At 34.6% G+C, this 72,089-nt stretch overlaps 1 protein-coding gene across 1 annotated transcript; it reads right to left on the minus strand.

The window, feature by feature from the left end:
- Window positions 1–18,387: 18,387 nt before the first annotated feature.
- On the minus strand, window positions 18,388–58,863 carry LOC112048924 (probable G-protein coupled receptor No18). Its single transcript, XM_024086631.2, has 2 exons — window positions 58,528–58,863; window positions 18,388–19,878 (listed from the first exon to the last, which is right to left on the minus strand). Exons 1-2 carry the CDS (start codon window positions 58,704–58,706, stop codon window positions 18,624–18,626), a joined length of 1,434 nt encoding a protein of 477 aa, XP_023942399.1. The 5' UTR covers window positions 58,707–58,863; the 3' UTR covers window positions 18,388–18,623.
- Between the last annotated feature and the right edge of the window lie 13,226 nt (window positions 58,864–72,089).

Below are 72,089 nucleotides of genomic sequence, written 5' to 3' on the forward strand. Positions count from 1 at the left end.
TTACTGCATTGAAAACGTCATCAATCCGCCATTATTACCCCATTATTAGTGTTGCATTTCTTGGGAGATAATGAATATTATTTCGAAAGAATTAAAGTAAATTCGTAGGTTTGTATAATCAAAAACTGTTAAAATAAATATTTTCTTTTATTTCCGCTAGGGTACAATGACTGGACCTGGGCTCCATACAATTTTGGACCATCTCCTTTACCACGCTGCTCAAATGCAAAAAAGAATGCGGCTTGGCGAATGGTAATAAGTGTAAAATAAATAAATAGTGGGAGTTCTCAATGTTTTCATACTGTTACTATCTCGTTAACGTAAACGCAAATTTATATGGAATTGAAACAGTTGTGCAGTAGTGCTACTAGATGGCGCTGTTTCAATTCCTTAGAAATTCGCGTTTACGTTAACGCGATCGACACAGTATCAAACTGCCACTAGGCCCTCTGATGTTAATGATAATGCCCAGGACCAACGGCTCAAGTGCATTCCGAAGCACCATAGGCATATAACCGAAGCATATCGGGCACACCAAAAACTTTACTTTAAAACTCAGAAATTTAACTGATAATTTCATTATCAGATATTATAGCCCGGATACGAACCCAGGAATCTGCTGATCTGAATACTGGACCATCGTGGTTACCCTACGTACTGTATACACAAAAACTGGAAAATAAAACACCCATCTTCTTTGTACGAAATAAAAAGTTCTTTTATTACTTACTCCTACACATTTTTGTCTCAACACAGATATGGAAAGGAGTCTTTAATCTGATTTCACTTAATTTCTATTTAATAAGCGTCCATTTATCAACTCCTAACCTCGTTTCACCAGTAAGGGGGCCGATGAGTTATTATTTTGGAGTTAGTGACGCATTTCAAAGATTTAAGACATTTGACCCCCGCAGTCGCATTTAAATCGAAATTAGGGTTGCCCTAATAACTTTAATATACTAACTACCTAAGAACTAACTAAGCTCATTGATTCTACGAGTGTAATTCTAAAATTGATCATTCAACCCCCTTTAGTGCAAAACTACTGAACCTAAATTAAAAAAAAAATACTGATAATAGCTTTCTGTGTGCCTAGTGGGACTTTTCATACTGTTACTATCGCGTTGACGTAAACTCGAATTCATATGGAATTGAAACAGTTGTGCAGTAGTGCCACTAGATGGCGCTGTTTTAGTTCCTTAGAAATTCGCGTTTACGTCAACGCTATAGTAACAGTATCAAACTGCCACTAGGCCTTCTGGTTATAGATTACAGGAACACCTACAAATAGTCCATGTTCTCGAAATTACGTGCTAAATCACTCAATATGCATACCAACTTACATTTTCAGTTGAAATGTACCTTATGTATCCGACCATTGATCCAGCAATCAAGTGAAAGTTTCTTAATGTGTATTACCTACACTTACACAGCATTTTTGCCGGCGAAGACCAGCAGACTAACTCACTATCTTTGACGTATGCTAATTGACCTAAACAAAATTGAGATTCTATTTAACAAATGCCATCCGGTGCTTACTAGTGGTTATCATACAGTATGTATGTCATGATGACATTTTGTCGATTAATTTGACTTATTCACTATTTTGGTCTTTAGACATTTTGCAGGTATCCGATATCTGACGTCATCCAGACGTAGGTTTTTTAACTCACGATCTTGGGGGCGGAGTCTTGAAGCACACGCCCTTCTGTATTTTACACTTAATTAATATATTTTTTAATTCATAATTGGAGTCATAAGATATGAGAGTAAATAAATAAGCTGTTACTGCATAAAGGTGGCAACCTTACTCAAGATTTATCTTGTAAACTTGTTTTGATAACGTCATCACTGCGTCACTTCTAATGATTTATTCGTTGTTTTCATCAAGGACGTGTTACATGTGGTGAACAAAGTAGTGTAGCGAAGAAACTGCACTTTTGGAAAGCTCAATATTAGCTCCTGCTAATTCTAACAGCCTAGTACTTATTGCTTTGTTGATCAAGTGGTTAAATGTGTCGTCGTATCGCGAGGTTCCGGGTTCGAGTTCTGTTGGGCTATAACCGAGATTTAAACTGAGATATATATACTGAGATTTTTTTTAATTTTTTAGTAAATATTTTTAGCCTGGATTCAGTAAGTTGGTGGTGTTACATCCTGGTGCTTTAGAGAGCAGCGCTTCCCGTCATTTTAATTATTAACATCTGCCAGTGATCGTTACAGAGTCAAATGTTGTCACCCTACCCGCCTCTAGTATATTTCATTATTATTGAGAAGCCCCAAAGATTTTATACTATTAGACACGTCACGCGCGTCGAAATTGAAGCGAACAAAGGCTGTCTTATTTTCATTTAGTTGTATAGTAAACAACGAAAGTTATTTAAACAAATAATAACTATATTGTGTACAGTGTCGAGTTGTCTTCAGTCCCTGCATTCTGTAAAGTTACAGCACTGTGACATCGTTGGTTTCCATGGAAGCTTCGTTGTTATGGTCGTTTTATTTTTGGCACCCCATAGAAATAAAGTTCAAATTCTAATAAACCTTATTATAGGCAAATCGACGAGTATAAAATAGCGGAAGTGTAAAAACTATGTATAAAGAGCCGTGATAGCCCAGTGGATATGACCTCTGCCTCCGATTCCGGAGGGCGTGGGTTCGAATCCGGTCCGGGGCATGCACGTCAAACTTTTCAGTTGTGTGCATTTAAAGAAATTAAATATCACGGAGATTTTTCTTAATTATCTGCGTGTGTGAAGTCTGCCAATCCGCATTGGGCCAGCATGGTGGCCTAATGGCCCTCTCATTCTGAGAGGAGACTTGAGCTCAGCAATGAGCCGAATATGGGTTGAAAATGATGATGATGATTAAAAACTATTTATACATAAACATAATATAATGTAAGTAAACTCAAAATTATGCGCTGTGTGGAGTAACTAAATTCGGATCACTTTTTGCGTTTATTGTTTTACGTAACATATCTAAAAGTATAAAATCTCGTTGAGAAGCCCCAATCACCAATCCACTCTTTGTACCAAAATTAATCAATTTAGTAAGTATAATAAAAATATAGCAAGTACAGAGAAACAGTAAAAGTGTGATTGACCAAGCCGGGTCAGGCGGTCATTGTCTCTCACATCTAGAACCGGCAAACACTCGTCTACCTCCTCAAATTACTTGCAACGAATCTGACACCTGCTATAAACACAACTGTGATTTCGATGGCAAAGAGCCTTTGCACGCTACGACAAACATACTGCGTTTTGTCGTTCGTTTTCAGTAATTTAACCGACTTCCAAAAAGGAGGAGGTTCTACGTTCGGCTGTATGTATGTTTTTTTTTATGTATGTCCAGCGATAATTACGTCATTTATAAACCGATCTTGAAAATTCTTTTTATTGTTTCCAATCATTTTTATACTAATTTATTATTAGTTCACGGAACAATCAATATAAAATAACTTTTGGAAAATTATCGCACCAGAGATTAGTTCTTATGTTATTCATGGTTTTAGTTGACAGTTATGTTATGTGAAGATAATCCTACCTAATGGTTCCAAGAAATTTTCAACATTTCGTTTGACATTCAAGTTATCAAGATTTTATTGTTCATCCACGTGGAATTCAGTTTTTAAAAAATCATGCAGGAACCATGAATTTTTCCGGGATGAAAGGCCATTCCTAATTTAAAAAGTAACAAACATCCATACAAACTTTCGCATTTATAATACGAGTATTAGTAGTTTAGTACCTATTTACCTAGCAATTTAAGGCATAAGTCTTAACCTCATGTGCCTGAATTTCTCTTTTATTAGACAAAAGATCGAAAAAGATTTTCTTGTCAAAGTATAGATTAATAAAACAAAGACTTTTTAAACTGCAACTGCCCGTTCTATTTTATATTAGTCGTGAGTTACACTTATAGCCTCAATTGCTCAACGTTAAAGGGTCCGGACTATACCCGATACCTGCTGGCTGGACTATTGTCGTAGTTACTATTTTTAACATACTATTTCCCAATTAATTAGAGAGAAATGGAAATATTGATCATAATAAAAAAAAAGCAAATATTGTTTAAAAAAAAATTATCTACGCGATAAAACGTCGTCGCATGCAAAGACTGTTAATCCGATATCACTTCATATAAAAAAATATAACACCCACTATTTGTGACAAATCCGGATTAGCTTTACGCTAAAACGATCTCTATTACCAAAGTGATTAGGGTAAAAATGAAAAGTAAGCTAGATGCACGAATGTCTTACTTGAATATGGAAGGATATTGCATGCACTTGGCGCCAAGGTAACGTGCAGGTAGGCCTGCCGCGCTCTGCTAAATCATAATAATGATCAAAGAATAACATTCTTATTAATTAAATAAAATAGATACGACATTTATGAGATGTACATTTACCACTACTTGTCATTTTTACAGTTAATAGGTGACTTTATACTTTAAACTTTGCGAATTGTGCAATAAGCGATTAAAACTTAAATAAAACATGTGCAATATCGCTATGAAATATTTGCTGCGTATAACTAATATATTTATAATATGTGATTTGGAAATTTTCTGCTTTTTCTATTAAATCTATTTCCGCAGTTCTATTCGTATAACCTCCTCGTCTTCCCGAGATTCCATAAACGAAAAGCTATTTGCTGCTAGGGTCATAACCAGACACCGCTTAGCCAAGCAGCAAATGAATACTGGCAAGCTATTTAGCGTCCCAATAAGATGTCACTTAAAACCAGTCAGGAGCATGGTTTTATTTAACTCTTTGTCTTCCAAGATACCTACTATGCACCTAAAATCTAATTAAATCGTAAACAAGCATCAAATTTGTTAAATAAAAAAGTAACACAACAGTAAAAGTCTCATTCCAGACCCGCCAATACCAATTGCACGTTTATGTACCACCAAATTGGTAGCGATGCCCGTTCTGCAACTTAAATTAATCTCTGACCAACGCCACGCCCACTTGTGACTCACGGAGTCACTGACCCCGTCTGTATTTACGAATTTTCCAAATGACCCACTCGGAAAGATTTCGCGTCCACTAATTGAATAGGTATCCCATCTATTGTGTAGAAGCAAACGTCAGTTGACTGGACAATGTGCAATGAGAATTAAAAATGATCGTATTCTTCATAATATTCTTACTGAATAAACTGGCTTTAACTTTGCAATTGAACATTGTCAAATCATCATCTTCGAAGGTTGATGTCAGATTAAATATACGTGTACCTTGTTGAGATATATTTGCAATAGGTATATCTGTTTCATAACCGCAAACCGCACGGCAAAAAGAAATATATTTTCTTATTTATTTTATGTTTCACCCGCGTGGTTCCTGTTCTCGTAGGAATACGGGGATAAAATATAGCCTGATTGCCTGATTCATTAAAATCGGTTCATTAGGCGTTCGGTGGAAAATATACGCATACGTACCTACAATTCATACATACAAATTTACATAGACTGCCAAAATCATTACCCTTCATTTGGCTTCGCCGTAGTCGGGTAAAAAAGTAGTTAGGAAAATGATGGTGTGTGGCAAGTGTTAGTGTTAGTGTTAGTCAACTGTGGCAAGTGTTAGTGTTAGTCAACTATGGCAAGTGTTAGTGTTAGTGTTAGTCAACTGCGGCAAGTGTTAGTGTTAGTGTTAGTCAACTGTGGCAAGTGTTAGTGTTAGTGTTAGTCATTGTGGCAAGTGTTAGTGTTAGTCAACTATGGCAAGTGTTAGTGTTAGTCAACTATGGCAAGTGTTAGTGTTAGTGTTAGTCAACTGCGGCAAGTGTTAGTGTTAGTGTTAGTCAACTGTGGCAAGTGTTAGTGTTAGTGTTAGTCAACTGTGGCAAGTGTTAGTGGTAGTGTTAGTCAACTGTGGCAAGTGTTAGTGTTAGTCAACTATGGCAAGTGTTAGTGTTAGTGTTAGTCAACTGCGGCAAGTGTTAGTGTTAGTGTTAGTCAACTGTGGCAAGTGTTAGTGTTAGTGTTAGTCATTGTGGCAAGTGTTAGTGTTAGTCAACTATGGCAAGTGTTAGTGTTAGTCAACTATGGCAAGTGTTAGTGTTAGTCAACTGTAGCAAGTGTTTGTGTTAGTCAACTGTGGAAACGGATCTTGGACCTCACTCAGTTTTTCAACTGAGTGAGGTCCAAGATCCGAGTCCTAACTCCTAAGTCAGTCGAAGTTACATGTTTATCGTAAACTGGGTACATTTCCGATTTCTCACATTAACTTAGTAGTTATAAACACAGATAACCTTGTTATTAATTAACTGTACAATTTACTGAGTCGTCGGCGATATTTAGTTCACGCTAATTAATAGCTAGACTTGTCTTTAAGATTATAGTTAACACTTTAAACTTTAACATCACGTGTCTGAAATTCTATATACACAACGTAATCGTAAATTAAAATCCCCACAGCGCTAAGTTTGTGTCTGTTTGGTGTACGGGCTAATCTCAGAAACTTCTGTACTCGTCTTAATACAATTTTCACATAGAGATTAATTGATTGATCGACCTAGGAAACCGGAATTTCATAAAAAAACAAACAAGAATTGGGATAGTTCGAGTTCGAATATATATAAAAATCCCATCAGTAGTTGGATGTCTAGATCAGGGGTCAGCAACCACTTGAGTTTGAAAACTTTATAAGAAAATTACAGTAGGTATACAAAATTTTACACTTGTAAAAAAAGTGTTTAAATTTTATTTCTTGCGAGTTGTATGGAAATCATATATACTTAACATGCTTAACATTTTCTTTTATAACAAATCAAACAAATAAATTCAAACAATTGAATTTAACTAAAGATTTCATAAAAAATAATAAAATTTAACTAAAGATCTGATATCTAATAAATTTATGGGGAGCATTGGTTGTGTATGCCTTCTCAAAGTTTAGATTTTGGCCCACAATTGGTTGTCGGTGGGTAGCCTACTCATGCACCATTGTATGATTTTAAAAGATCATCTTAATTTAATTTTTACGTAAACCGACGCAACTTGACAACGAAAGGGCCGCAGGTTGCCGACCCCTGGTCTAGACCCATGTAAATAAAAAAAATGTATATTTTGGTCTCCCAATTTTTGGTTTTAATTGCCAAGACAGGGTTTATAAAGATTTAGTCAGCAATATTTTTTAATACAGACATGTTACGTGCCTACAAAATTGCCACAAACAGTGATCAAAATTTAGCTACTTCACTGAGCGCACACATGCACAATTTTGTGTTTCGTATTCGTCATCAACCCATATTCGGCTGCTGAGCTGAGTTGAGCTCGAGTCTCCTCTCAGAATGAGAGGGGTTAGGCCAATAGTCCACCACGCTGGCCCAATGCGGATTGGCAGATTTTACAAACGCAGGTTTCCTCACGATGTTCCTTCACTGATTGAGACATGTGATATTTAATTTCTTAAAATGCACACAACTGAAAAGTTGGAGGTGCATGCCCTGGACCGAATTCGAACCCATACCCTCCGGAATCGGAGGCAGAGATTAAATCCACTGGGCTATCACAGCTATCGTGTTTACGATAGCTGTGATAGCCCAGTTCGTGTTTTTGTGTTTTTATCGTATCAATTTTGTGTTTATATATTTATGTATTATTATTTAGCTTGTTCCTGAACATTAAAACATTACAGAAAAAAATGGGAATAATTTGTTTAAATAACTTTCGCTGTTTATTATGCAACTAAATGAAATGAAGACAGTTAGCCACTTTTGTTCGCCTCAGTTTCGACGTGTGACATATCTAAAAGTATAAAGTCTTTGGATATATATTTATATTAATACGCTATGTACTGAACGCACCGCGCTATCAGTGTTTACGAGTGCAGGCATCAATGAGTGACGCGCCGGCACGCCTCCCTGTTATCACTCACTATCATCCACATGCTAGTATTGTGAGTACGACTTCAGATAAAAATATGCACGCTATTAATACATCATAATAGTTAATTTTTTGGCATATTATCACCATTCTTCACATCATAGGAAATAGGGCAATTATAAATAATTCAATTATGATTACGAGTACTTTTGAAACGTCATTATGTTATGGTGATAAGAAAAGTTGAAAATGGCGTTCATAAGTAACTAACTAGATATCATCCTTTCATCAAGACATGGACCAATTAAGATAACCTCAATCGGCCCAGTCAGGGATCGAACCCAGGACCATTTTCGGCTCACTATGGAGCACGAGTCTGCTATCAATGAGAGGGGTTAGTTCAATAGATACTGTAAATATGGCATACAACAAAAAAATGGTTTTTAGGGCTGTGGATGTCTGCTAACTAGAGCTATGGTTTATTTTTAACTAAGGTAAGCACTAGGTATCCGTACAAATTGTACTAAATGGAAAACTTTGTAGTCTTCTTGTAAAGAATATAAAAAAAAAATCTTATATAATGATTTATTTATTTTGCTATCATCCGCGAAAAGTCGACGAACCCATGCGACAACGTCACCCAGGTCCGACAAAATACTCTCTACACACGTTTCACCCCGAAACCGAAACGTTGTCGCATGGGTTCGTCGACTTTTCGCGGATGATAGCAAAATAAATAAATCATTATATAATCATGATGAACTTCCTCAAAGTAACGCCTGCTTCTATCCAATATATAAAAAAAATCAATATAGGCTCTGAAAATTTGTGGTAATAAACTTTAGCTCTTTATAACATTTGTTAGTATAGATTGATGAAATATAAGTTGCAAATTAACTATCTACTAATGTAATTAACAGGAAAATTTATAATTCTTACTTGTGCACGTACTGAAACATTTTCTACGTAGTTAGGTAGTCCGAAAATTGAGGAAAACATTTATTATATATTAAATGTAAATAATAAAATGAAAAAATATACGCCTCAAGATTTTCTTTAAGTAATTTCTATACTTAGATATCTGACAGAGATGCCATATTTACCGAATTAAGATACATGATCAACATAATATCATTGTTTATCTAAAGGCTGTAAGTAATCAACTATTAATTTACATATTGGTTCGAAATGTATAAGTAAACAGCAATGTATCGACAGCATAATATTTATGAATATTTGTGTGACATACATTGAGAGCTGGTGCCACAACTTCGCGATTTTTAACAACTGAAAGTTTATTAGTACATTCTCCTATCACACGTATATACTCTGTAGAGTTTATTTCACAATGTCACACAAACACAGTTATTTATTTATTGTTATTATTATTATTTTTTTTTTCATTGATGTTTTATTTTTCTGTATTTTTGTACAATCAATGTACCTACCTATTTAGTTTTAATTTTGTTCTTAATTAATAATAGTTTACATTATTAAAAGGTCGTTGGTTTACATAGGATGTTGAACTGTGAACGTGGCGGCACCTGAACTGGGTCCTAACTGAAAATCAGTGCTGCATACTTTTTTTTGGATAGGAAGTATGTAGCAAAATGCTGAGTTAGGGCCTTTTTCTAGGTTATGCCACATATTGCAGGGCGTTCTTCTTTTTTTGCTCTAGCTATAAGCTATATATTTAAAATTTATTATTGTAATGTGTGGCACTGCCTAAAAATAAAGATATTTCTTTCTTTCTTTTCTTTTCTTAGTTATTTTGATTATTCGTGTATGCTGGGTATGCATATGCGATAAAACAAAATAACTGTGTTTTATCAAGTGTTTATGCCTTGCAGGCAGCAGGCTTATTCGCTATCGTTGACGTACGCTAGTTGACATTTATACTATACTAGCTGACGCCGCGCGGTTTTACCCGCGTGGTTCTCGTTCCCATAGGAATACGGGAATATAGCCTTCCTCGATAAATGGGCTATGTAACACTGAAATAATTTTTTAAATCGGTCCAGTAGTTCCTGAGATTAGCGCGTTCAATCAAACAAACAAACAAACTCTTGAGCTTTATATTATTAGTATTAGATTGAGATTCTATGTAACGAATGTCATCCTTGTGGTTATTTTATAGTAATTAGATGATATTTTGTTGTTAATTTTAATAGGTTAATAATAAAAATCAAAATAGTAAATAGACTAGCAGGTCATCTTCTCCTAGATGATAAATCCGGGTGAGAGTTCGGGCCTCGAGGCTTGGCCTTCTTGTGTGTATGTATTTAACTATGCATTTTTTTTTATTCTTTACAAGTTAGCCCTTGACTACAATCTCACCTAATGGTAAGTGATGATGCAGTCTAAGATGGAAGCGGGCTAACTTGTCAGGAGGAGGATGAAAATCCACACCCCTTTTCAGTTTCTACACGACATCGTACCGGAACGCTAAATTGCTTGGCGGTAAGTCTTTGCCGGTAGGGTGGTAACTAGCCACGGCCGAAGCCTCCCACCAGCCAGACCTGGACCAATTAAGAAAATCTCAATCAGCCCAGCCGGGGATCGAACCCAGGACCTCCGTCTTGTAAATCCACCGCGCATACCACTGCGCCACGGAGGCCCTTAAAAATGCATATGCATACTAAAATATTAATGGAATTAATATTGTTATTCCTGTTTTCTGTTTACAAGATGGCGCTATTTTACGCAGTTGGTATAGCCACTCGTTCGTGTTTACTGCGAGAAATGTATGGAAATATTGACTTCACATTATTTACTGTTATTGCCCTAAAGCACGCGGTGTCGTGCAATCCAGGAACAATAAAACGATATATTAGGTTTAGGTACCATATAACGAAATCTGGATGTTTCGGTAATGTTCGTGAGTGTCCGTATTTAAGTTTTATATTTACAAGCAGAAGCCTGCGAAAAACGGTGTAAATTTTCACTGTAGGTAGGTACCTACTTACATAACCATTTTTTTTTTAGAAAATAAGCCATACCTAATTAATAACCATAAGAAAGATTTTACGTATCATCAATCTCATTTGATTGACTTATCCTCAGCTAAACTATTATTGTTCCGATAGTTGTTTCAGTCAATGGTCTTATAGCGAAAGGTTCGACCAACACCATATGAAGCTTTCGCTTAACTGTTGGATCAAAAGACGGATACAGAAGGCAGTGATTATTGAGACGGCGCGTATTGTGAGGAGGTTCCTCACTCTGGAGCCCTGACCAGGGGGGGGTTAATTTTTTCGCATCAAACAGAGTTTTTATTTTTCGTACGATGCGGATCACTGGACGCACTTGTATGACTTTCTATACAAAGAATACTAAAATCCTTTTGATGCGATGCGTCCGATACTTACGGATCTTTGAAAGCCTGCCATAAGATGATAGCTTTTACATTATAAGTTGAATGTTTATTCCAAATGGATATATCCTGGACTGGATTTGACGCGGCATCGTTCTGGAACACAAAATCACTTGGCGGTACAACTTTACCTACATAGCCAAAGCCGAAGCCTACCAACAAAGCCAAGCATCAAATGACTAAGACTTCTCTGTTAAGTCTAATCTCTCATTCTTAACTACACTGCCCCCTCTCTCATTCTCTTTCTACGATCACTAACGCTTCGAAAACTAGAAAGATGTATGGGAATGACATTTACTATCGACAGGTCACGTGATCAAGATCTGTCATTCCCATACATTTTTCTGATTTTCGAAGCGTTAGCGATCGTAGAAGGAGAATCGAAGAGCCACTTGGCTGGCTGGGGAGCTAGGTACTCTGACACGTTTCCACGATCGGAGAGATGAAGAAATATCGGAAACTAAATAGACGGATACCGAATTATATTAACTAACTGCTTATAATGTAAACGGTAATGAACATAATCCGAGTACAATATCCGTTAAGGTCCGTTCACACTCGCGTTTCGTCACGACTACGCAACGATGAAGAACTCTATGCCGCTTATGTGCCCTTGGTACACAACAGTGATATTCGGGGTGCATCCTCTATTTGGAGTCATTGACATCTAACCCTATTTATTTCAAATTTCAAAATGTCTTTATTTCAAGGTAAGCTTATTACAAACCTTTTTTTAAATTTCAAGTTTAACTAATTGTAGATATACTTACACCGGCTCGAAAGACAGCCGGCAATAAACTCGAAATTTGATCTTATAAAAAATGATTATTCTTGGAAGTTAGTAAAGAGGAGAAGAAAGCTTATGAAAAACTGAATTCCACGCAGACGAAGTAGCGGTCGTCCGCTAGTTTTGCATAAATCGTAATTATAAGTACCTCGCCACATCCATTTCAAGCTAGTCTTTTTGTAATTCTCTAATGTAATTCGCTAAGCGATGTATCGTTCCGATACATCAATAAAGCGCAAATAGACACGACACACTGCAATATCGTGGTATAGTTACGCCAGTGTGAAGGGGCCATTAATGTGTTAGCCAACTACTCGATATCCCGCTAAAAGCTTAAAACGTTCTCATTGCCAATTGCCAAATCCTTGCGGCTTATGCGTTTGCCGTAATCGTGCGTGAAAATTGATTAACAAGGTTAACGAAGCTTAAAACTAATGTAATAAAACAAATAATAATCTTATTGTAATAAAACAAATATAAATATTCAAAACTAGATACTATAGTCCACAACTTTAGGTTTTTTACACAACAATAATACTACTCAAAAAGGTTCTTTTAAGCGACACTTTTCGTTTCGATTCACGTACATTTTATTTTTAATAATAAGCTTTACGGCTCTGGGTTCTAGCCCTTTTGAGTCCGGATTTACTTATAATAAATTAATTATCACGGACCAATTATAGAAAGACCTGCCCCGCAAGACGTTACCTCTCTGTTAAACAACCAACGATCTAACGCGTTATCGATTGTATCGATGTTTCATTGTTGTAATCGTTTTCGTCGTCTAAAAAGCTCCCTAATAATTCCGGTTTGTGTAGTAAGTAGTCAGTCAGTCAATGGCATGAAAAACGGTCAACAACTTCTAATTCACTAAAAGATGACGTGACATTTAATTTGAAAATATTTCTATTTTATGTTTATTATTCTTTACATGGTAGCCCTTGATTTCAGTCTCACTCAGTAACTGATGTTCAGTCAGTAACTGATGATGCAATGTAAGATCGAAGCGGGCTAACTTGTTAGGAGGAGGATGAAAATCCACACCCCTTTCAGTTTCTACACGACATCGTACCGGAACGCTAAATCGCTTGTCGGTACGCCTTAGCGGTCGAAGCCTTCTACAAGCCAGACCTGAACCAATTAAGAAAACCTCAATCGGCCCAGCCGGGAATCCAACCCAGGACCTCCGTCTTGTAAATCCACCGCGCATACCACTGCGCCACGGAGGTCGTCAAAAACATAATTATAATTAATAATAAATTAAAACAATATATAAAAGAAAAATCGATTCTATTCTTCTAACGAACGAACGAACAGCAAAACATTGATCCATTAATTGAATATTCTGTGTACAGATTATAATTATTATTTATTCTTGTTAAATTTTTTCGATGTGTGAGTTTACCTCGTCCCCCTCTAAAAACGACAGACAATTTTGTTGCTGCATTTGGGTGCGATGCATTTCCATGTCTAATTCCTCTATGTTAATTAAATAGAGTTTGCAGAAATACAACACAAACGACATAAAAAGAACCTTAAATACCCCAAGCAGACATGAGTCACAAACCATTTTGAAAAACAAAGATTGAGTTTTATGGGTATTAATATGCATTTATAAAATTAAATAAGAGCTTTAATTAATTTTATAAATCGTATTATCGTATTATCATATCAAAAGAAGAAAGAAGTTGTAATTCAAATGATGTTTTCTTTTATTATAATGTGAATAAAATATTTTCATTTATTGCAGAATTACCTTAAACTATGATTAATTTTTTGATTTTGTATTAAGTGAAAGAAGATTTGAGATTTGACAGTTCACACTTCACAGCACAGAACACTACTTTATTTTTTGTCTGTGACTAATACTCCTACTTCACAGTATTCGTTAACTAAATCCAGTTTGTTGTGCGTATTTTCTTCCCTTATAATTTTTGTTATTTCGTTTTGTTCTCGTTTCGTTGTTATTGTTTATTATTGATATTTGTTGTTCGTTTACTGTTTTTAATTTTATTTAGTTTAGTACGAAATTAAATTAGCACTTTAAATCTTAATATTTTACAAATAGAGACCTAAATTGAAAAGTAGTGTCTTAACAAACTCATCAAATTCTACATAAAAACGTATATCTAACAATAACCCACACTACGAGAAAACGAGTAAAAACTACTTGTCAAGTTTTTAATTTACGCCTATAATCGCGTACATAATTTTCATAGTCAAGCTACAGTTTTCTATTAGTAATTGAGTTACAGATAGAAGGACAGACGGACATGGGTATGGGTATCTTCAAGTCAAGAGTGAATAGGCATCTTCTAGGCAAGCGCGTTCTACCAAAGACTGCCTCATAGCTTACAATCTAGCGTACAGCTAAGCGGTGCTTGCTTATACATAATAAAAAAACAAAACTATAAGGGTTCTTTATTGACCACGGAACCCTAAATATAAGTGAAACATTATCTGTTCGATAAATAACAGTTTATAGGAACATAAAATGTAAAAAAAATTGTCTATCAAAGGAAGTTTTTTTTCATGACAATATTCGTGAATAATGCTTTAGTAAAATGTTGAGCACCCCTGAATCATATGTTTTTGTTTATTTACATTGTTTAAAATACCTACCCGATCTGACTATAGGAACCTATAATTATTAACCTATTTTAACGATCCACTTAAGGGCCAGGCATATCATCTTAGAGGAGATGGTATATGGAGCATAAAACCACCACGCTGCTACAATGCGAGTTGGCGGGTTTAGGGTGATAATTTACAATTAAACAACGACCGTTATAAGATGTTATGGAGCGAATCGCGAAGCTGAAGTGGCAGGGCACATAGTTTGAAGATCCGATGGACGTTGGAGTCTTAAGGTGCTGGTGGAAATTACCACCCTACCGACAAAGACATATGCCAAGCGATTTAACGTTCCGGTACGATGTCAAGTAGAAACCGAAAGGGGGGTGGATTTTCATCCTCCTCCTAACAAGTTAGCCCGCTTCCATCTTAGATTGCATCATCATTTACCATCAGGTGAGAGTGTAGTCAAGGGCTAACTTAAATAAAAAAACAAAAAAAATGCGGGAATGGACCCCGCACCTGAAAGCGCAGTGTTAGTGTGTTAATCGGTCCAACTAGTGGGGGGTCGACCCCCCTAGAGGATATGAAACGGGTTGCAGGGAGCCGCTGCGGCTGGATGCTGGCGGTTCGAAACCATTTTGTTTACCGTAAAGTCCATGCAAGAGGCCTATGTCCAGCAGTGGACGTCTGTCAGCTGTTAATGATGATATTATAATGGTGTCATCCCAACCCAGACTAGAACCCAGGACACACCACTGAACCAACGAGGCAGTCGCTAACAGTAGCGCGATAATGAACATTGTATAAGTTGTACTAATTGTTTACATAACACGAGAACAACGAAAGTGAAATACCTGTTGCCGTTCTAGATAAACTTGCTTATGAGTTGTACTCGCAACATAATGCTATGATTATTACATTCTTACTTGCATTATGTCTTACTGTTCCGTTGGTCTAGTCTAGTGGATAGAAACTTTAAACCATTACAAAAAGTTTTTAGCATCATCATTATTAACAACCCATATTCGTCTAGTACAGTGAGCCGAACAGTGGTTGAGCACGAATCTCCTCTGAGAATGAGAGGGGTTAGGCGCACCTCCAAAGTTTCACTTGTGTGCATTTTAAGAAATTAAATATCACGTGTCTCAAACGGTGAAGGAAAACATCGAGAGGAAACCTGCATACCAGAGAGTTTTCTTAATTCTCTGCGTGTGTGGAGTCTGCCAATCCGCATTGGGCCAGCGTGGTGGCCTAACCCTGAAATTCTGAGAGGAGACTCGAGCTCAGCAGTGAGCCGAATATCGGTTGATTGCCTTTATATACGCAGAACTAAGTCACGGACGTCCACTAGTCATCTATAAAGTATCAATTATTGTATCGGACAGGTTTTGAGTTAATAACACTTTGTAACAGGTCAGACATGCTTGCTCGTAATGTGGCTTATATTTCATCGATAACAAAAGAGTTCGATATCCACTAGTTCCAGAAAGTCGATGGTTTTGTCGATAAATTATCGTATATCGACTCGACAGTAGAACTGATTTCCTTCTTACATATTTTCAAAGATGATGGTAAAAATGATAGACGAAACACTCATGTGCTTAGTGGTTAGCTGAGTCGGCATAAAATACTAGTATAATCAATTTAAATGGCCTACTACAAAACCAGGCCCCCTCATGAAAAGAGCGGGGGTTTGGAACTTCCACCTACCACACTGCCCAGTTACTCAGTACTTACTCAGTTAATAACGCGCTATCTATATTACCTAAGCGTTGTCATCATTGTCATTAGCCGATGGACGTCTACTGGACATTGGGTCTTCTAAATACCACAGTCTTGAACCATTCAGCGGTTAAAGCCTACTTAAGTTAAGTCTATGGATTTTATTTTTACCTAGCATCTCAACACATGCTCGGGAATTTATAAATGTGACAGTTCGCCATTTCGCAAAAATCTGCTTTTTCAAAATTATTCTATAGGAAATACCGAAATTAATTTACCTGACAGACTTGGCCATTGGGGTCCATCGTTATAAATTTACTTCCGATTTTAATATTGTCTTCTCGACAGCGACTTTCCAAGAAGGTAGGCTATCTGCTTGTAAATTAATGTCTCTACTTGGGGATAAGAGTTCAAAATCTACCTACTGAGAAGCAGAAACTTAGTAGTTGCCCTTTGGGAAAAAATAATCATCATTTATAATTGCACCGTCTATATTTTTATCTTATTCTCAGTAATATTCAAAAGATAATCAATGAATTACAAGACATTTATGATGGATTGATTTGATAAGGCATGACTGTTCTATTTGTTTTTATCTGCCATTCTACTGTTACCATAACAGCTTCAGCATGACTACTGACTATAGAAGCAATGTGATTCACCTTTATCAGCCTATTGCTGACGCCGCACGGTTTCAGCCGCGTGGTTCCCGTTTGCGTAGGAATACGGGGATAATATATAGCTTATAGCCTTCCTCGATAAATGGGCTATCTAACACTGAAAGAATTTTTCAAATCGGAGTAGTAGTCCCTGAGATTAGCGCGTTCAAACAAATAAACATACTCTTCAGTTTTAGTATAGACTAGCTGACGCCGCGCGGTTTCACCCGCGTGGTTCCTGTTCCCGTAGGAATACGGGGATAATATATAGTCTATAGCCTTCCTCGATAAATGGGCTATCTAACACTGAAAGAGTTTTTCAAATCTGACCAGTAGTTCCCGAGATTAGCGCGTTCAATCAAACAAACAAACAAACAAACTCTTCAGTTTTATAATATTAGTATAGATTAGCCGATGCCCCGTGCCCGTGAGAAAACTGGGATAAAATATAGCCATTGACACTCCCAAATAAAGTATCTTTCACCTGGTAAGAGAAAATTTTCAAAATCGGTTCAAAGAAACGCTTCGAAATTTCAAAAATGTATAGGAATGACATTTGCTATCGACAGGTCACGTGATCAAGTTGTCGATTGAATCTGTCATTTCCATACATTTTTCTAGTTTTCGAAGCGTTAGCGTTTGTAGAACAGAATCGACGTGGCCCTGGTCTGTTTGAACTGAATTCTTTGTTCCATCAAGTAATACCTACTATTATAATAAGTATTACTCGCAGTCAGCGATCACCAGCCCCGAAGATCTGGCTCCTCCCGGCTCCATCGAAGTTCTTTCCGTTATCGGAAACATTTTGCTGTAGTACTAGTAAATTTCGATAGTATCCAGAATTCTCCTATTTCCAATAGGTTTCGTTTATATCTTTTAGATAGTAGGCAAATACGTATAGTAGCATTTGAAACTTGTATTTGTAACTTGTCGTGACTACGTATTATATAATTTTTACTTTTGAAAGAAGTGGTTGTAGTATATCATAAAAGACGTGTGCACAATAAACTATTAGTTTTGACTATACTCAGTTGAGACTTATGCACATACATTAGGACATACCTAATTGCTAGATAAATGTAAGTGAAAACTCAATTACAAGCTTCTGAAAGTAATTTAGGTATCTACCGTACCTAAATAACTTTCAGAAACTTGTTAATTAAACTTATGGTTAAGAAAAATCCCATTATCATTAGTAATTTACGAAAGTAACTTTTGATTTATTTTCTTTATATTAGCCACTGCTTAATAAGAGACACTTAAATATAAATTATCTACGGTTATGAAAATGTATGTGCAAGCAGTCATGAAATAGTTATTTTCGTAACAAAGTGTTTAATGGCGAGCAATTTCCGCTTGTGTTGTGTAACTGCGGCTTGCTCTATCTTCTTCGTAATTGCAGAAGGGGTGACGGTGAAATTAAACCACAATTCATGATTTGAATACAAATATTTTAATACATTCACGTATTTCACATCAGGTAATAAAAGTTGTCCGCTCAGCGGAAAGGTACATCGACACAATAATAAATTATCTTACGCTAAATCAGTCTAACGTTCGCGCCGAGCGCGGGTCGTCTTATCCTAGTATCACAGATGAGTAGAGCGGTGGGTCGCGCGGTGGGTCGCACGGGGGGTCGCGCGGCGAAGCGCACCCGCGCGGGGGGTCACTCCTCCGACGCGGTGGACATCTGCGTGCTGCCCCCGGAGCTGAAGGAGCTGCGGCACTCCGCGCCCCCCGCGTCCGCCGCGCAGCCCGCGCCCTCCGGCGGCGACAGCGTGCGCAGCAGGTCGAGCGCCGCGCGCGCGCGCTGCCCGTCCGCCGCCGCCGCGCTCGCCGCGCGCGACGGCCGGTCCCACGCACTCTTTTCTGGCAGCAGCAGCCGCCTCGCCTCCCGCTGCACCCGCCGCGAGCGCAGCGCGAACAGGAACGGCGACGCCGCCGAAGCGAGCAACAACAACGCCAGCGCCGGCGTCCTCGCGCCGTCCGCCAGCCCCGGCAGCGCGGCCGACACCAGCGCCGTCACCGCGTGCGGCACGTGCAGCGACACTAGCGCACCGGTAATCAATCCGACTCTGGCCGCACGAGATTCTTCTCTGTACCGAAACAGCGAGGCGTTCGAAATGCGGCAGCGGATCGACGTTATCCTAGATCCGCCGTTGGAAGGCAGAGTCGTCTGAGGTACTAGAAGGGGCGCCGCCAACGTCGGCGCAGAGCTGACCGCCGGCAGACCTCGCCGGACGTCCTCGGTAGACTTGCCCTCTCTTCGCGCGTTTCTCAAGCTCGCGACAGACGGGCAACGCACCGGCCGCTCCGGAGGCAACAGGAACGGGCCGAACTTGGGTTCGCTCTCTGCGGCGTTGTCGGGTATGTCGATTTTCAAAGTGAGCCCCTCCTCCTCTATCAGGTCGGGCAGAATTATCTGAGGCTCGTGGAGCTGCATGGCGCTGGCGCCGTGCGCGCGCGCCCGCAGGCCGGACGAGCGCGCCGCGCGGTAAATCCTCGCGTACATGACGCAGACGATGCTCACGGGCGCGAGCACGCCGGCGACGAGGTACACGGCGTAGTACGCTATTTCAGCTGCGCGCACGGCGGGCTCCTGCGGGTAGTGATGGCGGCAGACGGCGACGGCGGCGCGGCCGGCGGCGGCGACGAGCGCGGCAAGCCACGTGAGCGCGCACAACGAGGCGGGCCGGCGCTGCAGCAGGCGCGCGTGGCAGCGCAGGGGGTCGGTCACCGCGTGGTGCTGGTCCAGCGCGATGAGCGTGACGGCCAGCAGCGCCGCCAGGCTGCAGGCCGCCGCCGCCGCGTCCCCCGCCTCCACCCAGCCGCGCACCTCCCTCGCCGAGTGCTCGCCGAACAGCGCGGGCGCGAGCAGGGAGGTCGTCACCAAATTCGTCGCCAGTAGGTTAATGACGAACCTAGAACAAAGGAAAACTTTGGTTAGAACCGGCGAATAACAACGCAACGAGGTCGTGAACGTTTAGTTCTAAAACCGTTTCGAGTTTATGGTGGAGTTATTGTGAAATATTATGCGTATGTCTGACATACTCGGGTAGTTAATTGCTAATGACGATGTGTGTTGGGAACCAAACTGTGAAATCGGTAGTAATTCTTATTTTGAAACATATGTTAACTGGCATGTTTACAAACTTTTCTCGCCTGAACCTGTAACACACCGAAAATAGAGGCCGTAATTTCATGGAGCTAACGAGAGTGTACGGCGATTAGCCGCCACGACCTTTGTCGGACGGTGAGGGCATTTGTCGCCACACCTTTATTACTTTCTCGCAGCGGGAAATAAGGTCTATTTTCTTGCGTAAGACGTTTCATTGTCCTGTAGTCGGGTGTCGCAAGTCCGATGTGCCGGTAGATTATGAACATTTGACCGTGCGAAGGACTTTCTTAAAGTCTTGCAGCGTGACCGAGTTCTAACTGTTCACGTACTATTTACTATTCCGGTCTCAATTACGAATGTTGTCCTCGGAAGGCGTGCATGTCACGAAAGCCAGAAATATAGAAATAATCATATAAAACAAATAAAATAACCGTACTGTGTCATAATTCGATGTTGACCGTGAAGTTTCGTAAATCTGCCACAAGATGAAGTAATTTTTGCCAAGCCGCAATATAAACTACTCAGGACAGATGATGTGTGTAACTAAATAACAGTAAATTGTCGGCAATGTAGGTCCGCTAGGCATAAACCAATATATACAACAATTTGTCTTCTCTCAATTATTCCTTAGCAGAAAACCGTTTAATTTTAAACCGTGCCAGTAGAGTAAATGAATCTAAACAATGACTTGTATAATGCTAGTGCCGTAATTAGGTAATTGGTGTCAGTGATAAGAATATAGGGCACAGTAGCTGTAATAACCTTTAAATTTTCCTTCAATTTTCTAATTATATTTAATTTTAATTTTAATTAATAAAAAATAATAACTAATTTAGAAAAAGAAAATATAATGTTTTTAGTAATTTTGCTTAAATTTTTTGTAATTGTTGTAGATTTAGTTTGATGATATCTGCTTGACAGACAAAACCTTTCTCTTTTTATTAATTAATCATAAAAATTAGGTTAAAAAATATTTTTTGGGATTAGCTAATCATACGGAAAAATGCGACCGGATGTAATTTACACTATCAATGTTTACGCATCTATGACCAAAATTCCAATTTTTATCGTATTTCCTGAGGTTAATTAACGAATATAAGGAAATTTAATTGAATTACAAAACCATGTCGGAAGTTTAGTGTAAATTTTTGAATGTTTAAAAATATCATACGAATTTATTATAAATCCCAATGTGTTTTTATATCACAGCTCCAAGGTAAGGTTGTTCTGAAAACTGAAACAAATAAACTTAACCTTTGGAGTGTAGAGCTACAAACACCAGCGGCGTAGAGTGTGATTTATACATAGAAAACTTTCAAATTAACAAGCTGTCACTTCTATCAATCTCTTAAGAGTTTTACCACTCTTATTTTTTTAACTCAAACATAGTCAAATTTCACATTAAATTAATGCCTTAAAATAGAAATACAAAAGTTCGCCTGTCCGTCTCACTGTTAAAATCTGACGCCTAAAACGCTAAACTAAATTTGAATATTTTTGATACAATTTTAAATAGCGTGGACCTTGGAGAAGAACAAAGACTACTTTTTCTCCTAAAAATCGATGGCATCTGCGAGATTTGTGAAAAACTGAATTTAACGCAAAACCGCATCTGCTAGTTAAAATATATGATAATTTTTTTACTCAAAATACTTGTGCAAGTTAGATCATAGCTGGTTATAATAACTCCATAGTAACTCCGATAATGTAATCGACCAGAATGTTCCACATTAGCACATTCAGGAATAAATTGCCCTTGTGATTGATATGATGACATTGCCAATCCCAAGACCTTCGAGCACAGGAGATATATTTGAAAAACAAATCAATACATTTAAAATCGCATATATGCAACGTGCATATATCACCTTTATATAGGCGGAATCATAGGCTGAATAGATGAATAAATCTGTTGCCTAGCATGTAATGTTTTATCTAATCAAATGACACCTTGAAACATGAAATTGTGTAACTTGTGGATCTAAATACATATATCAATAACAATAAACGACAATAAAAAATAAACTAAAACATTAAAAGTCATTGTAACCTATGTCTTAAAAGTATAGAAAATAATTGATCTTTAGGTTAACCTTTACAACAATATAAAATTAGAAACACAAACTATTTTATTAATTAATCATAATTTATCTGTATGATAAAACAACAAATTAACATTAAAAATATGTATTTTTTTAGTAATGACAACATTGACAAATAATAACCCGCCATACAAAATGCAAGGCGGTTTTTTGCAAAACTATGTCGAGGACAATTACAATTAATCTCCCACGGAGTTGCAAGTAAGCGTGGTTATTTCGTTTCAACTTTTAAAGATCATTGCTTATTCATAAATTTCCAATGTTTGTCTACATTCTGGCAACTCATTAAGGAAGTTGACGATGAATTCACACCACGAAATTATACGAAACTATAAAAAAATTGAAGAATCACACAACGTTATAACTCTGGCAAAGTATGTCAAATAGGTGCGTTGTAAATTGAAAATAAAACTCAGTAACTTCCTCTCGTAAATTATATTGACGGTGATTCAGAACGTCCAATTTTCAATGCCGTGTCTTGGTTCCTTTCTATAACATTTTCGTAAACTCAAGTTTCTTAGTTAATTAGGAATATTAATGAGACGTAAAAACAGAAGGTTGTACTGTTTACAACAATAAATTTAATCATGTCAGCGTTAATATTACGAAGATATACGAGTAACATGTCAATATTTAAGATTATTATACACAAAGCCGGGTTTATGAGTTTCGCACTACTCGTAGTTGGTGTAAAAATAAACCGACAAGGTTGGGAAAGCCCCGTTTAAGTAGAACAACAATATTAATTGATGTTTTTTTACGAAACCTTGACTTTCTCCTAATAACATGGACTAGATGTAAATTCTGTTAACCTTTTTAAAAGACCTCAGCCAATTTTGCAACACTATAAATATTACGTATAATTTTATAATTGACATTGAAAACTATATTCTTTAACAAAATATTGGAATTTCGAAAGACCAATTCAATACAAATCTAAAATTATAGTAGTATACCTATACGATTACTTCCGGTCGGCAGTGCAAACAAGTGACACTTTGCTATTTTTTCTCTCAGTTTTTAATTTAACATCAGTGTAAATACTTACGAAATTTCCACAATAACACTCGCAACTTGAGAATAAAGTAACGAAGTACTCATACGAAGTGAAATCTGAGTGAAATTAGTGCTAAAAGTACAGAAACGAAGTTTGAATTACAACAAATTATACAATTGGAGGTTATCGGCCATTATTAAACTGTCATAATAAACCATAAACAATTGAAGTTGTCTGACAGAAACGTATGACCAACATAACCATTTACCAAGTTTCCGGCTCTGAGTTCTAGCCCTTTTGTGGCCAACATTACCACATTCAACATATTGGACAGATAATAATAGTAAGTGCTCCACGGTGATTCGTAGACAAAGAAAATAATAGACGTACAGTTAACATTCGTCATTTCGTCAAATACGAAAACAACAAAAGAGAAAGTGGAATTATTTATTTATTTATTTATCTACTATAAAAGATATTTAAAGCTATCGGCGAGAGATTCTTACGTTCCGTTCCACGTAGTAATTTCATCATGGAAAATGCAAATCTAATTCAAGATCTTTTTGAAAAAATGAAAATAGAAATGGCCAACCAAACAAAAGAAATTATATCAAAGATGGATGAGAAGATATTTCCGTTGTTAACTGACATAAAAGAACTCAAAGCAGAAAACAGTAATTTGAAGGAAAAAATCGCAAACTTTGAAAAATTTAAGAGGAAAAATAATATCATCATTCACGGTCTTCAGGAAAATGAGAAAACGTCTAGAGAACTCATGACTGTAACAGTAGAAAAAATAAAAAATGATCTCAACATTTCACTGGAAAATAGAGATATCGACAACATACACCGAATAGGGAAAAAAGACATCAAAGATACAAGAGTAAGACCAATTATCATATCATTTGTAAATGGTTGGAAGAAAAATGAAATAATATTAAACAGAAAGAAACTTAAAGATGGATATATTTCAGAGGACTTCCCCAAGGAAGTTCTGTTAAAAAGAAGAGAACTGCAAACAGAATTAATAGAAGAAAGAAATAAAGGCAATTGGGCGATCATAAAGTATGATAAGCTTATTATCAAGGAAGGTGAAGGAACATCAAATGTAGAAAAACGTAAAAGACAGGAATCTAACTCACCAAACAACAACTTACAACTGCCAAGAAAACAACATATAACCTCAAAAACAAAAACAAACAGAGTGAATGCGTTCGACATAATGAGAGGTAGAAGTAACTCCCTGACATCATCTACACTAACATCCGAACGCAGCTCATAGGATAATGTCATCAGCCACCGGAACAAAACAAATAATATAAATAAACAGCAATCCACTAACAAAATTAAACCATTTCCCAAGCCGACTGGTCCTCGTGGGAAAGTAGACCATTACCCTCTTTCCAAAAATAAAACTAAGAAGCTAAAAGAGAATAGTTTAAAAATTTGTACATACAATATAAGATCTCTGTCATCAACCGAAAAATACCTGGAATTAACATATGCATTGGAAAAAGTAAATTACGATATAATAGGACTCTCGGAAGTAAGAAGAATGGGTTGTAATATCGAAGAGTACGATGATTGTATTTTATGCTATATTGGACAAACTAAAGGATTATATGGGGTGGGGTTCATGATAAAAAAATCTCTGAAAGACCACATAACCAACTTCATTGGCATCTCAGAAAGAGTAGCATTATTGCAACTGAAGTTTGAAGACCTTAACTTATCGGTTATCCAAGTTTATGCACCTACAGAAAACTCAAATGAAGAAGAAATTCAAAAACTGTACAATGATCTTAGAAAAGCACACGAACTAGCTGATGAAAAAGTTCTAGTAATTGGCGACTTTAATGCCAAAATAGGGCAGCCTAAAACTGAGGAGTACCCTATTATGGGGAAATACGGTTACGGAGAAAGAAACGAAAGAGGCACGAGATTACTAGAATATGCCTTTGAATACAGATTGGCGATAATGAACACATATTTTAAAAAGAAAACAAGCAAAAAATGGACTTGGGAATCCCCAGATCACAAATACAGGAACGAAATTGACTTCATTATGACTAACAATTCAAAATTAATAACGAACTTCGAGATACTGAATAAAATGAACTATTCTTCTGATCATAGACTCTTAAGAGCTACAGTAAGCCTACGTTTTCCGAAAATAAGCAGAAGGGATTTCAAATCAACTCCAAATGCCTTACTTACACAATTTGATATTAATGCATACATAAATAAACTTGAAACTTACAAATTTGAAGAAAAACTAGAAAAAACTCTGAATGTACAAGACTACTATGACTCTCTAGAAAAAGCACTAACATCATGTGCAACTTTAAAAATGACCGAAAAGAGAAAGAAGAAATATAAAATATTTAGTGACAGCACTGTATCATTAATAAAAAGACGCACTGAACTTATATGGACAAAAAATAAAACTAAAGAGACAAAAATGGAACTTGCACGACTATTTAAGCAAACAAACAAAGAAATAAAAAAAGACTACAAAATTCATAGACAGAACATCATTACACAAAACATAACTAAGTTCAGGAGCACAAAGAGAGCATTCAAGGAGCTGAGCTTACATAAACAATGGATTCAAAAATTAGAAACAAATTCGGAAGAAACAAAATGTAGAAAAGACATAATAGATCAGGCAACTAATTTCTTTAGAGAACTGTATGAGAAAAGGGACCTAGAGGACAACGTTCAAGAGTTGTCAAATTGTATTCCTAACACAGATAGTATTTCCACAATAGAGGCAAACGAAGTATATGAACACATTAAACTACTAAAAAGTGCAAAAAGCTCAGGTCCTGATAGAATCAATAATGAAATGCTGAAACATGCTGCACCTATTCTGATAAATCACTTCACACGACTATTTAACCTTATATTAGAAACGGAATCTGTTCCAAAACAGTGGTGCACATCTGATATAATTCTGTTATATAAAAAAGGCAATCCGCATGATGTCGGCAACTACAGACCCATAAGTCTATTGGCATGTTTATATAAGCTTTTTGCATCGATAATCCTAAAAAGAATATCAGTACAGATTGACGAAACACAACCAATAGAACAGGCAGGATTTCGATCAGGTTATAGTACGACTGACCATCTACATTCCCTAGGACAAGTGATAGAGAAGTACAAAGAGTTTAGGTGGCCACTTTACATAGCCTTTATAGACTATAGTAAGGCATTCGATAGTATAAGCCATAATTCTATTTGGGACACATTATCATCACTGGACATTAACAGAAAGTATATAAATATCCTGAAGTATATATATAACAACGCCACAAGCAGAGTTAAACTCGAAACCAGAGGAGAAGAAATAAGAATAGAAAGGGGAGTAAGGCAAGGTGATCCTCTGTCACCAAAACTCTTTATCGCTGTCCTGGAGAATATCTTCAAACATCTAGACTGGAAAATGAAGGGATTATATGTGGGCGGTGCCTATCTGAGCCACTTGAGATTCGCGGACGACATTGTTATACTCTCCGAAACATCGAGAGAATTAGGAACTATGATACAGTCACTGGTTAAAGAAAGTGCTAGAGTTGGACTTGAGATGAATGCTTCCAAAACAAAAATAATGACAAATAGCCAAAAAATTCCTATAAACATATATGGCAACTACATAGAATATGTGGATAAATATATATACCTGGGTAAACAAGTATCTTTCAGCACAACAAATAACGAAGAAGAAGTGGAAAGAAGGTGTAAAATAACCTGGAACAAATTCTGGTCCTTGAAGGAAATTTTAAAAGGTAATTATACTACAGATATGAAAAAAATTGTAATTGACACTTGTCTTTTGCCCAGCTTATTGTATGGATGTCAGACATGGGCTTTCACGCATACAGTGAAAACTAAGCTAAGAACAACACAAAGGTCGATTGAAAGAAGTATACTAAAACTAAGGAAAATTCAAAAAATAAGGGCAGAAATTATCCGACAAAAAACAAAAATCACTGACGCTGTGACACAGGCTCTAAAATTGAAATGGCAATGGGCTGGGCATATATCAAGAATTAAAGACAGTAGATGGACCATAAAAGTCACAAACTGGAAAGGTCCACCTGGAAAGAGAAGCGTCGGCAGACCAACTAAAAGGTGGGCTGATGACATCATTATCAAAACAGGGCGAGAATGGATGTCTCTCGCAAAAGATAGAGATTACTGGAAGAAGAAAGAGGAGGCCTTCACCCAAACGGGATCCACATCACAAGAAGATAACTAACCATACTAACATTAGAATTAATATATAGATATAATTATAATTTAAACTAACACACCTAACAAACGTTTGAAATGTAAATTTATGTGGAAATAAAAGGCTTTATTATTATTATTATTATTATTATACCTATACGAAAACATTATTTATACAAATATGATATTTAATATATAAAGTAACTTAGAGAAACACTGACAAAGTTACAAGCATTTTTATTATTAGAAAATGACAACTAATAACAACAACAAAAAACCTGTTAACCTAATTTGCGGGGAAGAACATAAAAAATTGATTACTAAAAATTTTAATTAAATATTAACTTGAATTGCCTATTTATCATATCATCTGTAATTTTCCTCATTAATTACCATGTTGTACATAAATAATTAACCGCAAATTGTACAACAGTAGAACTTAAGACTTCTGCTTATGACTCAACGGTGGAAATGACCATGTAAACAAGTACTTCGTAAGAATTCTAGTTCCAGTAACTAATTTTATCTATGGTATTGACGCGTGCGATCACTACGTAGATATCCTTTAAAATAATGTAAAGGAATGTTTTTGTGAGGAAAATCCTTATCGTTAGATTAATCATTTATTAGCTACTATAAAACTAGCGACTTCTAGCTCAATTGTATATGCATTGCGACACAAATGAGAGTATCTAGGCTTGATTCGTAATTTATTATTATTATTTCTTACGCAGATCGATCTTCTTTATATACCTATCTATTACGTACCTCCTTATATTATCTAAGCTACTCTCACCGTAAAAACATAAAATTCCGATTTGATAAGAACCAGTTAGAGGTATAAGTTGAATAAACACTTTTAAATCTTAGACTGCTTCGTCACTCATAATTAGATATCAGCTATCTCGTTGAATAAAAAAAGCAATTACTTTTTTAATATATTTTGATCCTCCTAAGACTGAGTATCTTTATTTGTTTAATTATATCTGCAAGTATTTTTTGTAGGTATAATATTAAAGAAGTTTTAAATCATTAGACATATTTATATTATCCTTACTGCAAAAGTATATAATCACGATTAAAGCGTTTGTTTAGGTTTGTATGCTTAAAGCGGTAATCATCAATTACAATGCAATAAAAATACAACTTTAAATGCCAATTTAAAAAAGATACCTGGAAAATTATAAGCTTTTTTATAAATTTCGTTCAACGCTTGAAATGGTTAAATTTTTCACTTTTGAATTTAGAAATGCTTTCGACACTGTGTTAAAATTTATAATTATAATAAATTCTAATATTGGCTCATCTGTTTTACACTAACAAATTGAAAATATTTAAAAAGAGTAAAGAAGTTATTTAATAATAGAAAACAGTAATATTATTGATGAAACTCATATAAACGATAAACCAGATAATTAAATTACAAATGTAGTCATTTTCCATTTATTTGTTTACGATTACAAGTTCATTTACTTGAAACCTTACTTGGAAACGTTCCATAAAATGTAAATGGCATTAATTAGGCTACCACCGAATGGCAGTAAAAGTAATGCGGTTAAAAATATATCTATAATTAAAACTACTAAAAGGTTGACTGTTCTTATTATCTTGCCGTAGTCTTGTTATTTTGAAAATTTATTAAAAATAATTCTCAATGCTATAACTAAATTCAAAATTGAATAGTTAAACGGATGTATGTTAAAGTCTACTACACTTACGATAGACGACTAATCTTCATTATTATTAATCAGGCAAAGAATAATGGAGGCTATTGTATTGATAATTGGCACATTATACGGTACGGGTTTGGTTTAATGTTTTTGCTGCTATTATAATAAATTCGTGTAAGGGTTATTGACTGAATAAATATATAGTATTTAACCAAAATTGGATTCTTTGTAAAGTTACATAATTGTGTATTACGAAAATGATTACAGACTACTTCAACAACTTGTAATAAATTTAAACTATATTTTTATAAAATAATATACAGTTTTTAAAAATAACTACTTTTGTCAAAATCGTAATTTTATACTAAAATTACATCACAATTTTAATTGCACGCTTAGTTGCGACAATGTCATATAGAATCAGGGCCAAGGGCTGATTACGAACGACTTTTGACTTCGTAACATATTTATCTTTAAAAGTTACTCATGATTTATCTATGGTTGCCAAAAAATATTCTGCAAGGTCCATAAAAAGAGTACATACATGGCACAATGACAAAAATTAAAGGAAAGTTAATTCAACTTTTTTGAGCAAAAATCATACTTGTTCAACATGTTTCAACCGTTACACGAGACGTGATTACAAAAATGGTATTGTGAATTCTTATTTAGTTTATAGTACCTACTTCCTGTACTTTAAATCCTCCTAAATCATACAGATGGTATAACGATTTAGATTTGACAGTTGAATCTCCTATTTGATTGATCACTTTTAACACGTGTATTTAATGTTACATTGTAGTTAAATAACACACACTAAAATAATTTAAATCCTGTCTATTCCTGTGCCACGAATATACATAGCTAATAGTTTACTTTACTTTGAAAATGTTGGCACTGTTTTTGCACAGAAATATGAGACGTATTATGCTACTTAAGATTGCGGAAAAATTTCGAAATTATTTTTCTGTTCTTACTTATTACAATCTGGCTAGGACCCAAAACAAAATCTGATCTCCACGATACCGTTCCAACTTTTAAATTAATCTAACTGTTTATATCCGCTTACAAGATTTCTTCATCTGTCTCTTAAATCTTTATTTTTATTTTATTTTTGAATTCGGCTCATGCAAGTATTTCTCTGATCTTCATTAGGTACAAAAAGTTTTCTTCTAATAAAAGTAGCTTTAGACTATATTTCATTGTAAATATTTATTTAACTGGCAGTTTTATATCAAAATTTGGAACATTGTCATTAGTATATTTTTTTACATTCGCTCTTCACATGGGCTGTCGTTATGCGATGACTGTGCGAGCAAAGCCGTGGGCCGGAGCTGGTTTTTTGTAATGGGTCATTACATTAGTGCGAAATTGGTCTCGACGGTGTCTCTGACCGTCCTTTTGTATTTAACGATGTCTAAACATTTGGAGGTCTCTTTAAATGGTGCTTCAAAGGCTACATTGCTAACGTTTGTGGTGTCCGAGGCCGTATTATGTGGTACTTCTGGTGGCTTTGAATTTGTTTTTAGCGTTTCCGTTATCTATTTAATTACTGTGATTTCTCACTCGTGATGTATTTAAACAGTTGCGTTAATGGGCTGTTACAATCTCTCTGATGGAACGTAAGTATGAAAAATTTAGAAATTGTTTATAATACAAGAACATTTGGCAGCATTAGTTAGTTATACAATTACAAAATGATTTACAAAATTGGCTGGGCTCTTCTGTATTATTTTCTTTTAATATAAACAAGGTCATTCAGTCTTACCTACCATATACCTTAATCAATATGATGCTAAGGATTTCTTGGAATGATGATTAGAGTATTTTTCTATTTATTATATGCATATATTTTTATATTCAATAAATAAATAATATCCTTACGTCAGTTAAATGACGCATGAGCATAGCAATAACGGAAGATCTCATTAAAAAAGTTGTGAGTTACCCCTTAATTAAAAATAACAATGCAAAGATCAAGGCCCACGATAAAAGTTTCAATTCATCGTTGAAGCACAGAAATGGTGACTCTACCTTGTTCCTGGCCGCAAGCCCATCCGTTGCTATCACATTGATCAGCAGAACAATGCTGTTGCTGCGTTGACGCATGCATTATTGATTGATGCGGTTATTGTGACGCATGCGTTAATTACTTTTACCTGATTACACTTTAAAGATATTTTTTGGCTTCATGATTATCATGACTGTTTTTGACGACAGTTAAATTTAAAAATCCGTTTGATGCTAGCATACGATATTTATGATGCGGATCAGTAAACGCCTTAAGGGCCAGGCCTATACCTTTTTATAGGAGAGGGGATATGGAGCTTAGACCACACCACGCTGCTGCAATGCGGGTTAAGGATATAGAAGGTGACGGTAATGAGATTTTTACTAAAAATTAAATTTTTAACTGAAATTCATAATGTTTAAATTTTAATAAGGTTGAAAATTAAACCAAGTTCAGTAATGTAATAGCAATCTAAGCATAACCATACCGCAATATTGCACCATTCCATACTGTAGTAGAACAATTTTGGAATAAACCAAAAATAAATTATTGTAAAGGTGAAGGCCATAGAAAGGAAGGAAAGGGTTAAATGCTATCAAGGAAGCAATATCCTCTCAACGCAGTCGTTAATTATTCACAATTAATTTGACGAGTTCCGGCAAAATACTACGTATTTCCTTAAACCTAATTAGGGATTGCATCAAGTTGTCAACATTACAAGCAGAATTGGTTGACGTAAATAATTAATTTACATCAATCACATCAATTTGTAGGTTGGGATTAAATGTCGCTTGCATTCATGTAGTTATTCATGTCATGATTTTTATAAAAAAGTAGTCTTTGTTCTCTATATTTTTATTCTGTGGATAAAATCTGTAGTCTGTGAAACGAAAATGACAGGTCCGATGTGATTGGCTGTTACAAAAGGCGCCATTTATTGTAAGACCAATAGGAACGTTTGGCGGCAAAACGAGGAACTGGAGGGGTTGGTGGCGTGAGCAGTGTAGGAAGGGAGAAAAAAGATGATTATTCGGGGAAGTGTGATGAAGAGAGGTGGTTTTGGCGAAATAGTGTAATAGTAGAGATATTATTATTTAATTTGTAAATTTGTAATGTAATTGAAAAAGGTGGAATAAAGTGTTGTAAGAACTAGCGAAGTATAATTTTCATCACAATTCAGTACTTAACTTACTTAAACAGATATGATACCTGTAGTATCTGAATCCACAAGACGACACAGAAACGAAATCAATTTTATCAATAATGCAATTGTTTTTGTTATTATTTTAAAAGTGAATCTGTTACTCCTTTATCTCGCAACTACTGAACCGATATATCTGACATTTGGAATGCAACAGATATAGATTATAATGGAAAAACACATAGGCTATATTACTTACATGTCGCTAAATAATTCATCTTTCCGCAGTGTTAGTGAAAGAAAACTTCATGCGAACGAAGTCCCGGGTCTATTTAATGGTATTTAGTATGGTTAATATTAATAAATCTTGTGTTAACAAGATATTACATTATCTTATTTGATACTGAAAATATCGTCAGTTTTAAATAAACACAGTTTGACTGAACTTGATGTACCTACTGATGTTTTGTCATCGTTTTTTACAAGCAAACTATTTCGAATACAAATCATCTTTGTCCTAACCAGCGACCTTCCACGGTGACCGATGATGAATAATGTAACTCTATAACAATGATTGGATCTGTTTAAAAATACACTTCCCACAGACCACTTATTTTGTGCTATTCATAGAAAAATACCTATAGACTATTGTAGTTAAATCACCACAAGATCACTTTATAGGATTAGACATAAGATATTTGTATATATATAATTAAAATACTTGGTATAACCAATCGACTTATAAGAATAGTTATCTAAATCTATTGTCCAAATATAAAGTTATCTACACAAATACCAATGTGAGTATAAAAAAACAATATACTTAATAGTTTGTTCCATATATTCCATACTTAATAGTTTGTTCCATATATTCCATTTATTCATACAAACTCTTCAATGTAAAATCTATGCCGAATCAAGCTATATTACACGCAATATTACAAAAAAAAAGAGGCACAAAGTTACCTATTTGTATTTATGTAGAACAAACCATGGCATATGATAAATGATGATGTAATCCACTATAATATTGATAACAATACATAAGTAATTGCCTTCCGTCATTCAAAGAATCAACTTAATTTGTAAGATGAGGAAAAATAATAATTAAGCATGTTCTATTACGATTAAATTGATGTGGATGACGCTTAAATCGTCATATATCTACGTCGGAATTTAATTTGCTTACAAATATACTCGGATAAATAACAATATGCATATACCGTAATCAAATAAATTGAGGCAAGGTTTTTTAAGTTTTAGATATTTCTCTTCTCAGACATTACCAATTTTCAAATGCCTTTTCTCATCGCTATTCAGTGAACCTAAACAATTATGTTAAACGAAAGGAAAATTCCGCAATAAATTTTGTTTTCGAAGTAATTTTATAAAAAAGCCCATCTGTTATTTATCTTTAAAGACAATAAACTCGTAATAATTTTGTTTTCTAATTTCTGTCACAATATTTGATAAAAAAAGCCAATGTCTTTTATGTATATCTATAAATATATATAGATAATAATTGAAGTCTTCATGCCTACATCGTCTTCGCGCCTAAATGTATAAATTATTTTGTTTCCACTAACCACGAAATCCTACATGACTTTTGTGAATGGATTCTCCTCAATGCGACTATAAAGTAAACAAGGCAGTGTGACGTCATACGTACAATACGTCAGTTGTACGCTCTTCTTGTTAAAAAACAACAGGACGTTTTGTCCCCATTCATAATAATTAGTAATATTAATTGTTACGAGTCCATTCATAAGTCGATAGTACGAGGGAAATACCTAGGTAATTGTTTTTAATGTTTGCAATAACCACGTAGGCACTCGGGTATTGGAGGTGTCACGTAAAAAGGAGGCTGAGGAATGACGATCCGCCTAAACTTACATGTAACGTATGGCTACGTTAAGAGTGGTTTTACCATCTGTTGGACTATTAACTCAACCGCTATGAGTAAATGAAAGTCACCGAATTAGTTTGATGGTTACGCTGTGGAATTTTGTAATTGCCTCGATTGACTTTATCCTTTGACAGATACTAAGCTAGATACCCAATAACGCCAACAAAATCGTGTTGTTAGGATTCGTTCGTTATTCGTAGAAGATTATAAATAAATATATTTTTCATTGTATAGACGACATTTTCGGAAAAATATTTCTATACTAATATTATAAAGCTGATGAGTTTGTTTGATTGAACGCGCTAATTTTAGGAACTACTGGTCCGATTTTAAAAATTCTTTCAGTGTTAGATAGTCCATTTATCAAAGAAAGCTATAGGCTATATATTATCCCCATATTCTTACGGGAACGGGAACCACGAGGGTGAAACCGCGCGGCGTCAGCTAGTATTCAATAAACTGAAAGTGGACTGATCCTTGTGCAAAAAGCGATTTTATCAGTTAGTCTCTTGTCAGTTAAGGATAAGTATCATGACTCAGTATGACGACAAACATACCGGCATACCGATCCACTGTGTTTTATTTGCTTGATTAAGATCGCCTCGCTACACCATAGAATTTTATTCATCTTCCTTATAGTTATACAATTAAATTATGAGAACGTAAAAATTCTTTCAACTTTAAACTTGTCGGATTAATTATTTTAAATGTTTTATATTGCCAATTATTTTGTTTTTAGTGCTATCTTGTTGTACATTTTTATTCATGATTCTTTACAAATTATTAAAAAGATGGCTTTTTTACCCATAAACTAATCAAGAAAAATGTTCAATATTTTTGATAGCGGGTATTTTTTTCTTCAGTTTCAAATGCTTTTAAAAAGGGCTATAAAATTCTTTAGTAACTTATTTTATTTATGCTTTGTTTATTTAATTGTGTAATGTTTTGGTTTGAGTAGTTCAAATTACTGTTAGAACTGTACTACAAGTATATCAAAAGATTTTTTGCTGTAATACGTACTGTCTGTCTTCCGCAAGTTATCTAATTCTTAGCATCATTGACGTGTATATTTTTTTACTGTTATAATTTGTCGATTTCATTGATACTTCTTATACTAAAAATAGAATATTTTTGTTATAGACACGCTACAAAAAGCTGTTATTGGCTTACGATTGTAATTTCGAGACTTCAGACTTTAGGTTTCATTCCATTGGATATACTTTGTGTGAGGGTGTTCTTTTTAGAAGGGTAAGGTTTTTCCATGCGGAAGAAGTCGCGGGATCTGTTAAACGTCATATCCTGTATGTTTAAAAATATCACCAATCAGTAGGTAATTCGAACAGTATTAGTAAGAAATGTTTGTAAAACATTCGCACCGATCGCGACAACTCTATCACGGTATGCCGCGTGTCACAATGGCTATTGTTAAGGGAGGAGCTATTGTTTAGGCATGCGCAATCAAGCATGCCCATGCGTTCGTACAAAACCTTTGGTTTTGTTATCAAAACCACTGAATTGTTTATGTTTCTCTAGTACATAACTCTAATATAGATCACAAGTGTTTTCAAAAAACCCCAAAAAGATTTGTTTACATGTAAACCTACTTAAAGCCTCACTAGAACTGCAGTAAAGTTCAATATTAGACCGGGTGTCCATATTTGGCTGGGCAGGGAGAAGAGAAATGTTAACATGTCCTAAATGAACTTCTTAACGCTAAACCCTGGTCACAAGTCCAAGGTTCTGCTTGGTGTTTTACTCTATGACTCAATGGACCTGGTATCCGCACCGTAAATCCATGAAATGCTAAGGTATTCATCTATTGACTGCTCACAGAGATTCCTAATAGCTTATTCTGGAGGTAATTTATTTGTTACTAGAGAAATTTTTCCATAAATTACCTAAATTTAAACCTAATTAATTAAATATTATCATAATAATGGTTAAAATTTCAGGCTAAGTTTTCAGAATTATCTACTACTTACTAGTATCATAAATTTTTAAGCTAATCCCTCCCTCAAACAAAATGATCTCAGTCTACAACTACCAGGGTATCATAAAATTGGGTCACTATAGTCTAGTGTATGTACACACCTGCTGTCAAGTTTTCAGGTTAAGGTTAATGCATCTAAGCTGCCACATACATATGGATAGGGTTACCCTTTATCTATTATGCATTTATTCGAATAAAGGAGTATTTTGAGAGCATATTCATATTGGTTGTACTTTATAAATATTGTCAAGGACTATTTGAAGAATAACTTCGGAAATATAATGTGCATTAAATGAGTATACTTAATTATGAAATCAAGAGACAAAAATAGACTCGGCTAAGAGATTTGGTGATACATACTCTTTTGGAGTGTGTTACAACAAATCTCTTAAGGTTTTATTATAATGTTGTTCTGTGATGGTTTTCATCATTACCTCAGGAGGACTTTGCTTGTTCTGTCAACTATTTCCAACTATAAAAATAACGAAAGTTGTTCGATGCCAGAACACATTTATACCGCATACAATATAAATCGCAGTCATAATAATTTAAATGGCGAATTGTATAATTTATTGCAACTATTAAATAAATTGGCTAGTATAATGAGTCTTCCGTGAGCTTACTTTAATAATATTAATGTAAGCATTATTAATAGTGTAGAGAATTATTTACATGATTAATAATGTTTTTTAATACTTTTTTCATATTTTTTTTACCATACTTATATATGTCAATTGTAATGACATTGTAAGTATATAAAGTTTATAATAAATTCATCAAGATTTTAATTATCGTCATCATCATCATTAACAACACATATTCGGCTTACTGTTGAGCACGAGTCTCCTCTCAGAAATGGATAAGATTTGGTTAAGTGGCTTAAATGTATACAATTTTTTTTCAAATTGTGAAAACTTAAAACTGCCTGACCATTTTAACTATTTTCCCATAATATATTAAGGGAAATTATTATTGTTTTTTTTTAACAATAGTGGCAACCCTAAAAGTAGGGAATGCTTTCATGCATTCGCCGCTTCACGCTCCGATTGTAAAACCTTTTTACTAAGTACCTACTTACAGCTTGTTCTTTGTTCTCGTAATAGTCCGAAACCAATATAACCACAGACATCACTTTCCTGGAACGAAGACATAAATAACATTTTTTTTTTATGACACCGTAAAATTATTTTCATAATGGGTTCAGACGTTTTGCTGGACGACTTTTCAAAAAGACTATTTTTAAAGAAATGTTGAGTTTTACTTTATATATTTCCTTATTTCGTTTCCATGAAAAGGAAGCATTGAAATGATGATCACACTTTTGATGTGCTATCAAAGTAGGTAGGTATAAAGACAGAATGCCAGAAAAAAAAAATATTAATTAAAGAATCGCACGTGTTATCAATAGTAAATGTCCAATTAAATATGTGATAAGATTGCTCAGCTTCGAATTGTGAAAAGTCTAATAAAGTTCTAATCTCCGATAAAACTTAATAAGACCTATTCCTAACTATCAGTCTTGCAACTAATCTTTGTCTCTTGTGTACTTCTGCATATATTCTACAAAGTTGGTTCACAGTTAGTGAAAATCTCACAATTATTCACTCACTAGCTGACGCCGCGTGGTTTCACCCGCGTGATTCCCGTTTCCGTAAAAATACGTGGATAATATATAGCCTTCCTCGATAAATGGGCTATCTATAACTGAAAGAATTTTTGAAATCGGACCAGTAGTTCCTGAGATTAGCGCGTTCAAACAAACAAACAAACTCTTCAGATTTATAAAATTAGTATTAATTTCTGGAAGACTTTTAACCGTAGAATAGTTGAAAAGGGTAAACGATCTAATTGAAATCTAGCTCAAGCTTATTCAATCGCCAAAGACGTAACATTTGCAAAAAGAAAAAAAAAGTTAGAACGTCCTTTGATATACTCTTAATAAATGACTACGTCTCTCAATGTGACGAACTCCAATCCTTTATCTCAGGAATATAAAATACAGCGAGCTTCGACCCATTTCCCTATAATCCGATTTAACAGGAGCCGACGTAGCACGACCCACTTTCTACGATCTACATTGCATTACGGAAAAACAAAGCCATTATAATTTCCGAGAAATAAAATTCGCTGAAGATTTTTCTAGGCTAGAAATCTTCATGTGTCATATCTTTATAACACTTAACCCTCATAGGGAATAGGTAACGAATAAAATCCGATTATTATACTAACATACTATCCGATTATTATTTGACGGCTTCCGTGGCGCAGTGGTATGCGCGGTGGATTTACAAAACGGAGGTCCTGGGTTCGATCCCCGGCTGGGCAGATTGAGATTTTCTTAATTAGTCCAGGTCTGGCTGGTGGGAGGCTTCGGCCGTGGCTAGTTACCACCCTACCGGCAAAGACGTACCGCCAAGGGCTAACTTGTAAAGAATAAAAAAAAAAAACTCTTTGGATGGAACAAGATTTTAAATGGAAAACTATTGTTTACAACAATGACGACCAATAACGGTGGAACCAAAAATATCACTTCCTTTTCGATGCAATGGGACAAAAGAGAAAGCAATATTTCGTTTATTCGTTTATACCGCTTTTAGTCAAGAATATGTTTTTTATCTTTAAGATAAAAGCTCGTGGCACGCATCTTAAAGCTATACTGAAGCATAAGTGTAAAGCCTCATCATAAACCTACCTGTAATTCTGCCGGCAACTTTACCTTTCATACCAAAAAAATACACAGAACAGAAAACGCTTAAGCTAGGAATAACGCTATACTTATAAGAATGTTTTTGACACTTTGCGAGAGCTCTGTCACAAAAAGTTCCACTCAAAATTCCACTGCAAAAGTGTTAATACTAGTCAATGTCAGGGTTTTTCAAGTGTTCCATCAATTATATTTCAGAGTGGGTGACGGGCTTTTAGTAAACGTAAACTATTATCAATTCGTTTACATTACCAATCATACTATCTTTAAGATATCTTAAAGTACAGCGATAATATACAAATTATTATTAGATGTGACGTCATAAATTATAGAGATAGGACAAGATTTAGATGATGATCTACTTGACACTTAACGAAAGTTATCTTAGAAAGAATCGGAATAGGTATGGCACAGTGATATCGCACGCAAGTAGGTACGATCAGAACCTAGCATTAATATCAATAGATTAGATTATGCAGTAAAAGAATTCTTTTTTTACACTAGTTAGAAGTTAGTTATACAAAACCATAATCAGCCCAGCCAGGGATCGAACCCTCTTTTTTTATGTACCTACCTCCCTCCTTTTTTTACCGCATGAGAATTCGATTATTAACTTGCGTAAACAAACGCAAGTTAATAATCGAATTCTCATGCGGTTTTTCACAAGATTTTCTTTTTCAAACCTTTGCTCCATAACGGAAAAGCTACCCGATAAAATATTAAATTTATCAGGAAATCGCGTACGTTGCGCATAATAACTTTAGAACAATTATAATCTGGAGGAAATGACACAGTCGATTTTTGTTGTTCAAAGTGCCAAATCTTTTAAATATCCCCAATACTTTTTTTACTCTCCAATTCATTGGAAAATCGGTGTTAGGGGTGGATACAACAATAGCCTAATTGGGATCGAATCTGAGCCCTCTCATTGGTGAGCCTTTTAAGCCAATATTTCCTCGGTAACACAGGTGATTCCGAAGTAATATAGTAGTTAATAATATATTTCGTCTTGTTTTCATTAAAATTTATAGCTCATTACCGCGAGACGGCAGTTAGCGAATGTCAAAAACCTTGAAAATATTTTAAAACAATGACATAATTAACGTCATGCTCTAGCGAAATGAGATTTTAAAGTTGCGTATTTTGTGAACTCAGGTCAGGTGAAGGTGACGTCAAACTTGTCACTAACTTTTGATATTTAATTTACTAACTTTCCAAAAAAAAAACAATTTTAATCCATACCTAAACAACACGGGCCTAAACGCCTTGTAACCTGAAAATGTAAAATCTATCTGTAATTAGCTTAAAACGTTTAAATAATATGTATTTTTTTTAATTTACAAAGTACGAAACTATTTGAGCTACTTTCACACACATTCATTGATTTGAATTATTATTAATTCCACTAACCCAATAGCCTATAATGATAAAGGACAATTAATTGTATTATTATGTATTGTGTGATAAAACGTTAATAAATAATTTGAGTAATATTGGCTCAGAATAGATTAACAATATAATCTGACAATATTGGAAAATTTATAATCCATAGGTACATACTTAAAGTAGGGGAGCCAAAGAGGGGATTTTTGCAGTTACTCGAGCGCGGCAGATATACATAAGGGAGTATACCTTGCACGTTGTTGAGTACCTCCACTTCAATGCGTATATTATAAATTGTAATTTGAGTATGTTACACTTTCATTCAACCACTATTCTATATTTAAAATGTCATTATCAGTGAGTAACATAGGCCATATTTTATATCCGTATTCCTACGAACTATGCGGGTAAAACCATGGCGCGTCCGCTAGACGTTAAAGATGTCTCATAGTTATAAAAGAATAGATTTTATCTCGAACCAATCGAATCTAATAAATATCCATTGTCTTCTGATTCTCATGTAAAAATAAATTGATTGAGATTATGTAATCTCATACATGCAATAATGTAATGTTTATGAAATAACATTCTATGTGTAATATGAACATAATCATAATGGAATGGAAAGAGTTTATCACGAAAACTAATGGAAATTTAAGAGATGTACGATAGATTATAAATATGATAGTAGATAGAATTTAATTAAAGGTGACCGCATAGTTATTAGTTATAGACAAGAAGTAATATTAATTTCAATTTGATAATGCAAATTTTTACTTTACTTTTCATATAGATATATGAGAAAAGTAAAGCAAAACTTTAATACAAATTCGGTAGAGTTTATTATTTAAGCATATCTAAATGATCCAAAATTCAAATCCGAGATGTCCAGCGAGACTACTGTTTTCAATTCTGTTAAGATCAAAATGAAGTTGTAGAAATTCTAAAAGTGTTGGATAGAAGCAGGCGTTACTTTGGGGAAGTTCATCATGAATATATAATAATTTATTTATTTTGCTATCATCCGCGAAAAGCCGACGAACCCATGCGACAACGTCACCCAGGTCCGACAAAATACTCTCTACGTACGTTTCACCCCGAAACCGGAGCAGTAGTAACTACGTAGAGAGTATTTTGTCGGACCTGGGTGACGTTGTCGCATGGGTTCGTCGGTTTTTCGCGGATGATAGCAAAATAAATAAATTATTATAAATTCTAAATGTAATATATTATTCAGTATATTTTATTCTTTCTAGAAACTAAACAAAGAGACGATGACAAATGTAATTTGTAAGGAATTTCAGCGTATGACTTATATCCTATTATTTGCAAATCGCATTCATCTTTCTTATATGCCTCGTGCCAAGTAATCTCTGGCAATAATGGTACTTATACCAGCCATTCAATTTTAATTTCTGTATACACAATGTAAAGGTCGACTTTTCTATGGCAAATATCTTTCCATGTGACAGTTGAGAAAAAATATAAAAAGATAGTTATTCATAACACTTCTTTGTCAGTTCATTTATATTAAGTTTTAAGAATAATATTCTTCTTTTTATTTAATAAATCTCTCACAATAATAAATATTAAACGCTGGTTCAATTATATATTTCAAACAAAGGTTGGTTACAATAGTTACGCATATTTTAAAATATTCCATAAAATGTTTTTGCAAACAGACTGTATTATTTAGACATAATATACTATATATAGATAATTGCTATTGCATAAAATTAAGTTCTTCAAGAACAATCTATAAAAATCTTTACTAAAGAAATATCGAATAAATTCAAGTAAGATTTTAATTGAAGAAAAGAGAGAACATAAAAAAATGTGTAGTGAACGATTTTTAAATCATTTTACTAGACGATATAAAAATCACACAAAAATCCTATTGTTGTAGTTGATTTGGAGAAAAGCGAGAATTTTAAACTTAGAGAAAAGAGCATACGATTAATACCTCCTTTCTGGAAGTCGATTAAAAATTAGTTTTAGATCTTCGTTTTGTTCTCAATTTTGAAACAATACTTTGGTAACTATATCCAATTTACAGACACTCTATTTTTGCGGTTTTATACATAAATAATAGTTATTACAAGTATTAGTAACAATGACTCAAGGCATTCAATATGGACATAGCAACTGAACCAGTTTGCCACAGACGCTTTGATATTATATAATGTTAAACTGTTGTTTTTAGTTCTAAGGTATTATATATTCTGTGGTCTAAGCTTTAAATGAACAGACAGACATTTACACCCACAAAAATATAATTAAGTGTTGGATTACATATTTATAAGTGTTATTTTTATATCGAGACCTTTTTGGTGAGAATTGTTTTTGGTTCCAAAATAAGTAGTTACGTTAGTTTTATTCCGTGTTTTCGTATATCGACGATTTGACGTGGATGAAACACCTTTTTATATGTAGGGCATCGAACCTATGTCCCCTCGGTGTCTACCCGTAGGACTATTGAGATTTAAACTGGTGGTATGATTCGCCTATGTACACAATACATAATTGTATTCTGGTCAAACGTTTGGAATGGATATATTATAGTTCTAATTATAAACCGTTGCTAATTAATTACCTAATTATGAAATAATTAACGCTTTATATTTAAATAACTTAATTTTATCGACTGTAATATTATGATTGCTATAAATAAACACTCATTTGTAAATTTATAATAAAAAATAATAACAAATTCTGCGTTTTTCGCAATCAGCACATCTTCCGCCTCGGAAGTTTTATTAATTTTCAAATTATTTATTTATACCGTGTTTAATGTTATTAAGAAACCATTGATGTGCGAATTTTTATACTTATGTATTTACATAAATTAATAATGAAACGATCAAACCGTGTTACTGTTGTATGTGTTTGTGTATTGTGTGTGTATGTATGTGTGTGTGTGTGTATACATATATGTATTCATGTATGTAAGTGTGTTCGTGTAGAACTCAAAACCACAAACAGAAGGCCGCATGCACTGAAACGGTCTTTACTTACAGCAATAAAACAAAAAGTAATTGTAAAACAATTTTGGTTTTAATTAATTAAACATATTGTGACCTTTTCAGTGTACACTTTAGCTTGTTTTTTTTGGGTTCCATAACCATAATCAACTGTGCCGCAAAAGTGCTATTAAAATATTGAAATCGAACTAAATAAGGCTGCATTATTCTTTAGTCTTGCTAACGAATTTTTTTCCATCAATATTGTAATCGAGCTTCATCACCACCATATTCAGCTCACTGTTGAGCACGAGTCTCCTCACAGAATGAGAGGGGTTAGGCTACTAGTCCATCACGTTGACAAACGCGGATTGGCTGACTTCACACACGTAGAAAATGAAGTAAATTCTCAGGTAAGCAGATAATGAGCCGTGATAGCCCAATGGATAAGACTTCTGCCTCCGATTCCGGAGGGCGTGGGTTCGAATGCACCTCCAACTTTTCAGTTGTGTGCATTTTAAGAAATTAAATATCACATGTCTCAAACGGTGAAGGAAAACATCGTGAGAAAACCTGCATACCAGAGAATTTTCTTAATTCCTTGCGTGTGTGAAGTCTGCCAATCCGCATGGGGCCAGCGTGGTGGACTATTGGCCTCACCCCTCTAATTCTGAGAGGAGACTCGAACTCAGCAGTGAGCCGAATATGGGTCGATGCAGGTAATTAAGCTTATTGACCATGAAATTTGTACTACCTAATAAAAAAATTGCACATAACAAAGATTAACCGAGTCACACATCCGATTCAAATTTAACCGACGCATGTTAAATCGAAGTCAAGATCAAATTTAACCCGTTTCCGTCGCATTCAAATGCTAATGTTCAAAACCCAAACCCGTCTGGAGCTGATAACTTTTGAGAAATTAATATTTTATGGCGCTACAAAATTTGGCAGTTTGACTTGTAGTTATTTATACCGTATAAGAGACTCTTCACACTAACGTTCTTTAAACGCTACACGAACGCGCGCAATATCTAGAAGAAGAATGACCACTATGCTTATGTTTGCCGTTAAGCAGCATTGGTTTGTTCCAGTTTCGTAGATCAGATTACTGAGCACGTGAGTTTTAACAGCCATGCCTCAAGTTAACGGGCCTAATGCAGTACTAAACGTGTAATAAAGTATGTTATAGACAATTTTCATACACTTTACTTACTGAATAGTTTGTTAACTCAGTGGCTTTCAGAGGATAAAGTCAAAGAGCCTAACAGAACTATAGTACTATATAGTATATATTGAGTGACACAAAAAATATGTCGTAACTTATCTTGTAAAGCACTATTCGTTGGTTTGTACTTTATGAAATACGAGTATAATGCAGTATCTGCGATCATTTTTTCATGTCAACTATTTAAACATTAAACACTGTTAATAGTTTGTGTAGGTACTGAAGTCGCGACATAATTTGCGCGTACATTTAACGCTAATGTGAAGACGCTCCAAACATTTATTGTTTGGAATAACCAAATGTGATGCGGGTTCCAGATAAATCTTTGTCGTTTGAAATAAAAATTTTTGGTTGTTGTTATTATAATCACATCCTGTTACCCATCTGCCATCTACTATACCTACTCGCAAGATTTCAGTATGTATGTACCTACTGAAAAATGTGTCATTAAAGTTGGAAGCAATTTAGAAGACGAACGACAAACAAAATATAGAATTTATTATTACTAGCTGACGCCATGCGGTTTCACCCACGTGGTTCCCGTTCTCGTAGAAATACGGGGATAATATATAGCCTATAGCCTTCTTCGATAAATGGGCTATCTAACACTGAAAGAATTTTTTTATAAAAAAAAAATTTAAAAAACATCTAGATCTTATTACACCAGCGAATTCACAATATTACAGCTCGTTCGACGAACTCTGTTTTGATATTAAACTATTCGTCTATAACCCATAAAACAAAGTTCAGTAATCATAATTTGAAATTGTAATTTTAACATTTGACTCAGTTTCTTGCGTACAGTTATTTTTGAACTATAAAACTAGTTTGCATGTATTATTACTTATATTATCTATTCGTTTGCATATATTTCAAATACGCTATTTTACAAACAGCAAGCCAGCAAGAAGCTCTGCTAATTGCTATGCTCTTTTATAATTAATGTCCTACTGCTGATTTTGAAGGTATTTTCTACTAGGACAAATCCAGCAGTAACCTAAACAATTACTCTTTCTATAAAATCATCGATAAAAAAATCAACAAATTATTACAACGATTTTTGTGTGAATATGAAAGCCGATCCAATTGTCTTTAAGTATTTTCTATATTACAAAACCAAAACAGTTGTAACTAACTATAATCTACGAGTATAGACGATTTCGAAATGCAGATGCGGGTTGAAAGTTGCAAATTTCAATGTATTAAAGCGGCATCGTTAATCATTGTAGAGATGGCGAAAGTCTTCTACCGGATGTCACAGTTAACTTTTATATATTGCATATTTTATATGTAATATATAAATATATAATAATATATAATGTGTTCATAATAATATAAGTATACATAAATAATATATATCATAATAATAACAGTTTCATTATCATAATATTCAAACAAATAATAAGGAAAACCAGGACATTGAACAGCATGGAACAGCACCATACAGTTTTTAACAAAGATTTTATACTATTAAAACATATTACTAGCACATCGAAACTGAGGCGAACAAAAGTGGCTAATTGTCTTAATTTAATTTGTAGATAATAATTTATTTGTTTCGACAATCCGACGAACCCATGCGACAACGTCACCCAGGTCCGACAAAGCACTCTCTACGTACGTTTCACCTCGAAACCGGAGTATCCTCAGATGTTGACTCTACAACGTGCAATTGCAAAGTTTTTGCAATATATAAATAAGTTATTATCTATTCTAGATGAACTTCCGCAAAGTAACGCCTGCTTCTATCCAATTAATTTCATTTAGTCGCATAATGGGGGCGAAAGTTCCATGAAATTCAATACTTTATTTAAGTCTAAAGAACAAACCTAGGTGCTTTACTCTTTATATATACAAACGTTTGGGATCAACCAAATAATCCGAAATGTTGTTTTCATCTCATGGTATGTCGATATACCTACGTACCTATTGATATACGTAGGTATATCGAAACACCATGAGATTTAGCCATGACTGGTATTCACATTTTTCTCGTTTAGGCCTCTTGGTGTGTTAAATATTCATTAAAATTATTTACCGTTAACTGGTTTGAGAAAACATGAAAATCTAGTTACTTACATAACTAAACGTTTACTAATGGGTTCAAATCAATCGGTATTTTAACGATTGGCAGCCCGCGCCCACGGCGGATCATTTGAGAGATGACTCAGGCTTGATATAATAAATTCAAAATATATCACTTGTGTGGCCTTCTGCTGATCTAGTTTTCGTTCGCAAAAAACCGCTAGCTACTTATGGTTTTGATATCTATTTTTTATAGACTTGTTGGCGCTAATCCGGTAAGCAACTCTACTTTGAGAACTTAGCAAACAAAAAATCATACAATCAAAGTTGTAGATATATGCAACTAATCAAGTATCAACCCATATTCGGCTCACTGCTGAGCTCAAGTCTCCTTTCAGAATGAGAGGGTTAGGCCAATAGTCCACCACGTTGGCCTAATGGGGATTGGCAGACTTCACACACGCAGAGAATTAAGAAAATTCTCAGGTATGCAGGTTTCCTCACGATGTTTTCCTTCACCGTTTGAGTGATTTCACACGTGATATTTAATTTCTTAAAATGTACAGAACTGAAAAGTTGGAGTGGCCGAGTGGAGCGGCCTCCGTGGCGCAGTGGTATGCGCGGTGGATTTACAAAACGGAGGTCCTGGGTTCAATACCCGGCTGGGCAGATTGAGATTTTCTTAATTTGTCCAAGTGTGGCTGGTTGGAGGTTTCGGCCGTGGCTAGTTAGCACCCTACCGGCAAAGACGTACCGCCAAGCGATTTAGCGTTCCAGTACGATGCCGTGTAGAAACCGAAAGGGGTGTGGATTTTCATCCTCCTCCTAACATGTTAGCCCGTTTCCACCTTAGATTGCATCATCACTTACCATCAGGTGAGATTGCAGTCAATGGCTAACTTGTAAATAAATAAAAAAAAACTCTTAGATGGTTTTTCAATGTTAATAATATCTATTGGTACGTTTATAATTTTAAACAGAAACTAGGTATATTATATAATTTTTACTATTATATACAAGTGTTTCAGTCTTAAAATAGAAACAGCAGCAGAATGATATTATTACGCCTATTGTTCTCTTAACAAATTTTCCACGAACTTGACATTGGTTTTCTTTATTTATATCCTTCATTTTAGTATATTTACGCAGCTAGGTTTTAACTGAGTCACGTAATTTTTTTACGCATTTCTCAAGTGAATATTATATTAGGAATAAATATTTGTTTCACATATTTGTTTTTCTTTACAAAATTATCTTCCTAAAGATAGATTAACACATAAGTTGTTCCGAAAGAAATCATGGTTACTGTGAGATTTGTGAAAAACTGATTGTAATGATGGTATACTCTTTTACGCACTCACAATTGGAAAACATACCCTTTGGAACAAAAAAGTATTTTTGAAATCGGTTTAGGAGTCTTCGAGTAATCGGTGAACATACATAAAAAAAGAACCTCCTCATTTTTGAAGTAGATTAAAAACTACTGACTGGATTTGGCTGTTATTTGGAAACCTGGTGGAATCCATAATTTTACGTATACGAAGTAGGTATTAGCTAGTAATAAATATCAATAAAAGTAAGTATTCCTATTTTTGGCTGGTGAGAGACTACGGCTGTGGCTAGTTACCACCCTACCGACCAAGACCGTCAAGGGATTTAGCGTTCTAAATCGCTTGGCGGCCTTGCTCGGTCTTGGCACCGTTCCGGTGCGATGTCGTGCAGAAACCGAAAGAGGTGTCAATTTTTGTCCTCCTCCTGACAAGTTAGCCCGCTTCCATCATATACTGCATCATCACTTACCAAGTGAGATTGTAGTCAAGGGCTAACTTATAAAGAATAAAAAAGTCACTGATTGGAGTCTCTTCTCATCCGTGCAGCTATAAAAGTTAATATTACAATGGGAAATTATGCACTAATGTATCATACGCAAAGAGTTACACGTGAATGTGATGACTTGCAGCTTTTATATTGCATTTTTAATTACGTTCATTCTTAAACTGTATCAAGTAAATATATTGCACTAGCAGAACCTCGTATTTTCACGTGCATAGTTCCCATTTCCATGAGCATACAGGGATACTTAGTACATAGTTTTTGTTACTCTCTGATAATGTAGCTTTTTATTAGTGAAAGAATTTGCAAATCGGCCCTGTAGTTCTCAAGTTTATTCGTTCCATACAAAAATACAAATCTTTGTGTTCTTGTTAGTGTAGATATACAGTTTAGAAAATACCTTGATCTTTTCTAATACTAATAAAGTTTGTTATATGGTAGGGGTTAATCTCTGCATCTACTGAACCGATTTTGAAGATTATTATACCACTAAAATGCCACATTATTTGTGAGTGTCATAGGCTATATTTTATCCCCATATCCTCACTAGAACGGGAAGTACGCCTCGGTGCGTCAGCTAGTTATAAATAAATAAAGAAATTGGTTAAGAAATAATTACGCATCTAGAAATTCGTGTACACTTGGCTCTGTAGATTAATGTTTCTTGTTGTTTTGAAATAGCTTGTAACAACATTAATCATGAAAGCATAGCATGTATTCTGTGCAGTGTACAGACAGAGCCGTGTTAGAGTTTTATTAACATTAGTCACTGGTGTGCACAAGATTAATAACTAGGGTAGGCACTATAAGTTTTTTTTATAATAATGATGATAATTTATGATGATTTATGTATCTATGCAGTGCATGCCACTGATATCATTACAAGATAAAATGATCACAGAACCCCTATCATAAAAGAATTAGGTTTTAGCGTTGTCTGTTCTGTGATACCTATTTATTACACAAAGGCAAGCTACGCCACTGGTTTGTTTGTTTGTTTTATTATCTCAGGAACTACTGGTCCGATTTGAAAAATTATTTCAGTGTTAGATAGCCCATTTCTCGATGAAGGCTATAGGCTACATATTATCCCCTACGGGAACGGGAGCCACGCGAAGACCGCTGCGTCAGCTAGTAAAATTAAAAAAGGAGAGAATTCTGGCCCTGTGGGCTGTTAAAATACTGATAATAAACTATTTGCTAACAATATTATATCGATACACGCCACGCCATGTTTGTTAGACTTTTTCAGGGTTTATGTCTCAAAAGTACGATAACAGTGAGAGGAGGCCTCGATAACATAACGACTTCCGGAGATACGAAACAACACTGCAATTAAATATAAAACTACACTCACAATGTCGTTTGTAATTGATAACTGTTTCAAGGGTCATAAAGTAATTGATTAAGACCCGCAAACTATTAAATAACATAATATCTATGATAATACATTACTAGTCGACGCTCCTCGGTTTCACCAACGTAGTTTTCCTTCCCGGGGGAATACAGGGACAAAATATAATGACACTCACAGATAACATGGCTTTCTATTGCCAAAAGAATTTTCAAAATCGGTTCAGTTTATCAACTTTTCCTTTTAATAATACTCGTATTAGTATAGATAAAACAATGTTTGACTCCGCGGCTGTTTCATTAATTGGCGAAAACCTTCAAAATTACTTAACGGATTTTTATGCTGTTTTCACTAATAGATAGAGTGATTTATGAGGAAGGTTTTGGTATATAATTTGTTGAAGTTTTGTATTTAAAATCTGAACTGAATCTGTTTGAAATATCTCAACTGTAGTTGTATGAAGTGAAGTCGTAACGTTAAGCAGCGTCCCATTGGAATATAACAAAACAACGCATAGTAGAATTATAGAATTTGCATATATCTACAAGAAGACCTATCCATATATATTATATATGGTATATATTATAGGTATATGGTATATATTATATTATATCTATATTTTAAGTATAGCTTAGTATATCGATTCGACCTTCTGTAAAAACGGTCAGTTACAATGCAAGTCTACACCGATTTTCCCGCGAACGAAAGCACTTACGAACTTACATCGCTAGTTAACATATTAAAATGTATTAGTGTTCAAATATACTCGTACTTACTTACCTATATGTATCAATAAACATATGTTAATCATTAAGACATAATACATTTCAATAAATATTATGTATTGATGTCTCAAGTGGTCTCTAACGCGATACACAAAATAGTTCTTGACACAGTTTATATATACAGACCAGTGTCTGTTCAGTGTCTCTGTCAAGGAGTTGAAAAGTAAGCAGTTAATACAGTAAAACTTAGCAATACTACGCAATTTTCGCATTATTCAACTACACCTTGATGTAATAAAAATTGAAAGTAAAGTTACAATAATAATTCTGTCAACTCTAACAAATATCGATATGATAATAAAAAGGGAATGCCCATCCTAACCTAACCACTCGGCAATTTACTTAAAATAATTTCTAAAAAAATATGGATAATTCTACTTCAATAATGAAATCATTATCAAATAAAGTTTACTACACATTTTTAAAGATTTGCGACATTTTTAAGCAAAGATGTTGACCATGCAACCTGAGTTTTATGACAATTTTTGAAACTTATGATTGGTTTGTTTGTTCGTTTCCTAGTTTTTTAAGCTTGTTGTTAAAACAGATAATAATACAGGTTCAAATGTTACTTCGTTGCTATGGTAAAAAAAAGGTTTTTTAACATTTTTTTTATTTAATATGTCACTTTTATTGATATTATTATTAATATTATTTCTTTTTCGTTATGTGACGCAACTGATGCGATCGCGTGATTTTTTTTAAATGTAATTTTATTCAGATTTATTTTATTCTTCATTTCTCATGGCATTTTTTTATGAAAAAGTATGAATCTATTGTAATCCACGTTAACACCTGCCACGTTAATGTATAAATTATTAAAAAGATTTATTTATTAATTATGAAGATCATCTATTGAATGTGTGGACATATAACATTACGTCGTTTCTTTCATATAATGTATTGTCCATAACAAACGCCCTTTTGTTTTACCCGCGTGGTTCCCGTACCCATGGGAGTACGTGGATAAATAAAGCATATGGTACTCAGAAATAACTTGGCTTTCTAATGGTAAAAGAACTTTCAGAATCGACTAGTAGTTCAAATTTACCCCTATAACCTAACAAACTTAACCTCTTTATAATATTAAGTATATACCCTTTATAATAAGCATATAACATCTTTATAATAATAAAAAAATAAAAAATAAAAAAAAACAAATAGCTACTTTTACAGTAGCATATGATAGTATCGAGAATTGAGCTTGGCTTGACAAGATTAGCGTGCAATCTGCAATTTTTATCTGTTAGCAGATTGTAAACTCTCAAATTGCTACCATAAAAGAATATAATTTTTTTTCTGGTAGCAATTTGAGAATATAGAAGACCAATCAATTTAATTCAATTTTCTGATTTTTTTGCCAGCTAAAATATTTCATGTTTTTAGACAGTCATTTTAGTTTAAATTGTGCCTTAACATTGCATTTCCACCGTCCGTGTTTGGTTAATTATTCTGTGATTGTAAATACTGGATCTGTCGCTCCAATTTTGTCGCGACTACACCAGTAGCAATGTCTGGTGGAAAATTTACAAACGAATCGACGATACCATTGATTTTGCGCGTAACTTTCTCCTCTGGCTCCATTACCATGCCATGGCTGATGTATTGTTTCAAATGTTAGAGTAGATATTCCACTTTCTTTAAAGTTATTCGCTTCTACCTTAAAGTTTCTTATACAATTTTAAATTGTAGCAGTTTAAAGATATTTTTTATTCTCGTTAATGACTTAATAACATGAGAGCATTATTATTTAGCTTAAATTAACTTAAATCACTTCGCCGGCATATTTTGCTATTACTCACTCAATGCATTAGTTCAGTCATTTCCTAAACTGATGTAGATTACTTATCATATACTCAGAAGCACAATTATCCGCCTACTTTAATATACGCGAGTATACTAAAATTAGTGGATAATTGTGCCTCTGGGTATACATTTTGCTAGTTTAGTTTTGAATGCATTTAGTAAGTAAGTTTACATTTTAAACTGGTGTCATTATTTTATTATAAAATTTTGCTCCTTCTTATAGTCTCTTTACTGTAGTTGCGTTTCACAGTTAATAATTTCAGTTAAAGGTCTACTTAATCATAAAATACCAATGCTATATAATATAAAATAAAAAACCGGTTTAATCTTTCATACAATTAAGTAACTGCGTTCGAAACAAAATTCCGTCGGCCACTTATTTAACGGAGGTCGAAACAAACCATTGTTTAAAGTGAACCAATTAACATCATATTAAGGCGCTATTGATATACTTATATCACCAGATAATACAATGAATGTACACTAAATAACTAATTGCTTTGTTGATAAAAATATAAATGGTTGTAATGATTCTAATAAGAGTGACTTTTATGGCGTATATTTCCATTATATCTAGAAGATTATTCATGATGTTATTGTTGGACGATCTACCAAAATAGATTTTTAAAATGCCAATCTAGTTTACAAAAAATAGCACTGACTACAAAATCTAATCTAGACACAATCGAAAAAACATGTTTATAGTTGGGATTCTAAAATAGAGCATTGTGGGGGATGTGTTTTTAGGAAAATTGATCTGTTACAAACATTTCTTAGTGACTATACTTAGTTGTCTAATTTAGAGTTAAGGTTACAAGTTTAATTTATATATTTTTGTTGCACAACTAATTTGCAGACTGTTTTTTGTATACACTAAAATCCAAGATACGATTGACATTAGTTTAGGAGTCAGAGCGCTTTTTAGTTAATTATTGTCAAGAAAGTTCGTTTTACGTTGATATCTTGTATGTAGTATATTCAGTTTAAGGTGTACATTTCTTTATTATTTAGGTATATCTAAGGAAATTGTATCAGTAACATCAGAATGGAAAACTTTTGAAATAATTATATGTATTATATGCATATAGAAACAAAACAACTGAATACCGGTTGATAGCCAAGCAGACACCTCTACCTTGAAAATCCAGATTTGTCTGATCTGTCTACTGACTCGATATCTAGGTATTTAAGATTGTAGACAATATCACAATGACGTGGCTTTTACCAAAACAGCCGTCACTTAATCCTAACGTCTTCGAACTTATTCTTCTAAAAAACAGCTAATATATTGGCTTAGTCATCTAAGCATATGTTAAGACATATTTGTTCACCCATTTTCTCGAAAGATGTGTTTACAATTTAATGCCTTGAAGAGATGATAAACAGTAGGATTAACTAGGCGTCAACCGTGACTAGATTGTTGTAAATCCCTTGGTTTCTTCCATTAAGTGTCTATACTTATTTCCAATGAATTTGCCGATATTTAAATTGCTAATATACCGCAAACCGTTTATATTGTTCAATGGTTAATGTTTACTTAATATGTTTATTTAATAAATGACTCTTGTTTATAAAAGTTTTAAAAACTGAAATTCGGAACAATTGGTATTAGAATCCGCATCTCTATATCTACAGCAAACGGTCTGTCCTTGATCAATACGAACACAGTTCAATTACCCGTCGGTATCTAAATTTTAGATTTTATCTTTTCTGTTCGAATAATTACATTTTTAGGTGCTGGTGTGTTAAGATTGACTAAACACAAAGATAAACCTATTTTTCTGAATAGCTTAATACATTAGTGTTAAGTTACTTTTTCAAACAAGATTTGACGCAAGTACATTCTTTTTTCTCAAATTTAAATCTATGGTCAATACGAAAGGTGTTAAGGCCAAAAGTTACTATGTACATGTATAAAAAATTTAGAATTGCTAAAGTATGCTGCGTTAAAACTCCTAAATCCTTTACAGTTTTCTTATCTAAATTTTATACCTATTAACTTTTAATTACTCTTAAGTTTTGAAACTACATCTGTAATTTATAGCTTTAAAAACGAGCACCGTTAAATCATATAAAAAACGTGGAATTTATCGCCATTGTGTTTACAATTCTGGGTAACCTTAATTCGCTGAAGTGCCTTGTACTACCAAATTAAAACTTTTATGTGCTAAATGCTAATGCTTGTTAATACATGTGGTGCTTCTTATCTTGGCGTGTCATGGTGAATTATTGGTAAGAGATTATTGGTATTTGATAAAACCAGACATTTAACACTAAACGGAAAACGTGCAGCACAAAATACTTGGTTTTCTCCCTGTTTATTACGAAGTAGATAAGACATGTCAAAAATATTTACCGGCTTTCAAGGAAAAACGGGTGACAAATAAATTACATTATATATTGACTTGTTACAATTTATCATTAAATAACTAGAATCATATTAATTATTTCTTAAATGGAGAACTTGGAAATTATAACTAAAATTGAAAACGAAGTTTAATACTTTAAAAGAAAAATGTAAAGATTATGTAATATGGAATCGAAACCTGAATTCTGAAATAATGTATTTTTTTTTGTTGATTAATAAAGAACAAACAAAACGTAGATACAAAAAATGTCATTCTAACAAATTTAATGATAATGAAATTTGATTCACAGCAATATTGGCATCTGTTTCTGGAATCGTATTTTCTTCCACTTACATAAAAAGAGATAAGATAAATGATATATCGCAAAGAACATTGATCAAGACATTTTAAGCGCATTCCTGGCCGTATAAAAGGTGTGGATACTCGATCAGTTACAATTATGAAACTAACTGTATTGGTAATGGTATTGTACATTAACACTAGTCTTAACTATATTTAGCAATGGCATTAAAACGGGTCAACGCCGTATCCAACTTGAGGTTTGCAACAGTCGTTATTGTTCGTAAATGTTAATAGTTTGACATTGCATTGATGCTTTCGAAATCGCCAGTAATCCAGAGTAGCCGAAGCTTTTTAAGTGAAATGTTATGAAACCGTAAATAAATAGTTACATCAATCTATTTCTGGATACAAACACGTTGAGTCAACTGTCGATTGATACAATTCGTGACTTCACATTTAACGTGTCGAAATTACAAGTAAGTGTGACAAATATGATGATTAGAAGAAATACGTATTATGGATATAGAAGAAAAAATGTAAGAAAGTATAATGCGGTGTAATTTTTTACATCCGTTAGTACCGTGACCATGATAATATCGATCAAGAATCGTCTTTTTATGTAGAATACATTATCTTTATTATACAAACGTCATAAAAAGTTAATAAATTCCGTATTGACAGGAACATCATATTTTTTTGTAGAAATTGTGGCAATACTTTGCTGGAATTAGCAATCAAAAATTTGAATACTCTAATATTAGTATTATTATCAAATACAAACAGTTAGTTTAAAGTACTGAATTGTACTTTTATGTCTTTTAAATTCAGTCAATGGGTAGCGGATGGACAAACTCTAAAATCGCCTACCCACGACTATCAGGCATTCTCAATTGACGTGGAACTATTTAGGGCCAGGAAACAGTGATTCATTCACGATAAATGCTCAACGGAGTATGATACAATTGCAAATAGAGATGTACAAACAAACAAACATTTAATTAACGGTTCAAATCACCGTGACATAGAAAGTAAAGAACTGAGGAGCGTTATTACACATATTCGTTATGTGATAACAATATTATGTCACCAGGGCCAGCGTACTGTAATTGCATTGGGACAGACCTACATTGTGTGCTCTATTTTGTCCACAGTATCAATGTTCGTCCCAACATTCTTTCCAAGTGTTTGCATTAAGTGTTCTATATTAACAAAGGGCAAAGGCCTCACTTCATCGAAGTTATTTTCCACAATGATAGGCGCCTGTTCAAGTTCGTTTATTACGTCGTGCCTGATTAATTATAGTATGTATTATGATATTTCCAATTCCGTTTATGTACATAATATTATATTTCTTACTTTTACCATTACTCAGTCGCTTAGTGCAAGTATGTTTACACTTAATCTGCATAATGTTCACAGGTAATGTACCGTTGACATGAACACGCAAGTGATATCGTTACAAAACTGGTGTTAATGTTGTTTGGTTCGTGTTTAATTGTATTATACTCACGATTTTATACTATTATAGACACTCGTATGTACGTGCCTACAAAATCATCGCAAAAAGAGCCGAATTTAACTTTTACTGCACAATTTTGTTGCAAAAACGTTGTGCGACTAAATGAAATTAATCCATCATTATCCATCTTTGTTCGCAGTTCGCAACAGTATAAAATCTTTGACTATACCTACTCGTAGTTGGATTAGGTTGGAACAAACCGCTCTACACCGTCTGTTTCTCGGGAAACGGTGTGATTTATCTATCTACGAGTAACTAATTGAGTCTAGCGTATTTTATTTTACTACTTCTTATTGAGCAGCGTCGGTCGCCAGTTATCTGGGACATCGCTCGCTTCTCCTCTGATCTTTCGAATACATTTCACCGCAACTATAAATTGCAATTGCAAAACGTTAAGTGGGCAACCTTAGCGGAATATTTGCCAGGTTTTTTCAGTCGCAGATGTTTTAAATTATATAATTTATTTCGATCAATTTAAAACGTTTGATGTCGCAGACTGGGCTAACAGAAATGTGTCGATTAAAGCACTTTGTTTAAATTGGAATGACTTTTGTTTTAACGTTTTCGTACTTTATAATGAATACGACTGAATATAACAATATTAGTAATATAGACAACGTTATTTAAATAGTTACTTGAATTTTATCTTACAATCTACTAGATTTATATTTTGAAACATGAGTTCATGTTCCGAGTTATTTTACAATTTAGATTCTTACCAAACTAAGCAAACGATGTCACGCTATTCTTATTTTAATATTTTTCTTTGTTTTTATTATTTAAGTTTAACGTTACTTCTGATTTATTGTAGTACGTAACTTTGTTAAACAATAAGAGTTTTAAGAATTTCAATTAGCTTATACGTACCTACTTTGAAATTATCAAGTTTAATTATATGTATTTAGGTTTTACGTATATGTCTTCAACACATTATTTATTTTTATTATAGCAATGAAACATATTGTACGTTTTTGTTTTCATTATCAAGAGCCGTTATGAGTAAAGTTGCCCAACAGTTACATTGGCTGTAAGGTTTTTTAATATCTTTGAATTGAAAACGGACGATGAGGCTTTGACCTTCTCTTAGTATGACGAAACGAATTGCTCTTAGCAATTTTTTTACCTTATGACTCGGTCGTGGAGTTAAAATTTGTAAACATAGATCATGGATTACAAAAGTCTGTAAAACAAACATGTAAAGAGCAGGTAGACGGACGGACCGACACTAATAGTCTAATAATAATATGGCGTTTGGCGAGAGCCCAATAGTATGATCGCTTGACAAAAAAAGGAAGTCAATAAGGGTTTCCAAAACTTCAATGTTTGGGTTTGAATGACTTTAGATTTTATATTTTAGTTATTTTCAGTGTCAACCCTGCTTTCATAACATAAATCAACATTTGTTACGCGGTTAAAACGAATTTTATTACTTATGCTTGTACAACATTCGCATGCTGTCCATAAGTTTTTATGAATTCCGCGTTTTCGATAGACGGCTCTCTCTTGTCTCATTTCGAAGTGTTGCGATGGACTTAATTAATTTATATTAGGCGTAATGAACGTAAAGAATTTGAAGGATGCGATAATTTTCAACGTCTGCATTACAAATGCTTTATTATGACTTGTCTGCCTTGATATCCGACTGTATTTCCACAACATCCTGTTCACTCTAATTTGACTCTGTTTCCAAATTGAGGAAACAGAATGCCGGAATAAAAGGTTTTACCAAACATTCTAAAATTAATTAGCTGAAATAATTATAACGATGTTTAATGTATTTATTATTTTCCTGTCTCTTTAATATATTTAATATGGTAGTTATAGTAATGTTGCTAAGTACATATAGCACAAATACTGAAACACAAATTTTATTATTTGATCACACTTTTAATGAATCTTATTCCTTTTCTTCTCCAATTCTTCTCATTATATTGATAGTAATGTCTGGTTTCATTAACTTAAAGTACTTATTTTTAAGTTTTTCATAAATAGTGAAACGCATATTATTGTTTCAATATTTAGGGGTTTATTTCAGTTATTAATTTCATCATTAAGTTATTCAATTAGTATCTAAATGGTGGTTGATATTCTCAAATATTAAAAAAGTGTTTCAATATTTAGGGGTCGACAATTTAGGTCTTTGCAACTTACCTATTGGATATAGTTCTCAGCCCAGGTCGTCGACAGAACACCAAGAGTGCCAACGAATTGGCCGCCGTCGAGACAAGAAACAGGGCGAGGAGTATCACCTCCTCCACAAGCCGGTCTTTCGCATCCATCTCCTCTGACATCAACGCTCGTCCAGGAGACATGAAAGCCGACGATTCCATACAAAAGTCATCACTAAACACTATAGCACTTTGCACGCAATCTAACACTTAGTTCGCTCGCAACTGCAGTAAAGTTGCGTGAAGTTTTGTTTGAGAACACGCTGGTCGTAGCGGCCGCGTCTTTCTCGTTCCGCTGTCAGTTGACAACTGACTGGCGAGCGGTTCGAGTCCGCTTGAAACGCGTGGCATCCCCTCTCCGAGCGGCTACAAGTTGCTATACGAATATCCCATAGCCATAATTCTATGTACATAACACACGAAGCTTTGTCATTCAGAAAACCGTCAGCCGTTACGATTTTAAACTTGGAATTGGAACACGGTGATGCTCGTGTAAGTTTTCTAGAAATTCTAGAAATTGGTATTGAAATGTAAATTAACATTATTAACGTTTATGTTTTGAAAAACAAATAAATAAATGTTATAAAGGTTTGTCATCTGTGCATTCATAAATTAAGTAGGTACCTACTTAACTTTTAATTTTGCTGAAGATCTTGTTTAACGTCTTAGTGTATATAAACTTTAAGTACCTATGCAATAAGTACCCTTCAACTTTTGTTCTTATCTATGAATTAAATATTATGCAATTGGGTATTTGAACTTAATAGCTAATTTCCTTTTTCCCGTGACTTCATCTTTGATATTGATTGAAGCTCTAAATAAATCATTCACGTCTTGACTGATCTAAAACTGTAAAGGTGTACAACCCTCATCAAAATTCCATTCAATAATTTAATTAATTCAATTCAACTAATCAAAGGGCTAAAATTACCAGAAGGTATTGTATACTTAGATATAAATTCATTTATATTTATGATGACTTTTAGGAAAGCTAACGAACAATATGTAGATATGTAAGACCCTGTCCTAAGAGATAATTTGTGTGTATTTATATTTAAACAGTAATTTCGTATTAAACGGTAATAAAACTTTTCGCTAAATACGAATATAGTAGTTTCACCAGTTAGTACACCAGGAAAAGATCGTTTAAACTAAATTCCATAGAAACTTTTTGCGTTAGGTTTTTTATGAAATACTAATGAGGAAAATTATATCGGTTACATACTCGAGTTACAGTTTTGACAAAAACAGATAAACACTAAACAGATCCACACATGTGAAGCTATTACGTAGATACTGTGGGATAACTTTTTTAAACTGAGTGTAGATCAGCCCTACATACTTTGTTAGTGGCATTTTAATTTTGGCATCTTTTAAACACAAAGTTCAAATTCGAGTAAGAGCGAAAGGTTCGTCGATGATTGTAAAATAGTGGAATCGCACCCCAGCTTACATACAGAATTTATAATTATTTAATCAATAAAAATAGCATTCAAGTCTGACATTAGACAAGTGACACAAAATATATAGCTTTCTCTAAAGACTCATTACGAACCTACGAACCTGAATAATTTATTGTAGAAGAAAGGCAAAAAAGAAACGCATTGTTTGCCGAACACCCCCCATCAGGTGAATCGACGACATCAAGCGAGTCACACAAAGCCGCTGGATGCTGTGGTTGTTTCGAAACCATTACAAGAGACTGATAATGATGATGGTGATGATGATGATGATGATGATTAAGGAAAGATTTTTTCATTTTGCAGTACGTACCTATAATGATGGAATAAAATCTTTTAAAGACTCTTCCTTAAAGGGACATTACGATCTTTAGCTCTAGTAATCGACACTGCAGCATAAGTTTAAGCAAAATGTCTAAATTAAATTTAATTAGTCGAGGTAACTTTACATCAATAATATAATTGACGAATTCTTTAATGTTAAAGATGCATAGATTGGATCACCTACACTGGAAGTTAAAAAGTAAAAGAAATTGTAATGATTTTAACAAGTGTAAATTATAAAATACATGATTTTTTAAAAGAGCCGCTGTTGAGCTCAGAATACAGAATTGAATTTATTTCCAGCTTTTAGAAGAACCTGCCTTTCGAACCAATCTTTACAAATAGTCAAACATGACGTTTCAAAAATGCAAAATGAAGCCAGCTTGCAGCAGCAGCAATGATTTTTGATTCTTTGGTATTGCGGTGCATATATCAAATAAATAATCAGAAAAAATGTCATACGTAAGCTGGACTTACAATTTGTTACTCGAAACATGAGCATGCTAATAGATATATCTAAAACGATCTATTTCAGTATTTACGTTGGCACTCCACGGGTAATGTAATTTCTGTCGTCATAAAGTAAACGACCCGTACGCTGATCATTTCTGGGTTAAAGCCAACAACCCTAAACCACTTTACTAAACTTTTGATCGCGCATTTGAGAATTAAAAGATTTTAAAAGAAAACCCATCGAATAAAGCAGAAAGAAAATTAGTGACAATTTTTTGTTATGGCTAAAAACTTTTTTGGTTGTTTGTGTCTAATGTGTATATATATCTAATAACGCTAAATTTTCGATGTACTTGAAGTATTTTCATGTGTTTTTTATACATTTATGCAACAGCATATATAAATACGTAAGTAATAACTGATAATTAGTTTTTAATAACTAAACTTGTACTATAATTATTGAATTATGCAATATTACAAAATAACACTCCATTGCTATTGCGATTCTATTGGTGTTACATAAAAAACCATTTATTTTTAAATTCTTCATCGTTAATATTTATTTACTTTTTTTATTATCAGGTATGTGCAGGATTTTCTTTTAACGGCATGAATTATTTATTTATTTATCTTTCACTAGCAGACGCCTCGTGGTTTCACCCATGTAGTTCTCGTTTCCGTGGAAGGAATGGCGCAGTGGTATACGCGGTGGATTTAAAAACGAAGGTCCTGGGTTCGATCCCCGGCTGGACCGATTGAGATTTTCTTAATTGGTTTACGTCTGGCTGGTGGGAGGCTTCGGCCGTGGCTAGTTACCACCCTACCGGCAAAGACGTACCACCAAGCGACGTCAAGTTGTAGTCAAGAGCTAACTTGTAAAGAATAAAAAAAAAAGATTAAAAATTTGCTAACCTTTAAATGTGGCTTTCCCCGTGTTTTATTCATCTCTTTACCTCTTTTCTGTTTCAAATACAATAACAGAAATGCAATACGATTAATATGAACAAAAGCGTTACTATCCAGAGGTACAAGAGCGCAGTATATTATGTCCTTGGAGTAATAATATATTTGTTATATAACTGATGCTTTGAGAAATAAAGAAGTAAATACCAAAATAACACCTTGGCATAAATTCTCTGAAAAGCTGAAAATACCACAAATATTATAAATGCGAAAGTTTGTATAGATGTTTGTTACTCTTTAACGTCGCAACTACTAAACCAATTTGACTGAAACTTGGAATGGAAATAGATTTTACTCTAGATGAACACATAGGTTACTTTTCATCCCGGAAAAATCCATGGTTCCTGAGGGTTTTGTGAAAAACTAAATTCCACGCGGACGAAGTTACGCGCGTTCGCTAGTGCGTTATTTAAGACCTTGCATACTTTTTTGAACTTATGAGATCAATGGGGAGGATTCACAACTGATTTAGAATAGTGTCCTTGAAGTTCATGTAAATTTTCAGCTTCTTACAACTAATGTAAACTTATGCCAGGGTTCCCCTAATTTTTGACATTCGAGTACGTACTCGTATCACCAAGATACAAGAAGGGAGGGCTGTACTGCAGTAGGCCGATAAAATAGGTTGATATCATCTTCATTTCCCTCGAGGACGACTGTGACTTCAAGGCTTAAAAAGCTAGGAAATACATAATAAAAAAAAATATTATGTACGAAATATTTTGTAATTATTATACCATGATACTGCAATAAATGCAAGATCGACGAACTCATAAGATAGGTTTACGACTCCTCGTGTATTGCATACTTTGTTTATCTTTTGATAATATTGAAAATAAACACTCTAATATGTATGATATGTACTTACTGAAATAGATTTTGTATCCACCAGTTAGCGTTTGACTGCAATATTTAATTGTAAGTGACGGAATGGGTACCAAGGGGCGAAAAAAGAAAAAGAGGTCGTCAGAAAAGGAGATGGAGAGACGTCTTCTCACAAACGAGTGGCACGGCCTGGATGCGTACAGCCCGAAACAGGAAAATATGGAAAGATTTGGGGGAGGCCTACGCCGCACAGGCGACTTGTATCTAGTGTATTATTTCTTTTTATTAATGTTAGATTGTAAGTTAAAATTGTAAATGGATCCTAGAATGAAGGCTTTTTTATTTTTATTTATTTATTTATAACGACATATAATATGGTTTCTTCAGTTAACCTGGTCACTGGTCGTGGTCATGGTCGTGGTCGTGTAGTATACGAGGTACCTTAATTCCCACATACCCTACTCTACATAAAATTGTTTGTTACCTACCTTATTGCACATGGAATGGTAGTAAAATAAGATAATTTATTTCATAGTTACGTTACAAACACATTTTAATGTTTATTGTTTTTCACCCACAACTTCCCCCGCGTGGGTTTTATATGCCCACATTTCCGTTTGATTTTCCTTTCTCTAAACGTAAATCAAGAGCACTGGGCCATTAGAAAGGTAATTCGTATTTATATTTACTGTTGGATCATTTACACGCGGAGACAATAATAGGGGTAGTTGACTCATATCTAATTTAATTTAATAAGATCAATTTCGGATATTGCTTGGATAAGGGTCCAAAATATACCAATTTTAATGAAAACTAATAAATAAACAATACGTCAAAAATGGATGTCCGATTTTTTGCTGTAAAACAATCTGAATGCTTTGCCTCACGGTTCACTCCAATTGTAGACTGCATTATTAAGATGGTTAATAACCTTAGCAATACTTTCCACAGACGTCAATGCATAAACTTGAAAATCATTTGCAAATGATATTATTGCAAAGAAAGATGTTCAGAGTAAATAAAGATGGAAAAAAGAAGAGGAGATAGCACACCACCCTGAGGAATCCCAGCACTAATGAAACAGAAAGAGGATTGTTTCTCTTTTATACGGAAGCACTGTGTTCGACCGTATAAATAGGTGAAGAACCATCATAGACTTCGTTAGAGCTGTCACATTAGCCCACGAACCAGATTGGAAAGGGTTAAGAATTTTATTTTTAGTAAGAAAACTTAGGAGTTGAGAATTAACTACGCGCTCAAGGACTATTAGTTAACAAATTAGTTTGGGGTTCAGTTCATCAAGTAATATTGTGACGTCACAATAGACAGCGTTTTTGACGTTTGGAAAATTTTAAAAATACATAGTTTTTAAACTAAGTTTTTTAAGGTATATTTAAATTTTATTAATAATATTGGTATATTTCGGCCCCTATTTCATGTACCTACTATATGAAATTAATATTGTTTATATTAAATTTGATATGAGTCAACTAGGTACCTAACTACCTACCCTATAAAAAATGTGTCAACTAGCCTATTATAAAATTTTAACCGGCAGCAAGGTAGACATTACCCTAAGACTGGAGATTATTTCAGAGTACATAAGGCTGAAGTCTCAGAATACAGGTATTTTTCTGTATTCTGAGGCTGAAGTATTTGGACTAAGAGCATGCAATGGACAGATCTTCCGTCATTTTATAAAAGGTGAAGGTTTGTCAGTCCTATATAGGTAAGTACATTAGGCAAGTATGGAGCTTAAACCGTGGTGGCCAATTTGACTAGATAATAGAGGATGCCGAACTAAGAAAATATAATTTATATAACCTTGACATACAGACATAATCACGTAAAAACCATCGATAATAATAATTGTACAAATAAATCTCAGACGCAGCTATGGTGACCTTTACGTCTGCCTTAATGGAAAATGTTTATTTTTCCTATCATAAATGTGAGGCGAAGGACAATCAATGTTGTCTAATAAAATATTCATTATTGGTCAAACTTGTCTTTTCAATAGTGCTTTTAAACTAAGCCTACTTGAAGCTAAACTTTAATTTGAAAACTAACGTCTTGCTTTTCGTTAGCTTTATGAATGGCAAGAATTACTATAAATCCCTGATATCTGACGTCATCTGCACGTTGCTTTATAACTCACGATCTCGGGGGTACCCGGACTGATACACTCAGGCCAAAACACCATTCCCAAACTGTCCTCTAAGCCGAGGTCCGAGTCAGAGTAGAAGCCTTTTTTTTATTTTTTTATTTATTTTATTGTACAAAAAACAAAAGTGTTACTTTAGGTACATAAATAGCCATCCTCATAAACTTAACGTTTTATTATACATATTTTATAATGCCTAACTATGTCCCCTAGCGAAGTGCATCTGCGAACCTTAGTCAACTTTAGAGAGTCGTTCCGCCCATCAACTCTGCTTCTGCCTTCGGGCCAAATCTACTTGATACAACCTTCGCTTTCGCATACATCCAATATTCAATAGGGTTACTGGTTAAGTCGACCTAGATCCTTTAGGAGATTATAGTTTCCATCATTTCTGACTAATTTTTGTATGGAAGACCCTACCCCAAAGTTAAGAATTTTTAAGTTATGGCACATTTAAGATTTTTAGAAAAAAATCCGACTTTTTGTTCATTATCCATGTTTTTCGTGATTATGGATTTTTAAAAGGAACTCTTCTTCGCTGTGATATCGTGAGTTGGTGCCACTGCCCTCCATTATTACTTTAAAGGTACATACACTATATTACTCAATGTGTACGTACACCATTCATTGTAATTCAAACATAGCCATTATGTCTTGTGTGGGTTCGGTTCGAACCGCTTTCTCAATTATTTATCAGTACTTCACCTTGTTAAACAAAATTTTTTAGACTTAAATTACAGTAAATTTATACAGTTTATTTTTATTAGCTAACAGATGCCCAGGAATAAGCAAATTTATGGCAACAACATATATTGTACTTGCAGTATTACGCAGATCACAGTTGTTTCTATTTTCACTTCGATTCATCAACTATTTATTGATGAAAAAACTCAATTCCAATCCGGTTATTTCTAAATAAGTAGGCGTATTTGTACGTCATATGCGTACTACGTATTTCTCATACTATCAACAAATAAATAAATTGGATCGAAATATCTTTATTTTGAAGGAGCAGATGATCACTGATTGCCTATAAAAGAGAGTAAAAGGTCTGGTTAAAGTTCAATCGCGACCTAATTAATCGCGAAATAAAAAAAACTTGAACCTTCAATTTCTGAAGAACGAATTTACGTATTTGTATTTATATTTTCCCTTAAATACTTATTGTTTGAAATTGCATCTGTTCTAGAGATTTTAGATTTTACCCTCGATTCGGGAGGCAAATCCAAGAAAAGCCGACGAAAATGTAATACCGGCTTTTAAGGAGTTGCTCTTTTCCTTATATAACATTAACAATCTAACCTTACATAATTTTTATATCTTGTTATGAGATAAGAGAGGAAAGTTAATTTTCCATGATTCACTGGCATAATATATTAAACACTCCTTCAAATAATAAATAATGATTACGTCTTTTTGTTACAAATAGATATCACCGAGATTAGTTCTGTTACGGATCATGCATTCTGGACGGTCTCGGATTCTGAATCGAGATATGAAACTGGGTGTTTGTTTTTTCTAAGAAATTTTAAGTATCCTTATATAGTCCTTTACCGTTACCATTAACATCTTAAAGTGATCGTTACATAGTGAAAATTATGATACCCGCAATAGGGCCTTTTTTTCAGCTTTGAAAAAAGTTTATATCATCATCATCATCATATCAGGGATTGTAGGGATTTCCAAACATCATGATGCTTAGCCGCCTGCATCTTGCGAACCCCTCGCTTGATATCGTCAGTCCACCTGAAGGGGGGTTGATCAACTCTGTGCTTTGTAATGCGAGGTCGCCATTCCAGTACCTTAGGACCTCAACGTCCATCGGCTCTTCGAACTATGTGCCCCTCCTATTGCCATTTCAGCTTCGCGACTCGTTGAGCTATGGAATTTTGGTTCTTCTGCGGATATCCTCATTTCTGATTCGATCACGCAGAGGTACTCCGAGCATAGCTCGTTCCATTGCCCGCTGTGTTGACAGTTTAGTATTGTATCTCAATGAATTAGGCATATAGGCGCCGGTTTTATGGAATATTGCTTACATTTATGTAATGTAATTACAGTATAATCGATGTTTTTCACTTCTGGTAGAAAGATATTTTGAAAAAATGCTATCCTAGCTAAATTCATGACTGAGATTTATTTAATATTTAACTTGTTACACATATTATTTACTTATTTACTTTTGGATAGGTACAAAAGATGATAGATACGAAACTTTTTATCATTAAAATCAAGTTTACAATCATAATAATTATCCCAGATTAATTCAATCTAAAGTTGCATCGCAAACACGTGTTTCATATTAACTATACTAATATTATAAAGCTGAAGAGTTTGTTTGTTTGTTGGTTTGATTGAACGCGCTAATCTCAGGAACTACTGGTCCGATTCCGATTCTTTCAGTGTTAGATAGCCCATTTATCGAGGAATATATTATCTTTATTTCTTCTGGAATGAGAATCACGCGGGTGAAACCGCGCTGCGTCAGCTAGTTAAGATATAAATACTTTTATCTTGATTTTAGAGATTATTTGCTTCTGAAATAAATCAAAACCGAGATTATAACTCAATGAGTCGCAACGCTGAAACGGCAATATGTGGGGGACATCGATCGAAGAGCTGATGGGCTTTAGATTCCCAAGGTGCTGGAATGAGGACCCTGCACCGGAAAGGATAGTAGTCGACCCCCTATTAGAATCGACTACATCAAATGCAATTCATCAAGGAGCCGATGGAAGCAGACGGTACAAGACTGCGATATTTAAAGACCAGTGGACGTCCATCGGATATTAAAATGATGATTTCGTGAGTTGGTGCCAATGCCCTCTATTACTAGTAGAGTCCTTTTCATGAAAAAAGTCCCACTAAAACCTGAACTAAAATTGACAGCGCCTTACACAAATGACATTAAGACCGCCATTACCGAATGACAATGAGCGCCGCGTCTTGGGGACTTCATTAGTAATATTTTACATTTTTTTTGATTCACTCACTCACTCAACGCTTCAATTTTTCATTCATCGCCAAACGTGAGTCAATTGACACTGTGATCCAGTCATTTGGGTGGGTTTGCGCTATTTATGTGCCGCAGGACATCGGCTTCTAAGCGACGCAATTTTTCCAGTAATGCGTTATTTTAAACAAACGCGTCATGTAAACAAAAAAATGGCTTAAGGCGGGTACTGACCGACGTCACAGAGTGTAATGATATATTCAAAGCGTCATGCTATTTACGTAGTTACACCAAAAACTCCTTTGTATGGTCTTTCTACTATTAAAAGAAGGTTTGGCTGTAGTAAGGGGAAATCGCAGCCATCGGATTGAAATAGCCAGCTATAGCTTGGCAACTTCGTTTGTAACACTCACGATGGGCCGCGCGGGGTAGGTGGGGGGGGGCGTGTAGCAATGAATGAAAATCCGATGACTGATGCACCTCACTTCATCGCTCGCACGATTTCACACCCGCGCAATCTTTCCCCTCGTCGCCCGCATATCATGGGAGTGTCATCAACGAACTTGCCAGACTATAATAGACCGTTTTTATAACAGTAATTTATTCCTCTGTCATGTGGCCCCCCACCATTGTAGAATGAGTGCTACAATCGCTAATTACGTACAGTGGCACACAATACTTTTTCAACGACGATAATAAAAGAAATAAAACAATTAACAAAACTTGGTAAATCACACTAATGTTATAAAGGCGAAAGTGTTTGTGTGTGTGTGTAAGACGCTTCTCCTTTGCGCTATGGCTACTGTAATATTATAAAGGCGAAAGTTTGTGTTCGTGTGTGTGAACACAAACTTTCGCTGTTGAAAAGAAAAAGTGTAAGTATGTTTGTTCCTCCTTTGCGTTACGGCTACTGTAGCGATTTGTCTGAAATTTTAAATAGAGATAGATTTTACTCTGGATCACCACATAGGCTACTTTTCCTGAAAACTGAATTCCACGCGGACGAAGTCGCGGGCGTCCGCAAGTAATTTTTAATTGGCGTGAGGCATAGCCCTTGTATAGACTTGGCCTCCTAGATTTGTCTCTTATAAGGAAGCCTGAATTATTGTACCCAATGACATGGCCTATTTAAAAATTAAAAAGAAATCATTGTAGCATGGTTTACCTGTGTGTAAATGAACATTTTTTTTTTAATTCTTTTACAAGATAGCCCTTGACTACAATCTCACCTGATGGTAAGTGATGATGTAGTCTTAGATGGAAGCGGGCTAACTTGTTAGGAGGAGGATGAAAATCCACACCCCTTTCGGTTTCTACACGGCATCGTACCGGAACGCTAAATCGCTTGGCGGTACGTCTTTGCCGGTAGGGTGGTAACTAGCCACGGCCGAAGCCTCCCACCAGCCAGACCTGGACCAATTAAGAAAATCTCAATCTGCCCAGCTGGGGATCGAACCCAGGACCTCCGTTTTGTAAATTACCAAACGAACTGTAGGAATAAATAGCTTTGTGATGTGGTCTGAGGTTTTATATTGAGTAGATTAGGAAATGGGAGTAGTAAAACAATATTGTCAAGTTGATCTACTTCCGTTTCACAATTTTCACGTGAAAAAAGATATAAATATTTTAACATCAACCTTATCATTTAAGTTTACTTACCAACCAAATTAACACCGCTACGTGTATATTTCTGATATCTGCAAAGTAATGACGAAATAGCAAATAAGAAATTATAAAACATCTTATTTACCTACATCTGCAAAATGAGTGATTCAAATTTCACAACATTTTAGGTATTTCACTTGTATATCATCTTTAAAATAACTTTAGCTCTATGGGTATAATAAGAAAAAATAAATTGTAGAGTACATAAATTGAATAACATTAGGAACTAATAAAAACTTTAAAAAGCATTCCAAAACTCTTATCATCATAATCATCATCTCCTTACCCTTATCCCATTTAAGTGGGGTCGGAAAAATATGTCAATCTTTTCCATTCGTCTCTATTACTCGTCAACTCATCATCTACTCCTTTTACACGTATGTACTTTTTCACACAATCCAACCATCTCTTCTTTGGCCCTCCTCTCCTCTTATGTCCTTCCACTTGCACATTCAACATTTTTCTAGTAATATGACTTTCACATTCCAAAACTCTTAATTAAGTAAAAACACAAAAATTCGAAAATACCTACTTTCATATTATGTGCTATCTGCATGTACTGACGATGGCCATAACTATTACATCTAAATAGAGTTAAAGTTGGAATTGTTGTAGCCAATCAAGCAAAAACTACCATTGTAAGTCCTTATGTCGTCATGTCTTCATGTTTTGCAGGTTTTCATGTTTGTATGTGTGTATTTATGTATGTATGTATGTATGTATGTGTGTATGTATGTATTTAAGTATACTCAGTTTGTATGTATTATTGTATATTATTTATGTATTTAGGAATATGTATTTAAATTACTTAACTTTGTCTTATTTTTTGTGTGCGTATACCCGAATCTGTGCTCTTCGCTCTTTAGCGGTAAGACCGCCATTTGTACATTAGTTTCTGAGTCTTATTATAAGGGGCCCGAACAGCACATCAAATTGTTTTTAATAAAATATAAATTCACGTAGGGTACATTCACATCATTTTAAATGTACAAACCACGTCTAAAAAGCCAGATAAGACCACATTAGTCATCAAAACTAAATATACGTGTGCACACTCTAACTACGGTGTATTTGTTGATAAATACACGTTCAATTATAAATTTATTGTTTAATTTATAATTACGCTGTCTAATATAATTAGTACATATTTACTTAATATTTAGCACGACTGTTGTTAACATTCGCACGTCGTTACAACGTGCAATTTAAACCTATGTTTCATAAGACTTTGATAAAACTTTCTTTTTATCAACATTCCTTTAATCCACATTTTATAGTATGGAAGGTCAGGCATCACTTCTTATTAAAGATGGGATATGGAGCTGAGACCTAACAAGCTGATCCAATGCAGGGTCATCATCATCATCATCATCATCATCATCATCATCATCATCATCATCATCATCAACGGCTGGTGGAAGTCCATTGTTGGACATCTGCTGTTTTTACACAAAACCTAATACGATTAGGTGGTTACTTTCGGCGAAGTAAATAATTATAATTTGAACTTCCTTATTGATCACACTATGAATATTGATAGCTATTAGGTTTTGCCCTATTTGTTACTTGTTCCATGATATATATATGTACATATAGATGACACACTTTATGTTTACGAGTTTATTATTGAACGTGAGCCTACGATAGCCAGATACCCCATTTTAAGAATGCTGAATAATTGTCAACCTATGCTCCTACTATAGGTACCTAAATATGATAGCCAATTAAGGAGTTAGGACAGTGGTGACTTTGGAAGCCGCAGCGGCCGGCAAAAGAGGCATTGGTGGATAAACGTGTGAATGTGGGCCGAGGCGAAGCCGAGTCACACATACGTAAGTACATCAATGCCTAGTTGCGGCCAAGGCTTGTATAGTATTTTTTTTAAATAATGCGCGGAAATTAAACTAAGTAGTACAACTCAGAACTTTTATGTGAAAATACAATTATTGAATGTACAATTCTTAAAATTTAATGTGGATTTTCCGGGAATTATGTTGGTTTGAGATAATTCTAACGAGGTTGAAGTTTGTTGTATTCTAGTATCTTCGGCGTGATTTTGAATTTCAAAGTTTTGATGGGAAGTCGATGGTCGGGATAAGATGCTTTCGTTAATTTCATGTGTAATACTATTTTAAATCTAAAGCGGTTTTTCGAAGAGTTGCCACGACGTAACTAACAAGATGATTTCTCATATATTATGCCGAAGAAAGTTTTAAAAATGCGCTTCATACTCAGATGGTTGATGATCTGCACCTTTGAATCCTGCTTTCAAAACCAGACTAAGCTCCATAATTGGCTACCGTCAATGATAATTTTATACTATAGATCGGTTACGTCCCTACAAAATCACCGCAAAAAGTGATCCGAATAATAAGGTTACAAAGCGAGCACACACATGAACAATTATGTCTTTAATTCCATTATTTATTAATGTTTTAACTTCCTGGACACACAGCTCGACATTTTAGAAGATATTTAGGTATTATTTGTTTAAATAACGTTCGTTGTTGACCACAACTAACATTGAGATGTGGAAATTTCCTCTTTTTTTTTTTTTTTTATTCTTTACAAGTTAGCCCTTGACTACAATCTCACCTGATGGTAAGTGATGATGCAGTCTAAGATGGAAGCGGGCTAACTTGTTAGGAGGAGGATGAAAATCCACACCCCTTTCGGTTTCTACACGGCATCGTACCGGAACGCTAAATCGCTTGGCGGTACGTCTTTGCCGGTAGGGT

Source organism: Bicyclus anynana, chromosome 8 (genome assembly GCF_947172395.1).
Source record: "Bicyclus anynana chromosome 8, ilBicAnyn1.1, whole genome shotgun sequence".
Taxonomy (NCBI): Eukaryota; Metazoa; Arthropoda; class Insecta; order Lepidoptera; family Nymphalidae; genus Bicyclus; species Bicyclus anynana.

Excerpts from the sequence above, each read along its gene's own strand:
- LOC112048924 (XM_024086631.2), bottom strand. The coding sequence starts at position 58,706 with ATGGAATCGTCGGCTTTCATGTCTCCTGGACGAGCGTTGATGTCAGAG. Across the intron at positions 19,879-58,527 it reads CTGAGAACTATATCCAATAG|GTTCGTCATTAACCTACTGG; the intron begins GTAAGTTGCAAA and ends CCTTTGTTCTAG.